Source organism: Tursiops truncatus, chromosome X (genome assembly GCF_011762595.2).
Source record: "Tursiops truncatus isolate mTurTru1 chromosome X, mTurTru1.mat.Y, whole genome shotgun sequence".
Taxonomy (NCBI): domain Eukaryota; kingdom Metazoa; phylum Chordata; class Mammalia; order Artiodactyla; family Delphinidae; genus Tursiops; species Tursiops truncatus.
The window spans coordinates 32,270,198-32,342,286 of NC_047055.1; the positions used below are offsets into that span (position 1 = coordinate 32,270,198).

Consider the following 72,089-nt stretch of genomic DNA (forward strand, 5'->3'; position numbering starts at 1 on the left):
TTACCAATGGACAGATCATCCAAATTGAAAATAAATAAGGAAACACAAGCTTTAAATGATACAGTAAACAAGATGGACTTAATTGATATTTATAGTACATGCCATCCAAAACAACAGAATACACTTTCATCTCAAGTGCTCATGGAACATTCTGCAAGATAGATCATATCATGGGTCACAAGTCAAGCCTTGGTAAATTTAAGAAAATTGAAATCGTATCAAGCATCTTTTCTGACCACAATGCTATGAGACTATATATCAATTACAGGAAAGAAAACTGTAAAAAATACAAGCACATGGAGACTAAACAATATGCTACTAAATAACCAAGAGATCACTGAAGAAATCAAAGAGGAAATCAAAAAATACCTAGAAACAAATGACAATGAAAACACGATGACCCAAAACCTAGGCAATGCAGCAAAAGCAGTTCTAAGAGGGAAGTTTATAGCAATACAATCCTACCTTAAGAAACAAACATCTCAAATGAACAACCTAACCTTGCACCTAAAGCAATTAGAGAAAGAACAAAAAACCTCCAACATTAGCGGAAGGAAAGAAATCATAAATATCAGACCAGAAATTAATGAAAGAGAAATGAAGGAAAGAGTAGCAAAGAGCAATAAAACTAAAAGCTGGTTCTTTGAGAAGATAAACAAAATTGATAAACCATTAGCCAGATTTATCAAGAAAAAAAGGGGAAAAACTCAAATCAATAGAATTAGATATGAAAAATGAGAAGTAACAACTGACACTGCAGAAATACAAAGGATCATGAGAGATTACTACAAGCAACTCTATGCCAATAAAATGGACAACCTGGAAGAAATGGACAAATTCTTAGAAAAGCACAACCTTCCAAGACTGAACCAGGAAGAAATAGAAAATATAAACAGACCAATCACAAGCACTGAATTTGAGACTCTGATTAAAAATCTTCCAGCAAACAAAAGCCCAGGACCAGATGGCTTCACAGGCGAATTCTATCAAACATTTAGAGAAGAGCTAACATGTATCCTTCTCAAAGTCTTCCAAAATATAGCAGAGGGAAGAACACTCCAAGCTCATTCTATGAGGCCACCATCACCCTGATACCAAAACCAGACAAAGATGTCAGAAGGAAAGAAAACTACATGCCAATATCACTGATGAACATAGATGCAAAAATCCTCAACAAAATACTAGCAAATTGAATCCAACAGCACATTAAAAGGATCATACACTGGCCTTTCTCACCTTCTGAGATGGCCCACACTCTGTCTGTGGAGTGTGTTTCTCTCTAAATAAATCTACTTCTTATCTATCACTTTGTCTCTCACTGAATTCTTTCTGCGATGTGACATCAAGAACCTGAGCTTCATTAAGTTCTGAAACCAGGTGTGTGATCTCAGTTGGAAGACTGTGGGTTTTGGCCAGGTTTAAGTCCCAGCCTCATGGGTTCAAGTCGCAATCCAGGTTTTGGCCAGGTTCAAGTCCTGGCCATGTGGGTTCAAGTCCCAATCTGAGTTTTGGCTATGTTTGAGTCCCAGTCCAAGGTGCATGGTTTCAACTGGGTTATCTCCACCTTGTCCTTTTTTTTTTTCTTTTTCTGGGGGGCCGAGCTGCACAGCATGTGAAATCTTAGTTCCCCCAACCAGGGATGGAACCCATGCCTGCTGTGGTGGAAGCGAGAAGTCTTTAGCCACTGGACCACCAGGGAAGTCCCTCCACCTTTGTCCTTGGCAAGACTATCTCACAATTCTTTAGAGGTAGAAGTTGCAGAAAACTGATAGTAATGCAAACAATTTCTGTCCATAGAAATACAAATTGTATCTAGTAAAATGCAAGTAATTTTTGTAAACCTATGACTATTGCCCAGTTTTGCATACATTTGCAAATTTATTTCAGCATCCCTATCTGACTGTGAAGGTGGTATGTTGAGTTCTTGTCTGAACTAGTTGTAATATCTTACTGGATCCATGAAAAAAAAAAGGATCATACACCATAATCAAGTGGGGTTTACCCCAGGCATGCAAAGATTCTTCAATATACACCAATCAATCAATGTGATACACCATATTAACAAATTGAAGGAGAAAAACCATATGATCATCTCAATAGATGCAGAAAAAGCTTTCAGCAAATTCAACACCCATTTATGATAACAACCCTCTAGAAAGTAGGCATAGAGGGCACTTACCACAACATAATAAAGGCCATATATGACAAACCCACAGCCAACATCGTTCTCAATGGTGAGAAACTGAAACCATTTCCACTAAGATCAGGAACAAGACAAGGTTGTCCACGCTCACCACTATTATTCAACATAGTTTTGGACGTTTTAGGCACAGCAATCAGAGAAGAAAAAGAAATTAAAGGAATTCAAATTGGAAAAGAAAAAGTAAAGCTGTCACTGTTTGCAGATGACATGATAGTATACATAGAGAATCCTAAAGATGCTACCAGAAAACTACTAGAGCTAATCAATGAATTTGGTAAAGTAGCAGGGCACAAAATGAATGAACAGAAATCTCTTGCATTCCTCTACACTAACGATGAAAAATCTGAAAGAGAAATTCTGGAAACACTCCCATTTACCATTGCAACAAAAAGAATAAAATACCTAGGAATAAACCTACCCAAGGAGACAAAAGACCTGTATGCAGAAAACTGTAAGACACTGATGAAAGAAATTAAAGACGATACAAACAGATGGATAGATATACCATGTTCCTGGATTGGAAGAATCAACATTGTGAAAATGACTCTACTACCCAAAGCAATCTACAGATTTAATGCAATCCCTATCAAACTACCACTGGCATTTTTCACAGAACTAGAAAAATAAATTTCACTGCTTTTATGGAAACATAAAAGGCCCCGAATAGCCAAAGCAATCTTGAGAAAGAAAAGCGGAGCTGGAGGAATCAGGCTCCCTGACTTCAGACTATACTACAAAGCTACAGTAATCAAGACAGTATGATACTGGCACAAAAACAGAAATATAGATCAATGGAATAGATAGAAAGCCCAGAGACAAACTCACGCACATATGGTCACCTTATTTTTGTTAAAGGAGGCAAGAATATACAATGGAGAAAAGACAGCCTCTTTAATAAGTGGTGCTGGGAAAACTGGACAGCTACATGTAAAAGAATGAAATTAGAACACTCCCTAACACCATACACAAAAATAAACTCAAAATGGATTAAAGCCCAAAATGTAAGGCCAGACACTGTAAAACTCTTAGAAGAAAACCTAGGCAGAACACTCTATGACATAAATCACAGCAAGATCCTTTTTGACTCACCTCCCAGAGAAATGGAAATACAAACAAGGATAAACAAATTCGACCTAATGAAACTTAAAAGCTTTTGCACAGCAAAGGAAACCATAAACAAGATGAAAAGACAACCCTCAGAATGAGAGAAAATATTTGCAAATGAAGCAACTGACAAAGCATTAATCTCCACAATTTACAAGCAGCTCATGCAGCTCAATATCAAAAAAACAAACAACCCAATCCAAAAATGGGCAGAAGACTTAAATAGACATTTCTCCAAAGAAGATACACAGATTGCCAACAAACACATGAAAGAATGCTCAACATCACTAATCATTAGAGAAATGCAAATCAAAACTACAATGAGGTATTACCTCACACCAATCAGAATGGCCATCATCAAAAACTCTACAAACAATAAATGCTGGAGCGGGTGTGGAGAAAAGGGAACTCTCGTGCACTGTTGGTGGGAATGTAATTTGATACGGCCACTACCGAGGACAGCAGGGAGGTTCCTTAAAAAGCTAAAAATAGAACTACCATATGACCCAGCAATCCCACTACTGGGCATATACTCTGAGAAAACCGTAATTCAATAAGAGTCATGTACTACAGTGTTCATTGCAGCTCTATTTACAATAGCCAGGACATGGAAGCAACCTAAGTGTCTATCGACAGATGAATGGATAAAGAAGATGTGGCACATATATACAATGGAATATTACTCAGCCATAAAAAGAAACGAAATTGAGTTATTTGTAGTGAGGTGGATGGACCTAGAGAGTCTGTCATACAGAGTGAAGTAAGTCAGAAAGAGAAAAACAAATGCCGTATGGTAACACATATATATGGAATCTAAAAAAAAAAAAAAAAAGGTTCTGAAGCACCTAGGTGCACGACCGGAATAAAGACGGAGCGGTAGAGAATGGACTTGACGACACGGGGAGGGGGAAGGGTAAGCTGGGACAAAGTGAGAGAGTGGCGTGGACTTATATATACTACCAAATGTAAAGTAGTTAGCTAGTGGGAAGCAGCCGCATAGCACAGGGAGATCAGCTCTCTACTTTGTGATCACCTAGAGGGGTGGGATAGGGAGTGTAGGATGGAGACACAAGAGGGAGGAGATATGGGGATATATGTATATGTATAACTAATTCACTGTGTGAAACTAATACACCATTGTAAAGCAATTATACTCCAATAAAGATGTTAAAAAAAAGAAAGATGTAACTTTATAATATCCACACCTATGTAAACAAAATTAAGCAAAATATTCAATAATTCTATGTACTTGTCAACATTCTGTATCATGAGTGTGACAAATATGAAATTAAGAAGTACTAAGTGAGGTATTAAAATGCCTTGTTATTTCAAAAAGCCAATCTCTTCATCTCGTATTCCCAGATAATATTGAAAAATTCTGCCACTCTTTTATTTCAGCATTTATTTTAGCCCCAAAGAGGAAGATAATTGCTGATAAAGAAAAATCAATATAGAATGAAGCAACATATTGGCTGTACAATACATAAAAATTCATTACATATGTTTAAACACTTTGAAATGGCTAGTTTGCAGTAAGATTCTATCTGAAAGGGCTGACAAGCTGACTACTATAGCATTGTAGATTAACTGGCAAATTGAACGTTAAAAAAGAATGAGACCTAGGGAAAGTAAGACTTGATCGATGTGTGTGTTTGCTTGGGAGATTTAAGTAAAAGTTAAGAAAAACCCACAGTTGGGCATTACAATAGTGGTCCCTAAACAGCTTAGGGATTTGAGAGTACTGGAAGCCAAAAGGACGGCAGAATATGGATAGATATGTGAGATATAGTTTTTTATAGATAGATTCCTTGGTAAGTGTTGAATACTGATTGATTTGAGAAGAATGAAAAAATTAAGTATATCTTATCTGCTGCTGTTACTGAGTCTCATGCTAGGTATCCTAGGAGATTATAGATGCTGTGAAGTCATACTCATAAACCTACTAGGTTTAAATGTACAAAACCTATTCTTTGAATCTCTAGTCTTGGCATTGGGTAATTAAGATATGCACAGAAAAACTCTGTATACTGAATACATTATTTTCATATTATTTAAACCTCTTTGGTAAACAAAGGAAACATTAGATCATAAAAATAAAACAATGAAGTACACACATATTGCAGTCTAGTCTTAATATTAGTTGGAAAGTAAATAGGCACAGAAGACCAAGATATTATCCATGAAATAAGAAATTAGGCAATAAATATAATTGATAACTCAATTTCAAATAAAAACCTAACTCAAAATTTAAGAAATGAGTATATTCTGCAAGATAAAAAATAGAAGACTTCCCCCAGCACTGATTTGTTCTTCTAAACAAATTATTTTATGCAAGTTTGTTTTTCAGCATTCCTAGCTGACATTCTGGAGTAAAAATTATTTTTACTTTATAACACATATATACTCTCATTTCCCTTAAAATACATGTTACTTTGTGGAATAGTTTGTTGAGTGGTATAAGGGAATATGGCAGCATTTTTTTCATGTTCTCTCATACTGTTCAAATTAACCAGCAAAATATTTATTGTGTATTTACGTGCTGGCTTTATGAAAGAGTCAAATGAAATGAGTGACCTGATTCCTACCTACAAGGACCATGTAATTTAATTCTGTTGATAAACTACATATGAATAAAATAAAGTCCTAAACTATCTAGGGAAACAATCATAAGACAGGGTATGTATTAAAATAGTACTGATAAAACAGTACAAACAAGAAGTATAGTAGGAGTTTGGAGACAGAAGGCAGAATAACAGGTGCCCTATAAATGCCTGCTGAAAGGAACTAATTAATTCAGTCAGTAACATTTAATGAGAAACTACTGTATACTGATCTACATACTAGAAATTCAAAGATGAATAAATCCAGGGCTTTGCCAGTAGTAACCAAGAGATTTTAAGCCGAGGTACCTTGGTTTTTAGCCTAGATGCATTAGATGTTCAGAGCATGATTGACTGCTTCCCAAATCATCAATTAATTGGCAAGGGTCAATAGTTTTAAAGAAGGCATCAAAAGAAAAGAACAAGCTTTTAGCTTATTCTTCAGGAGTTCTAAGCTATAGTTATCAATAATCAGTTTTTTTTCATGGAAATTATGAACTCTAAAAATATGAAAATGAAATAAAATAATTACCTCCCCTGAAGAATTTGATTAGGTGGATCATGATGTATAAAAACATATTCATGCCTGCTCTAGACAAACTGTATCCTAAGGGAAGTAGACTTATCACATTGAAACAGATTTCTTCTATTCATTAAAATTGGTTACTTGTTAATATCACTTAATACTTTCCATATTACATGTAGTTTATAAAAATGCATTTTCAGGCTGCATTGCTGAATTTGCATGAATTATTTATAAAGCAGAAAAGTTTTGCCCATATTCTTATTATCACAGGTTTTGTGCATGTAACCTGCTATTGATTGCCAGCAAATAAGGATTTAAACAATTAAAAATGAAGGGTAATTTAGGTAAATACCCTAAAACATCAATGGTCTTTAAAAACATAAAATATCACATGAATGAATTTTTTTTTTTTTTTTTTTTCTGTATGTGGGCCTCTCACTGTTGTGGCCTCTCCCGTTGCGGAGCACAGGCTCCGGACGCGCAGGCTCAGCAGCCATGGCTCACGGGCCCAGCCGCTCCGCGGCATGTGGGATCTTCCCGGACCAGGGCACGAACCCGTGTCTCCTGCATCAGCAGGCGGTCTCTCAACCACTGCGCCACCAGGGAAGCCCTAAATGAATATTTTTTAGATGATTTTTTTTTCTGGTTCCATTCCATCCTTATTTTGAAATGAAAGAGCAATCAAGTTATGGGAAATGTATGAAAATATTTCTATTTTAAACTAATTTATTAAAAATAAGGAAGTGTGACAAAAGACATAGCAACTAATTGAATTATGCTGAAGATACATGCCTCTCAATTTCATTGAGCTGCAGCTATTTATTTATAAGATTGTTTCATAATCACAACTTGAAAATTCATTTCTGGAGTTAAGACTATCTCACTGTAAACATTATTTATTTATTATTTTATTATTATGTAATATTCATTTCTTGAGATAACTTAGGCCTTTTCCTTACCAAGTTAAACATGATATAAGTATATTTAATTTTTTGTTTCTTTTTCCCAGATGCCCTTTTCAAGGCAAGATGTCTTTTGACCAAATTGAAATTAAATGAAATTGTCAGTGTGTTAACTTTTCAAACTATATGACCTGATACAATTTGACTATATCTAAAAATGACTTCAGAAAAAATATTCATTTCCATGAGAAGGTTTTGTATAAGGTCTATGATAATGGATGGCTATTTCAAACAGAATATTTTCATATTAGATAATTTTTGCTCAATTTCAAATCTATTCCAGAAAAAAAAATTACCTGATATTACCTGACACTTGACTCAACTTTAGCAAACGCTTTCTAAGCAATGCTTGAGATATATGTGTGTATATATATATATATATATATATATATATATATATTCTCTCTCTCTCTCTCTCTGTCTCTCTCTCTGTCTCTCTTCTGCTTTAGACTACAGGGAGTTAAAGGTAAAGCAAAAGAGAACTTGACTCAGTGGAAATAGGAATTTATTGCATTAAGAAGTTAATGGATATATCCATTCCTTTGTAACCAACTGTGTTAATGATAGTTACAAAATAAATGAATAAATGGATCAATGGGTGATTAAATGAGAATTCTTTTTTCTTCATGTTGAAGCAATACCTTAGGAAAAACACTGTGTAAAAGCAGAGAGGACAGGAATAAATTTGGAGATTAAATTAAACTAATTATTTTTCTCTCCATCTTTAATTTCTCCAGTTAAACAATAAGCAGGGAGACAAAGCATCCAAGAGTAACAAAGTTAGCATATAAAACAATGATAGGTGATTCTGAGATAAAAAGTTCAGAAAAGATAATAGAGAAGCTCAGAAAATATCTGGGACAGTTCAAAAGTATATACAGTAGCAGAAATCAATCAAATGGATGAAACAATGAGATAATTCATTTTCTTGTACAAAGTGAGCTAAATGAAGGTAAGTTGGCTGAAATTACCATGCAAACAAAAAGTAAATGCATATTTGAAATAATAATGAAAATATGAAGAAAGCCAGGATGGAAATAATCAAAATAAGTGTGCTATGATTCAGCAAGTTATTTCTGTAACCTTAATTAGCAGGTCAATTCAAATGAGCAGGTCAATTCAAACCACTGGTGGCGCAGTGGTTGAGAGTCTGCCTGCCGATGCAGGGGACACGGGTTCGTGCCCTGGTCCGGGAGGATCACACATGCCGCGCGGCGGCTGGGCCCGTGAGCCATGGCCGCTGAGCCTGCGCGTCCGGAGCCTGTGCTCCGCAAAAAAAACTTGGGAAGGTACAGTATTTTCCAAAAGAATCCAGTCAAACCAGTAAAAGGAATTTAAGAGGCAGAAAAGATTTCTACAATGTGTAGCCTCATCAGTCTCCTAAAATGGCAGATCTAGATATAGCTCCTCTAGCATTTTTAGTAAACCAATTCATTTACTAACATTTTTTGGCTTGGTACACGAGGTAGTTGTAAAATTATTTGTAAAAATATAGTAAAGGAACACTTAGTCTATGATATGTGCCGAAATTACGTAAGAAGTTGAGGAACAATGAAAAAAGTAACTAATAACCATGAAATGAGCATATACAGCAAAAGAATATTAACATAATTCATTAGCAATACACTAATATGGGTTGAGAACACATTGAAGGAGTGTAATTAAGAATAGATATTAAAGTAGCCATTATAACACATTAACACATTTTGGCTAACAGATTGGACACGTGGTTTGCCAGATCATTTAACACATCTAAAGAAGTAGTGTAATGGCAAATTGCCCTCATAGCAATGTTTAGTTCTACAACCTAATGCACACAACTCAAAATGTGTGTCTTGTTTGGTACTTAAAAAATCTAAGTACATTACCCTCTAAGAAAAATCCTTAGCATTGTCACCTATCAGATTGCATTCAACCTCATAATTCGCAATTTCCAGGAATTGTACCCGTGACCATCTGATTCCTCATCATACCTTATTTACTTACTAGGTTCGTGAAAACTGCCTCTTTGTTTCTTAGTTTTTCTTTTCTTTTCTTTTCATCTCCACCGCTAGTCCCAGAAACGTGTTTTGTAGTTCCTTGTAGTACAAAACTCAAAGTAATCAAACAATAAATTCTTGCTACATCTCTCAGTTAGACATTAAATATTTAAATAATTTGCATTTCAACCTCTGTGGGAAGGACATGAATAGGCAGGAGACATGCAACACTGATACCACCTTCTCTAGGAGCACTGCTTTCATGTGCTCTCAAAGCATCCTGGGCTACTCCTGCTGTAGCACTTCCAACACAGTATTTTAATTGTAGGCTTACTTGCCCACTTCTCCCAATAAAATTTGATCTCTTTGAGGAGAGGGATTGAGTCTTATTTATCGTTGCATCTGCAGCTCCTAGCACAATACCAGACATTAGATACAACTTAATTAAATGAATAAAAGAACAATATGGATAAAATTTCAGTGCAAGTTAAAAAAAAAAAGGAGCTCACCAATAAAAAGTATTCTACAATTACTTCAATTGAAGGGCCATTATCAATGGTTCTTTAACTTTTAATCCTTCAAAATATAGGATTATTAAACATCTAGGGATACAATCGTGTATGACAAAGCTTTTGATCTTAAAAATTTGTGTTTAGAAATGTCACGGATTACATACTTAGAAATGATAATATTAATCAGCATTACTAAGTAGGTGTCATGAGTTCTGTTATTAAAAGATATATATATTTATGTATTATTTTTAATTTAGGGGGTTTTAGAATCCCATGTGGAATTAGTTACAGTAACTAATTAGTTTTAATTAATAAGCAAAGAGCAAAATACTCCACATGCATTTTTCCACATAAATTTTAAAAAATTATATTCACATTTTCATCCATAATAAGTTGGAGCAATAGATTTTCTCATTCAATCCACTGCCTTCAGATTGACAAGATATTATTAGTCAGATTTTATATTGAGAAAACCTGAAGTTCAGGAATATGAATTCACTGACTTCAGGTTACACAGCTAAAAAGTGTTGAAGGGGTGTGAGGCAGACAGGCCCTAAGTCTTCTGTGCTCTTAGGCAGAGTTGGGTAGAGAAGCAGTAGTAGAAATATTTTAAGAGTTTATAAAATAAAAAGCATTGGCATTTTATTTTAGTATGCACTGTGTATACTCAGGAGTCAGATTGATCTTCCTATATTGTGTTTCTTGATTAGATTGCTATATTTAATTGGGTTTTCTTTTCCAGACCAAGTGGTTATTAATTTATTCAACAAATATTTATATGGATGCTCATTCAAGCCCATGGGCTGTTTTAGTAGTTGGTAAAGAATGGTGAACAAAACCTGCATGATCTCTGTACACTTAATAAATAATAAGAAGAAACAGGAGATAGAGAAGGAAAAAGAGGAAAAAGAAAATGGGCGTAGCTAAATTCTATCTGATAAATAGGAAAGTGGGTTAGGAGCAATATGCATGAAAGGGGTGAGAAAACTAGCTTAGAATCCAAGTGATTTTCATATCATTCATATGATAGGCATAAATGTCTTGGGTGGGGCAATCAGCTTGCTTTACTCCTAACACCGCTCCCTACCCTGATGAAATCAACATTTCCTAATACTGGGTACTTCTCACAAAGGTGACCAAAGAGGAAATAAAGAGAAAAAAAATTAAACTCTTTGATCTTCCCAGGAAGGAAAACAGTTACAAGTTTTTATACTAGAAACAACTAATGTTGTTTTCATGATTTAAATTAATTTCTAATAACTTAGGCTACAAGTTTAACATGAAGAATAAAATGATTGACAGAGTAATTACTGAAATGTTTTGCATATGCTCTACTAGAATTGATATATGTGACATATTAAGGAAAAACAAAGCCAAGAGACAAAGAGGCTTCCAGGAACCTAGACTATTTCATATTATAAGAAGGTAAAAGGCAAATGGAATTTTAAAGAATCGATGATTATAAAAAGATTTCTTGATGATCTGATATTTGTTTTTGATTCATTAAGTGTCTTATAGTAATATTGATTAGTAATCTTTATATATTTGCTTACTTAATTTTTACTAATTCTGAGGCTCAAGTCACCTTTTCTCTCTAAAACCTTCCCAGATGGGAAATGATCTGGCTTTCCTTGACCTTTCAAGATACATTTATTCTTATCACACACTTTCTTATGTAGTGGTTATTTCTGCATCAGCCTTATATTTCTTCTCTCCCATATTAGATCATAAGCTCTGTTTGGCTCGTAGGTTTTTATCCTCCACATAACAGGTGCTCAAATAAGACTTGTTGGTTCTCTTATTCTTGCAACAAATACTTATTGAGGACCTGCTATATGCCAGGCATGAAGAAACACAATGTGTTGAACATATTCTGACATTTTCTTTAAAACTATTACACCATAATTTTGTTTGATAATATTATAGAAAATATCCCAATATTTCAAATGAGCATTTATTAAAATTCCTCTTTCCCTATAAGCCCATTTTCTATCTCTATTCTGTTTTATAGGTTCACTCAAATGTACTTTTGTTATTTTTCTTTTCTATAATATCTATTTATTCATCTTTTGAACCAAGTCCAGGTCTCTTAATAAGAACTTCTAAATATATATTTTGCTATTAGATGTCTAAAAGTCCAGCTTTTGGTTCTTAATATAAGCAAGGAGATACCAAAATAAGAATAACAAAACAATTTTCTAATTATGAGGACTATAGTCATGATTGGAGCAAGTATATTTTATATTTGGAATTTTATGCAAAGATCACACAGCTGTCAAATCAAACTAATTCATTCTAATACTCTAGGAAATTTTTTTTCTGTTTCAACTTAAGGATATAAAATCAGTTTATAATTATTGAAGTAATAGATTCTCATTGTAAAAATATTGGAAATTATAGAAAATTTTTAACAAGGTGGTTAAAGAAACATCCATTTAGCTGATCACAAGATGATATGTTCACCAATATTATCATGGGGTAAAATCATACTATGGAGATTTTAATTATCAACTGTAAATAGCATCTGTTGTGTCAGCAAAGAAATATCAATAAAATGATAAAAAATCATAATAATTATGTTCTTCCAAATGTGCTTTTTATAGTTCTATTAAAAGAATTCTTCCGTTACTGAAAGCTAACTTTGACTACCCATGTGAAATTTTAACAAATTTTTAATCTAAATAAAAGAGGAATAAAAAAATCCATTATAAAAATAGAAGTACGCAGATCCCAGTTATGAGTTTGGAATCTAGATTGTGGAATTGAAAGTTCGGAGGCAGGTTTAGTACAAAGCTTAAAATGAAGAGTTAATAAATCTACATAAAGCACAAAATTACTTTTTAATAATTTGTGTTTTACCCTCTGGCTGTCTTTCAATCTCTATTATGTTCACACTGCACGCTCTGGGTATTGAATAAAAATATACACAGCCCATGCAATGAGCACATCCTAGAGCCAAGTCCAGCTGTGATATAAAGCTCAAAAGGTAGTATCATTTGGTCAAATTTTAACTGTTAAATAAATTTGAAATGATTTATTCTGAAAGTCGAAAATTTGGCCAAAAGACTATACTAAAATCTTAGCACTTGAAGAGACCATATTGAAGTAATCTCTTACCCTCTAGCCATATCCTTTACCCTTTCCCAAACCATACCAGACAGATGAATATCTATTCCAAGTGCATTTCAAAGATATTTGGGAACAACCTGGGATAACTCTTACCAGAATTTACAAACTGTAATAAGAAATGTCTTTGTTTATTACATCCAAATTAAATTCCTTGTTCTGCAGACTAAACCAAAAGTGGTGTCATGGAAAAAAATATTGGACATGAGACTAAGAAAACATGAATTATACCTTATAACTATGTGACAAGTCAGTTAAATTCTCTGTGCCGCAGTTTCTATGCCTGTAAAACAGGGATAATAATAACAAATTTACATATTTATTATGTGAAAGGTTAAGGGACTTTACACATGCAAAAGTAGTCTGTAAACTATAAAAAACAAGCAATTATAATGGATTCTTTCTCTGGAGTAGTAATACTCCAATTCATATCACCATTTTCTCCTCTTCATAGGTCTTATTTTCTAATCCTTTCATCATCTCTGTATCTCTTCTCTGAAATCTTTTCAATCTTTTCTCTTACATCATTATGCAATTCCACCACCCTGAACTAGACCTAAGATTTAATCAATTAGTTGGCTGAGGTCTATTTTTATTACTTATCATTCTTACTTCAATAAACATGCAAACTGCTTGCTTGAGATATAGCTGTGAACAAGACAGATAAGGTCCTGTCTACCATGGAATTTACAATATAGGGACAGGGAGAGAGTCAATAAGGAAGTGAACAAATAAGATAATTTTATATAGTATTAGTGCTGTGAAAAATAAAACGGATAAACATGAGAGGTGAGGGTGAGTAGTTTAGATGGGGTCATCAGGGTAGAATTTTTGAGACAGTGATGTATGACCTGAAACTTGAAGAAAGAGGGGGATTAGTCAGTTGAGGATCTGGGAGAATAGTGTTCCAGAAAGAGCATCAAATGCAAATGGCTTAAGGTGGGTGTGAGCCACTGAGGCTGGGGAATAGTGAATGAGTTGTTTAAGAAAAAGCTAGAGAGAAAAGCCTGGGACCCTATCATTATGGTGTTTGAAGTCATGGTATGATGATAAGAAGGCATTGAATGGTTTTAAAGATGGAATGATGTGTTACAACGAACTAAAAAACCTACCTTCAGAGTTACCCAGTGATTTCTGAATCCTCTCAATACATTCAACTGAGTATCAGATGGGTTTCTTTTACTTTGTAAATGATATGAAAATTGGACTTTAGGATTTTCCTTTCATCTGTGTTTAGTAAGCATTAATTAGTTGTTTATGTGATACTTTGCAATAGAGTAACGACTGACATTAAATTTAGTCAACTTAGAGATCTATGCCATCCGTTTTGTCCTCATTCTCCAGATATGCCAAAAAAGACTGACAAATCAGTCTTGTGCTATTTCCATTTCATAGGAAGTCATGCAAAATGACAGAACCACTCTGTATGTGGATAAAACCATGTTTTATCCTACTTCTCACCTGTCATTCAATGACGAAATGATTGAATGATGTTATATGGATATTTAAAAAAACTAGAGGAAAGCCTAAAAGACTACCTTGTTTTTCTCAGGCTGATACAGCTACAGCTAAAAGCCCTGCTGACATCCTCTCCCTTCCCTGACCTGTGCCCCACCTATGAAAAAACAAAGCATTCTTTCAGAGAAAAATGCAATTTACAGTGCAATAAACACTGTGTTTCTCTATTCTAAAAGAAAGACTGCTGTATCATATTGTATTGGGAATAATCAAAATAAATTAATCATCAAGAAAAAACCCCACAAGAATAAAAATTACTATTTGCATTGTTCGCCGGCAGACAAAAATGACAAAATGTGCTCCCAACTGTTAATAGTTTCTGCATAATATTTAGATAGTATTGAAAGAAAACCTGATTTGATAAGTGAAAATAGAATATCCTCCCAAATGCTTGAAAAGTATACTAGGCACTATGGATTTAGTACTATAATTGTCATGATCATATGTGGAAAACACTTACATGAAATAATTGGGGAAAAATGGAGAATATAATGCCTGCATCTGAACTGATGTACTACTAGTCCCTTGGAGCCAAGGACTGTGGATATTTTAGGGGAACAAAACTTGCCACCCCAAAATGTCTCTTTGGCATGCAGATTATTTCAAGCTGAAAACAATCAAGGCCCAAAAGACTCAGGAAGAAACTTTGACCTTCCCCCTAACTGCCTAAAAGAATTTAGATAGAGGGCCTGTTCCCAGAATAGAGCTATGACCAGAGATAGCTGCAAAGAATATGGGCTCAGTGTGATGGTGGTGGGGGGCAAAGAGGGCCTAGAGATCAGAGTCCACGCTGTGTCTCATTGTTTCTGCCTGGCCCAGTAAATATTTATTTACCAAACATTTTGCTTTTCCATCTCCATGTGAATTGCCTTCCTCCCCTTTGAAGTCCCAAACCACTACCCTCAACATCCTCTTTTGTCTTTAGCTGAAGACAGCATTTAAGGTGGTCTCTTGGGCCATCTCAGGGAGTTAGTTTCCTGAGTATCTCTCATGTACTCAGGAGGTACACATGTTAATAAACTTCTTAACCTGTCTTTTATTATAGGGGGTCTCAGCCAAGAACTCAGAATGGTAGAGGGAAAATTATTTTTCCTTCCTTACACAGACTACACTGTTTTAAGACATCCCTGTCTTGGCACATGCTATTTCTTCTGTCTGGAATGACCTTTGACCCTTTCCATGCTTGGCCATCTCAGAGTCATGACATAGAACACTGCTAGATATCATGTCCTCTGTGAAGCCTGCTCTGACAGTGCCAACCATTCCCTTCTCTACAGTACTTGTGGATCTCATACTTATTCCATCACTGCCTTCATGCCATTTTATTTTCATTATTTGTCTGCATATCTCTCTCCTCTGTGCGACTGGAAGCAATTAATTAACAACAAATATAACTGAATCTTTTTTGGGTCCCCAACACCTGGCATAGTGCCTGCATGCAGTAGGCATTTAGTAAACTATTACTGAACTGAGCAGTGTTAAGCAAACTACCTGCAGATACCTGAAGTTGAGGAAAATAGACATGCTGATTTTAAAACCTTTGTTCATACTGGAAAATGGAAAATAAAAACCTTTGTTCACACTGGAAAATGAGAATCAAAGCATGTTGCCAAAATACTGTTTCTCATCCACAATCACATTTTTAATGACTCTTCTATGTTTGTTTTGTAAAAAAAAAATCTAGTGACTGATATAGTTCATTCAGAAATAATCGATATTCACCCCTTTTCATAAAAGTGGTTTTTTCATTATTAAATCTGATTTATTGACCTGAAATTGCATAAACCACCACAGCCTTCTGCATTTTTATAATCCTGCCTTTTGCATTCTTATACTACACATTGCATGCACATGCTTTCAACTGTGTTACACTTGGTTGTCTGATTTTAAATAATTCTTCAAGTTTCCCTTTAAACTTTCTTAAGTTCTCCTGACTTTGCCCTTTATACTTTCAAAGTCAGCTTCCAACTAGGGCAGCTTGTTTCCCTAATTCTTTGTCATTCATTTGTGGTTTTGTTTTTTTTCTCTCTCCTTCCTTCTTCTAGCTCTCTTGATCCCCTGGTGGCTCCCCTGGGAAGCTGCTGACTGTTTTTCAGGCTTTCCATTGTATTTTCTCATATTCATTATTTTCTCCTCTATGGAGCTATCACCTTCATGCTGTTTTCTTAAGGCACTTTTTTCTTTACATGAGCCCTAATGTATCTATTTTCTTCCATAGTTTGCATTCCTGTCACCACCTGATATTTATATATATTTTTTCCTCTGTTACTTCCTGAGCTTCCTCATACTTCCTTCCTCTCTTTTGTAACTGTTAAGTGGCTTTTTGGCATTCAATAGAACAGGGACTATTGTCACCAGCTCAGAAATTCTTTTGTCTCCCAAAACAATAGAGGTATTAAGTGCTGCCTTTTCTTCCGCTTTTTTTTTTTTTTTTTTTTTTTTTTTTTTTTGCGGTACGCGGGCCTCTCACTGTTGTGGCCTCTCCCGTTGCGGAGCACAGGCTCCGGATGCCCAGGCTCCGGACGCACAGGCTCAGCAGCCATGGCTCACAGGCCCAGCTGCTCTGCGGCATGTGGGATCTTCCCGGACCGGGGCACGAACCCGTGTCCCCTGCATAGGCAGGCAGACTCTCAACCACTGCGCCACCAGGGAAGCCCTCTTCCGCTTTTCTATGGGCTGTTTTCATATGTCTTTTGTCTCCAATTACTCACAGTCCCTTCCTGAAAAATGCTGTATTCGAGAATCTACTTTGGGATTATTTGGGCTACCATTCTCTGTTGACTCACCTTCTTCTCAATGTCTGGCCCATACCCGAGCCCCTCAGCCACTCACATCACGACTATGGACTAAGCACAATTAAGAAACTCAGTATTGAGGACTAAAACTTTATTTAGTATGCTCTCACTTTTCATTTATTTCTATAATTATGTTGCCACCAATTTTTAATACTTTCAGTTCTGAGAAAAGAATTACTTCAGAGCCTCTAGCAGTACTTATTTTATTAGCAGGGGCGTGTAACTCTTATCTACAAAGGCTCAAATACCAAAACCTTCAGATCCTATAAGCAGGTGATATGCCAAATTAATAAACCATTAAATAGGAACGACATATCTAATTTTCAAGGATACGATGCTAATCTGATTAAAGTGTGAGGGGGAAGAAAATTAAACGGGAACAATTCAGTGTGTTTAAAAAGAAACAATAGGCCCCAAATGGAGTTACTTGTGCTAAGCTCTATGTCAGCAAACGAAGACTTAATACCTGATCTAACCACAGTTACAACCACCCCCAGGAATGTAGTCTTAATTGGTCAGTTTGGAATTTTCTAGTCAGAACCAATAAAATAATCTGCCACATAGTCTCCTTCCATCCCCATAGGTAGGTTACCTAAGACTGAAATAATCCACTCTTTCCCCCCTTCTGCCTATAAAGGGCTTCCATTTTGTACAACTCCTTGGAGCTCCTTTCTATCTGCTAGATGGGATGTGCTGCCCTACTCATGGATCATTCAATAAAGCCAATTAGATCTTTAAAATGTACTCAGTTGAATTTTGTTTTTTAGCAGGTAGTTCTAGTCATCCTCCTATGTGAATTCAGGAGACTCGTGAGGTGCTATAGATAGTTTCCATGCACTTAAAATATGACTTAATGAAAGTTCAGTTACATATAACTTCTCAGAAATGTATCTATTGCCTAAAACAAGGCAAACTCACACTTATCTCCCACTAGCTACATCGATTTTTGAACAATTTCAGCTATTCACTTAGGTAAGCACACGAGCTCCCAAACTGTTTCACTAACTATTGATATAATTAGAATTGTGACATATAGCAAAGAGAATAAGCCACCAAAAACACTGGCTCAAAAATTTAAATCTAAAATCTGCTTTCTTTGCACCTTATAGAGCAGTTATTTCTTGGTTGGTGCCTTGAAGGGTTTTTTTTTTCTCTGCAAGACTGAAAACTAACAGAAATTTTTTTATTTCGTTTAGCAGCAAATTGCCTGAAATTGAGCCAGCCCAAGAACATGTAGTTAATAATTGTCAGTCCTTGCAAGTAGCTCTGTATTCTAATTAACTTGCACTTTCATAATTTCTTAGCAAAGTTCCTTTACACTGTGAGGTTTTTCCTGTTAAAACTGATTCATTTTGGTTCTGCAAAGAGGACAGAAACTCAAAGGCTCTCCCCTACCCTGATCCTACCCTGTACTATCTAGGTTAAATCATTCAATTTATCTGTGGTTCATATTTTCATCTTTAAAAACCAAGATGTTAATAAATAATATGTGAAGGCTGACAAAGCATTATGGCAGTGAGAAGTCTGCATTAAAAAACACCAGCACATACATTAAAGAAGACAAAATAGAGAGTCAAAGTAATCAATATTGCTTCATCTTTTTCTAAGACACAAATAAGTAACCTAGCTTCTAGGGCTCTTGTGAACACTAAAAGAGATTTGTTTTTCAGTTGCTCTGTAAACGGCAACAACTGATTTATCCAGAGACATCATTTATATAGAACAAAATTGCACACAGAAAGGAAGCAAAAGTAATATGTTATCACAAAGGTCACATCCACTTCATTAATAATAGCATTGTTTCTCCTTTTAAAAAAATCATGTCTCCTAGTTTCTAAATATTTTCTTAGAAAATGGGTTCTGTTTTGCAAAATTCATTGTTAAATTTCTTTTTCCTGATTTACTCATTAGTAACACCAGTATGCAAAAGTTGGGAGTTAATTATCAAATCATTGTGGTGAGCTAAAATTTATTGTTAACAAGAAAACAAATGTGTGTCAGTGGAACACTGAAAATTCATGAACAATCCAAGAAATCTTTCTACAAAAAACTAATCTGTTAAAAACTAATTTGCAATTATACCACAATAAAAAAAGAATAAATCAGAAATAATATTAATAGATAGTATATAGGATCTATATAAACATGACTATAAAAATCTACTTATGATCTAAAAGGAGATATACATATGTATATACATGTATGTGTAGATATACATATATTTGTATATATGTATGTAATTTTGTTATTGGATTATGTAGTGGACATCAGTTGCTTTTGTCTTTCCAGTATTTTCTCCTCCCTTTTTTTGTTACCAGTGTCTTCCTTCTTTTGAGGAACTCTACCTTCGCTAATCTGTATGGTTCTGTGGAAGCTCCCTCCCCCAACCGGAGGAGGCTACTCTCTCAGTCTGGGTCTGTAATAGTACCTTAGCCTCTTGGTCACTCTAATGATCCTAGGGACCATGATTTGATCCACATAAGTCAATTATAGTCCTTCTCAATTATTCCAAGGTGGAAATTAAGGGAAAGCATTCTCAGTTCTCCTGGATGATCATCTGTAAGGATGGCTCTTTAAAGATGGTAATAGTCACATTTCCTGACACATAGAACAGTCTAAGAGAATGAGGATAGCACATGCACAAGAGCTGAAATAAGCAGTAAAACAATGGGGTAAGGAGGTGGTTGTGACACTTTTCAAATTCCAGGATGCCATCAATTCCAAGTCCTGTACTACTCCTTACCTTATTTTAGTTTGGATATATGAGCCACTGAATTTACCATATTTAGTTAAGGTGGTTGGAATTGTGTTTCTAAAAAAAGAAAATACTAATTTGCATAAAACTAATATGGTTCAATACCCTAAATTACAACATCATACACTTTTCTAAGTAAACTTGGAACCTAGAAAAAAATGTTATCATTTTGGTATAGTAATCCCACAAACAAAGCAAAACCCAAGAAACAACCATTAAAACATAAGTAAATACATACAAAAAAATGCAAAAAAAATGTCCTATTTATTACTCTGAATGGCATCTACCACGTTATATATAAAATACTAACTTGTATATTCCCATGGTAGTTTCAAAGTAAGACATTTGCTCAGGTTTTTAAAAAGTTTTGATATAGATATCACATAGTATTAATGAAAAAAATCAGTTAAAATTCTTCACTTGAATTGTATCTTTTTTTTCATGTAAGGTACAGTAATAAGATCTAAGCTATGAAAATGTAGACTTGATATTTCCAAAATTGTATAAATATTAATGCAGTTTATTTTATCACTGCCTGAATGAAGTCTACATCCTGATGGAATGGGATAATATTCTTTTTTAATGACCTGTTTAAATTATCATCTACTGGGAAATAGTTATACTTTGTTCTTGAGAGCAATTTGAACTTTATTGAAAGTTGAAAGTAATTATTGAAAGAAAATTAAGTTTTCCCTTGTTGATCTTATATGGATAACCACTTGCATCTAACCAAGTTTGGAATAACAAGAATTTTTTGTTAATTTCAAAAGCTAATCAATTAGGAAAAAAAACCCTTCAATATAAGAGCTAGTCAGAAAATCACTCTCAATATTTCACTCTCAAATATTCACCAATTCTCAATATTTCAGAATTGGTTCTTCACCTTTATTTATTTATTTAAAAATCTTTATGTGAAACCAGGTTTAATTATTTGGCCACACCTCGAGGGATCTCAGTTCCCTGACCAGGAAATTGAACCTGGGCCACGGCAGTGAAAGCCCGGAATCCTAACCACTAGGCAAACCAGGAACTCCCCCATTCTTCGTCTTTAAATGAGACTATACTAACCAAAGTCTCCATATCAGAAGAGGTTCCAACAGAGTATAAGGGCCCTGATTTCATGTTCTTAAATATATGGACTCAGCAAAAGCAGAAAACAGTTTTATGTTAGGAAAAATTATCTGAGTCTATTTGTGAATTTTATATGCCAATGTAGTCAGGTAGCACTTAAGCAGAAAATCTACTACCAATGAACACTTACTCCTTTGAGTTTAAGAAACAAGGAGAAACAGAAAGCACAACATAATAATAGGTGGTGTAACTCAAATGCGTAAGGTAGAAGCGTTCTACTTTTTTTTCCTTTTTCTGAAGAGTCCTACTTTTGAAAGGGGTTGAGAGCTCTCTACTGCCAGGCTGTAAACTACTTGAACGCACAGAATATGCTTTTGTTTTCATTGTATTTAGTATAGGGTCTGGTATCTATTAAGTCTTCCAAAGATGTTTGTGTGACTGCACTGAATATCAAATTCAAATAAGTTTCAATAATTTTTAAAATGTGCATAATTTGTTACCAAAACTGCAGCTGTTAAACATTTGCTCTCAAACTTCACTGCGACATGGCATAGCCTGGGAACACTCTGTGACACTCACCTTCTGTGAAGAATGAGATTGGAGACTCATAAGATCAAAATGTGGATACAATTCTACCTGTGGTCTTGCAAAAGATAAGATGTTATTGACAAAGTCTTTAATGTTCCACTTGCTAATGGCCCATCTGTGTACTTCCCTCTAGCCAGAGGTCCATGCCATGTAGGAAGCGTCCCTTGATTGTTCCTACTCAGTAATCACTCCTAATGATATTTATGTTTCACCTTTTCATTCAAAGTGAGAGTAAAATATATTTAAGCAGAAATGTAGAGAGTGATGACATCCAATGCTACATTCCATGGTTCAGGGATGCATTATCAACAATCAATTGAAGATAATACTACCTGCATTACTAGGTTGCTAAGATTGTTACCATTAAGAATAGAGGGGCTTCCCTGGTGGCGCAGTGGTTGGGAGTCCGCCTGCCGATGCAGGGGATGCGGGTTTGTGCCCCGGTCCGGGAGGATCCCACGTGCCGCGGAGCGGCTGGGCCCGTGGGCCGTGGCCGCTGAGCCTGCGCGTCCAGAGCCTGTGCTCTGCAGCGGGAGGGGCCGCAGCAGTGAGAGGCCCGCGTACCACAAAAAAAAAAAAAAAAAAAAAAGAATAGAGTATGCATGGAAAATACCTTGCACATATTAAGGGTTATATAAGTACTTGTTGAATAAAAAATGAATGATAAATTTATATTTTAATTGCACTATTATGATATACCACGTTCACTTCAAATTTCAGTTTTGAGAATCATGGAGTTCTATAAAACAACCTTACTTCCTGGCTTGAGCTTAACCTGTAATACACTTCAAACTTAAGGGCAGGAAGATTGTAAAATATTTGATCATATATGAATCTTCTTACATTTACTAATAATTCTACAAAAATTTTTCCAAGTAGCATTATACAAAGCTCAATATAAAATTAAAATAATCTCAGTCATTTATCACTATTTTTGTCATTGGGTGTACATTTTACCATTACAACATTATAATCTGTGAACAGTACATGGCTTAAACATTGTGTTGTTTAGAAGAGTAGATGATATGAGAAAAGTATCTTGCATTTCAAAATACTTAAATTTTGAAACTTTACTGCTTTGTTCTACCTTGAGTTTTAACGGTTTCACTGTTCTGAGAGAATTCTCAATCCATTGATTACAATCAGCTGGCCAATCTTCTATCCCAACGAAATCAATCATGGTGACAGTTGCCACTCTGGCCTCCTCCCTGTATTTTCGAAGCATGGAGGAGGACAAGTGAGCACCTGCCTCCAAGATTTTAGATTGGAAATATTTCTTGAACAAATCAGGATTCTTTATACTATGGCAGAATACAACCTTCTGAAGAAGGCTGGGTGGGACTGCCCTAACAGATATGTCCATGCTCTGATCAAGTTTTCCTTAAAAAACAAATTCCTCACATAATTTGTAAATGGAATTTAACAATATGTACAATTTAATCATCAGGAAATGGCTTTTAGATGTTTATGTCACATTGTTTATCACAATAGAAATTAATAAAAGTTTGATCAGAATATTCATAGAGCTATTTTTTGTAACAAGAGAAGCCATTTATTTTTCTTTTCACAATAGAAATAATGTACAAAATGAATATTCATTTATGGAGCTGCTCAAGCAAAAGCAAAACCCAAAATATTAAAGATCAGTAAGGATATTAATTCTTCTCTTAGAATATTATTGAAACAGTTGACACATTATTATATAATGTAATGACATAGTATTACATAATGGCCCAAAGCATATCACAAATGATCACTTTTAAAGTTGTACAAGAATTCCATTTACAACATATTTGATCTATGTATTTCCTAACCTACAGGCCCAGGGAATATAACATCTCATGCCTCTGCATTTCAATAATGGATAGTGACAGATGCCATTAAATCCCTATTTGAAGGTATTAAAACTGATAGACTTTGTCCTTAAATTATGAATTTGTTTATTGTATTGAACTGTCAGGCTATTTTGCTGCTGCCTCTCAACTTGTTCTCAGTACATGGTCAGGAAATGAGTAGGTTCACGTGAGCCCATCTGAGAAGGCACTCCCCATTTCTGAAATTCTATAAGTAGGCTTGTTTGGAAAAATCAGTGAAACATTCCATTTAATCAGTTATTTCCTTCTACATTAAAAAGACAAAATAATCTATGACTTTGTTATAGAGCCCAGTCAGTTGCTCTAAAACACCATGGGTGCAGATCGATCTTCTTATGATGCTTTCTATCCTAGAAATGTTTCGTATGGCATGAGGAAGAAAGTACCCATCATCCTGTTGGTCTCAAGTCAAATTCCTTTCTTTTTGTTCTTACACTTGCTCTGCCTTAGCCAGTCCTGGCTTTCTTCAATTGCAATTACAATGTCTTTAAAAACAAGTTTGTCTTGCTCAGGTTCTCAGCTTTTTGGGTTGTCTACGGCTGGTTACCCCTCCAGATCTCAGTGTGAGTTAACATCTTCATTTTCCTTCTCTTGTCTTACACCTTCCAACAGCTCTGTAAGGTGTCACCAATCTCCAGAAGTTTGGGAATGAGGCATAAAATTTGGATCATGCTCTTATTTTGCCAGAACAATGATTAAACACACACACACACACACACACACACACACACACAGAAAATGAGTAGAGGTTTAAATTGTTTTTACTTCTACACCCTGAAATAATTGAGGCCATTTTCAAAAGAAATAATCTACTTTTGAATTTGGCCTTAATTTTAAAATACACTTAGTTAGAGATGCCTGTGGATTAATATTTCAGCACATTGTCAAGTGATTCCATATGTCTTTTATTTTTCCTCTTTCCACTTCCCCCCTTTTAGTCAAAAGTATTTGAAGTTTAAGTGCTTTGTAAATCAAGGGGTAGAATAGTCTACTATGAGTGGCAGAATAAAACAGATTGATTTAAAATTCACGAGCAGTATATTTGAAAAGACAGATTCTCAGTGATTTACTTACAACTCTATTTTCAGCTCCTATCAGTTTTCAGCTGTTCATATCTCTGATTTAATGCTTTATGTAGTTGCTTTAGTACATTTACAGATTTAAATGTACAGGAGTATGTATTTCTGAAAAAAATGCACTGAAAGTTTAAAATTTCAATGGGACTACCTGTAAGGTTAGTAGAGATTTCTTAGTACTTGGAATTCACTTGGAATATTTTCCTAAAAGGACTTCAATTTTCCGTTTCATGCCTAACCGTGCAAAAATTAAGGGGAAACCCCTTATAGCAATGTTTACACCATCCTAAGCAAAGTTATAATACGGAGAAAATTAATACCCTCAGTTCTAAATTTCATAATTTGCTTTCATTGCAGCAATCATTTATGATAAAACATCTATTATAGCTCCTATTTCTTCTGTTTTTCATTCAACTATTCTTTATAAAATCTTGACTTCTCTCCCTCTCATCCCCTCCCACTATGACCATGACCACCACTAACAACACTGACAGCAGACAGGTGAACTTGCAGCTGGTTTTAAATACATCCTGGCATTTCTACCAAAAAAAAAAACTGTCTCTGTTTAATGATGCACCAAATGTAAATGAACTAAGTAGCAACTTAAAAGTTGTTAATATTTGATCTTGTATTTCATATCTACTATATTAAGAAGGCTCAGAATTATTTGTGGATATTACACCACAATTTTAAAGGACAGAATAAATATTAGACCACTAAATTTTTTCTCTTGTTCCTCAGATTGTTTTTAGACTAGATCTACCTCCAACTTCTCCAGTTAATGGAGTGGAGGATCCATGTGCATTATCAAAAGTGATGTATAATCCATTCTGATGGTTTGGGCCGCTTTCTCCACTCTCTGCGATAGGAAAAACCGCCAAGGCAAGTGGGCCTACAGCCTTGAACCAGCTAGATTCACAGAAGACATCTCAGCTTCTTTGAGGTGGTACAGTTCCTTGTGCAGGTGCTACAACTTTACTCCAGAGAGCATGATCTCTCCTTTTAGGTGATTAGAACTGGGAACAAGAGCAAGCTTTATGATATCAGAATGGGTAACAGGCCTCAGTTGTGAGAAGTGACAAAGGAGACCAGTGCATGGTATCCAGGCTTTCCAGCTGAGCTGTCTGAAGCCTTGGTTACCTGTAGCATAATGGTAGTTTTCACAGTCTGAAAATACGCAATGCCAGCTTCTCCTGAAAGAGTCTCCCACCATTCTAGGGTTGCATCATTATCAGAAGGAATGAAAATACAGTCTTAATCCAGTTAGGAAATAAAGGACACTTGCTAGGAAAAGTTTCAAGTCAACACAACAAATATTTGCTGGTTTGGGTTAACTTACCTGCAAGAAATGTTCTTTTTTTGTGACAGAGAAGCACATGATCCCAAACCAGTTACAACTATGTCCCTGGAAACATTGGTGATGGAAGTGACATTTCTGTAGAAGTTAGAGCAGGAAACGAACTTTAGAGATCCTTTACATAGCCCTTAGTAGAGTACCTTGCACAAAGTAATCTCACAATAAATAACCGATGAATGGATGCATCCAGTTCATGCCCTCTTTTTACAGATGAAGGAAATAAAGCCAAAGGGAAGAAGTAATTTACTCAATGACATAAAGTTGACCAGTGGCAGAACCAGGATGAGAGACCAGAATTTCCAAGTCCTTAGTGATTATTCTTTCTACCATACCCTTCTTTGTATTCAGTCATTTCCACTGTTGATTGATCAGCAGTGAACTATAATCATATCCATCCCTAGAAATTTGTCCATGTGACCTCATGCCTGCAAGGCCCTTTAGCAGAGCAGTAGCTTAAACTAGGCTTAACAGCTCTAGTCCACATCCATTTATCTCTCTGAATTCCAACACTGCTTATTGCCTGTACCACATATTTAGAATTTTAATACAAAGAATTATGGATTATTTTGCAATTATTTCACATGTATTTCTTTTGTCATTAATAAGTTTGCATGCTCCTCTGGGTAATGGACATTTGCTTATACTTCTTTCACATATGTCAGCATGTAACTCTTAGGTTTGTATGGGTACAGAAGAGATCGAATAAACATGTAACTTAGAATCCAAATTGGTACACTCTTGAGAGTCAAAGAAAGTATTCATATTTGCTTGATAAGTGTAAACTGTGACTATTCTGGACAAACGAATGTATGATCTCCCTAACAGCAGTTGACTTGCTCAACATATGTTCAATTAGACTCATTCACCAATGATTGTATAATCGTCCAACTATGGGATACTGTTTATAGTTTACCTTATTACACTGAGTGGAATTATTTCTAAAGTAGTAATCACTGAAAAATCATGAATATTGTGGAATTCTATTTACTGAATACGTATATGTTATTTGTTTACAAGTTATTATGAATATTTCCACAAAATATTCATTTGTTGCCTTAAAGTTGTAAGGATAAAGTTAAGTGCAAAACTTCTGCTGGTCCAGTTTTAATCATTCCAATATTGAAAATGTGGCTAAGAGTGGGGAAAATGGCATTCTCTTTATTTTCCTGATGGTAAAATATGAAATCTCATGATTTCATGTGGGGTAGGTCGGGCAGGGTGCTGTGAGGAGCTATGGACAAAAAGGCCTAAATTTGAAGTTTAAAAATAGATTTAAATTTAAACACTCTATTCAACTATATCAAGACACATCATGATCTAAAATTTCTTTTGGGATAAAACATGGAGACATTAATAAAGGAAACAAGTAAAGTCCACAATAAATTTATATACCAAAAATGACTAAAATTTTATAGCATTTACCCATCATACTATATACTAACTTAATGAAAAAAATCTTTACATTCATTTGTTAAGAAATAAACAAGTTTTTTGATACAATTTTCATTTTCATACATATAAATATGTATTTTTCTCTTCAGATATGTAACAAAGGTTCAGACATCCCAGACAGAACAGTGCATAGATTCAATTAATTAATATTGCCAAATTAGAGGTTTAATGATAAAAATTCCCTGCAGCAGAATGAATTTTAAGCACTTGAACAATGGCAGTTACACCATCTGCTCCGGATAGAAATTTGTTGTCTTGACAGTAATAAAGGACAAATAGGCAAAACAGATACATCAAGCCAACAAGAGGGCAAATGCAACAAGGGAAGAAGCATTTCCTAGATAAATTGCTTTTTCTTTTGAATACTACATTCTATACTAAATAATACTTCACTCAACTATAAGTAGATGTTTATCAAAGAGAATTCATATTCATAATCTTTATCACAAAAATCATTCTATATTATGAGAGAATCTAAACAATCATACTTTGCCATTCCTCATTCCATTAATTTCCTAAATGAAATTAAAGTACACAAACAGGAAAATAAAACACAAAAATAATCACATGGGAAACAAAATAGCATGTTGCCCTTAGGAAAAATACTGAGAACAGACATTATGTTGACAGATTCTCACCCACCCACACGGACTTCCAAGACAAGCCCCTAGACTACATTATTTTAAGAAATTGTTTTAAAAATCTATTTAAAAGACTGTCTTCCCACATCCTGTAATCAGTGTAATATGTGTGTATATGGCTGAGGAGGAATAGGGGAGTGTTCAAATAGCATTTGTTCTACATTAAAATAATAAGGGGAAAAATAAAATTCTGTATCATTATAACACATTAATTCACAAAGTTAGATCATATAAATATCTTGCCATATGTCTAAGAAAGAAGATATTTACTTTCATTTTTAAAAAAGAGGCCAATTTTTGGAACCTCAAGACAAGGAAATTTACATAGAGGCACATGGCCCATTTTCTACTTTCATTTCATATCACTCACATACTTGATGTTCAAACTTCTTTTATCTTTGGTTCAATGGTGGCAATAAAGATGATAGTTTGAAAGATAGTTGAAAGAAAGAAATTAAAAAATATATACTGTATAAAAAGTCTATTCCTTATCAATTGTCAGAAAAAATGTGTCATAGTTTTTATTTCATTTTGTATTTCAATCAACAAGGATTTATTTAGTGCGATATATATTTTTCACTGATATATTTCATCTCAATTGTCTGAAAATAATAATAAGCTGCAAGTTGTGTATACTATATTACAATGTTGGCCTAATTGTCAGAACATAGCTATGACCTGAGGTTAGACCTATGAGCCCAACGTCCTTTCTGGCTGAAGGCCCTAAAGACATTTCCTGGGAAGGCAAGTTTACCATCCACAATGTTAACACAAAAAATGTGTGAGGTCTTACTTCAAAATAATTATTTTCACTTAAATAACTTATCATGAATTCATCTCTCACAAACTAATCTTTTCTTGATTTTAAATGAGTTTTCAGTCTATGTTTTATTTGCCACATAAAACAGTGCCATGTTTTGTATGGTACTAAAACTAGGGTATTCAACTTTCTAGATCTTGTCTTCAAGTCCTGGTTATAAGAATTAATGAATGACTTCATAGGTAACTTACATGAATTTTTCCATCAGTAATTATTTATTGAGCTTCTACTTTATGCAAGGCAAGGGGCTAGGTGCTGCAGTAAGTACTAAGATGTATGAGAAGATAGGGTCTTTGCTTTCAAAGAGTTTACAACTTAGCCAATAAGTTACCGACATAAATGAGTACAAAAAATGGGAAACTAGTTATTGCCAAACTGTGTGATAGAGGGAGAGGTTCAAGGGGGACTTGAGTATTCAAAGGTATTATGAAGGAAAGAAGGGGCTAGGAATGGGTCTTGAGCGTAGATCTAAATTACAAGAAATAATTGGGAAAGAAATTCTGTCAGCACTAGATTTAAATAGACTGTTAAACTATCTACAGGGAATGAAGAGGCAGGGGAAGGTTAGTTTGTCAGAAAGCTGGTAAGAATGTGGGGCAAATAAAATACACAAGAGCCAAAATCTGTAAGACAATTATAATCTATTTTTGTCACATCAAAAGGAGAAAACAACTTATCTCTCCTATCCTAACACTTAATGAGCAATTTGCCAGTGAATATAAATGAATTTATCTTGTAATATAATCACCATGACAATCTTAGATCATTCCAGTAGTGTCAAGCTTATTTTATGGACTAGGACACTGAGTCTAAGAGGGTTAATGTGAATTGCTAAGAGCTACACAGCTAGCAATTATGATGATAATAAGCAATAACGGTGATAACATTTATTGAGTACCTGCTATTAAGCTGATTCAAACATAGTCACTTTTATCTAGTAGTAGCAGATACTGAGCTGCTTGATTTGTTTCTCCACCTCCTCACTTTTCTTAGGCAGAGTCCCAGGACTCAGGGGATATGTACCCACCTGCATGCAGGAGTAGCCCACAGCATGACTCTCCCAGCTTTGTGGAGGGATTTGCTTTGGCACTGCTCGATGCAGTGCCAAAGGAGGTCAAGTTGGTCAAGGAGGAGCCCAGTGGGTCACTTGCCAGTGCTGTTGACAGTGGAGCTAGGGTTGGGATGCTGTGTTTTGTGCCGAAGAACCAGCTTGAAGGAGGGTGTGGATGGGAGACCTGAAACATCTCAGGATCCATTGCTTCATTCCCTCGGCATGGCTACCGCACACATGGGTCAGCTTCAGGTGAAGGAATTGTGAGTTTAGAATCAGGCAGGTCTGGGTTCAGAATCCAGGCTCTGACACTCACTAGCTATGGAACCTTGGAAACTCATTAAAGCCCTCTTGGCCTATGTTTCCTCATATGTGACTGTTGCGAGAGTTAGAAGAAATAACTTGTAGAGTCCAGTCCAGTAGGTGACATTAGTAGATGTTCAATCAATAATAGCTATTGTCACAACTAAACGCCTCCCATGTAACCAATGGCAATTCTCTTTTTCTTTTTCAAATTACATTTGTGAGGAAGTTAGTTAAACATTTTTAGATTTTTTTTGTTAATAATTCCATATTTTTCTACTTGTCTTATAATTTTCCCTTACAAAAGCCAAGTTGCTTTATACCTAATTGTTTATGTTGGCTTAAATGTTGAATATGACTATTTAAAATTGCTTAAAGTTTCTTGATGAGAATTTGTAGATCACTACTCTGAAATTATGTAAAAGACAAAGACACATTTTTCCTGTGTATCTGGAAGGAACTCACATTCTCCCAAATGTACAAAACAGAAAACTATCCATTTGATGTGCCTCCCATTTTTTCTCCTGGTTATGACTAAAAATTTGTCACCTCAAGCAGCCATTGGCAAATAATCATTATTACTTCTTTTTCATTATTTGTTTCATGAAGTCATTGATAAAATTCTATGAACCAAGCACTACTCTAAATGTAGAGTGTTCCTATTTAAAAAAAGCCTTTTTCTATACCCCTTCTAGTTTTGCCCTAGCCTATTATGCTGCCTTACCAAATGATGCCCCCTTGGGTGCTCAGCCATCCTGGAATTTGAAAAACGGTCTGGCCTTAAGTGCACAGGACTGGATTAACTCTAACCATTGGTATGTGAATCACCATTATCATCTCATCAACACGGCTCCATTGACAAAATCGATTAATCAATGAAAAAATAAAACAGTACATTGTATACACATTGTGAATATTCACTTTTAGGAGATAATGCCAACTTTTTCCCCCTAGTAGTTGTACAGTGTATACTTCTGCCAGTAATGCATAAGAAATCTATTTGATTCACATTCCCTCAAATGCTTGGTTCTTTTAAACTTTAAAGATTTTATCAATACAGGAGGTATAAATGTTCCATTTCCTTCTTGCCTGCCCTCCCTGAATAAGGAAGGTTCATTACCAAAGTTGAGGTTTAGGACTTTTCTTACACACCTGAAAGAGAATGGAATCAAATACGAGAACTTTCTCAGCAAAATGAGAACTACTGGTGATATTCTAGGCCTTTGTTGGTGAAAGGTTTTTAAAAATGAAGAGGAAGAAAACAATTTAAAAGTAAGCAATACCTAATTTAAGAGTAGAGAAAAAGTGCACTCCCAAATTTAAAGTGTACAATGACGCTTATCTATGAATGATAAAGAACGTATTTTCCTGCCTAAAATTCTAGAATAATGGCAAATTGAAGAGAAAAATATGAATTCACACTTGTTTCTATTTTTCCAACAAAGGAGACTTATTTCCAAACTGTTGGTTAACCTGTTAGAATATAGATACTGTCTTCAATGTGCAGACTATTTGATGGATATGAATGCAAAAAGGTGGAAAATAACATGTGACAAACTGTTTATTAATTATGTGTTCTAATAGTTCACATTTTCTTTAGAAGACTATTCATTTATGAAGTTGTCATCCCATTTAGTTCATCATGTAGAAAAATATGTGTTCATTATTCCACAATTTTGAAAAGCACTTGCAGTTTCCTAGAGTAATTATTTTATATGTAAGTATGATTGCAACAGCCTTAATGCTAAATTATAATATTACTTCCAGTATGTATACTCATCAAAATGCAATGCTGTAGTAGAGATAATTCACCTAAAAGAAATTTAGTCAAGGTTTTTATCAATATTTCATCAGTGGTAGCCATTCTATCCCTATCTATGATGATGTGTCATTATTGTCTAACCATGTCCCAGTAAAATTATGTACGTGCCTAGCATTAATTGCAACAATATCATTCAATGCCTCTTGTTTTTGTGGAAGAGGAGCATGTCTAAACAAACAAAAGTTCCTTAATATAAAGATATGAAGATTAAAAAAAAGAAATCCTGCTTTTCTTAAGCATAAGATAGATACTACTTAAATACTGCTCCTAAAAGGAGACCAAACTCACACTATTTAAATATTTGCTTCAATTTTTGGATATATGAAGCATTAGAGAAACATTTCTGCTGAAAAGTTAACTACTGGCATTATTAAAATCTTGATATTCTAAGTTATGACTAATTGATGCAGACCAGTGAACCAAAATTGTTTTCAGAGTCCAACAAGCATTCACATTTTTACCTTCATTCTTCAGTGTCGTGAGGGTGAGCTACTGGGCACTGCACTCTTTAAGAAGCAGATCTATAAGCTTTACTTTCAGACTGGCACTATGATCTAATGATAAGGTACTTTATCCATGGTCAATACAGATTTTTCTCAAGGTAACTATATATTGGACAGAAAAGCAAAATGTCTCTCTTTTGCTTGCTTTTACTAATATCCTCAAAAATTTAATCGATCAACCAGCAAATATTTATGCATATAAGATACTTATGTACAAGATACTTACGTGAATGCCTGGGTAAGGTGTAAAAAAGACAAATAGACTGCTTAATGAAATGGAAGAGATAATGATGGCAAATTTGTGTACAATTCATCCCAGTTTGTAAGCTCACTTCCTGAAGATTCTGAAAGGCTGAAATGCAGGCTTCATTGATTCCTCCCCTTTGTACCTGTATAATCTTTATTGCTCAGAGCACATGATTTGGCTTTTTGTAACATTCTTCCTTTTTTGTTTGTTTTTCCATAATTAATCTTATCTCACCAATAGGATTATAAGCAACCTGAGATGTCATAGATCCTAGCTAAGAGTTATCTGCAACGCCCACAGTTCCTGGCATAGTGCTCATCACATAGTAATTCTCCATAATTATTTTGGTTAATTAATCTAATATTTAAGGGTATATTATCCAGATAACTTAGTCCACTCATTCTTTATTCTAACCGCCGGGGACTCAAGTGGGAGGAAAAAAGATAAAATTCACTGTTATCACCATCAACTACTAGTTCTGGACTCTTCTATTAGTTAAATGTTTACAGCAAATTGTGTGAAAACTGAATAATTTAGAGCCATAAACGTCATCCTTTTCTTGTGACGGGATACTTTGGTATGTAAGTTGTAGTGTTTTGCTTTTTAAAAACTAGGTTAAATCATTTTAGTTCTAATGCAAACTTAAGGCACTACTTATTAATATGAAGAGTCAAAAATAATGATCTTGGATTTACATATTTTTCCCAAAAAATAAACTGAGAACTTTATGTTCTCCGGGGAGTGATATCATAAAGTATAATGAAGGCAGAACTACTGGATCTGTATTCTGCCAACTCGTACTATCCAAATTGCCACTGACCTTCTCCTGAAGGCTTTAGAGAGCCTAGCTATACTTTTCTTTTCCTCTAATTCAGTTGATATCCCTTCTCACAGCTATAACTCTGCCATAGGAAATCTCAATTAGTCAATTGTTGGAGAGGAGTAAAAAAATTATTTTTAACTGGCAGAATTCAATGTTGGATAGCAAACATAAAGAAAGTTGTCTGGGAACAAGTCATATGTTATAGTGTAAGGTACACAGAAACTAAATACAAATCATATTTACTCCTTCTATTTCATTTGTTTTGGTGCCTCCCTTGGGAATTTAACACATAAATCAATTCCCTAAGCTTGGGAATATTGAGAAGTGATGATCTTAATTCAACTTTTCCTAAAAGGTTGTCTAGATAGTAGATGATCAGATTTTAAAAGTTGTGGCTTGGAAGGACTTTTGTCCCCCTAGAGTCCCAACCACCGGAAAGCTATGGAGCATGACACAACTCTATAGCCACCTGGTGGTAGGGGATGTTTGTTACAGGTGTAATCATTGGAGGGCACAATACCAAAGCATCAGAACTGAAAGATGAGAGATCCAGTCCCATATTTCTAAATACTTATAGGAGTTTCTCTTTGGAAGAGCTGCTATAAATATTATCAAAACCCCTTAGTCAGCATCTTCCTCTATCATTTCCATGTTGCTCTCACTTGGTCTACCCCACCTTATTTCGTTACTAAGTATAACCCAATAAGGTCACAGGCCCCATCAACTCTGCCTCATTCAATGCTCGTTCGTTTCCAATCTTTTCATGCAGCCCTCCCCCACCCCCACCCCCGACACACACATTTGAAATGCTCTTCCTCCTGCCCTCTCCACACTCTAAATTCAACTGCATCTTCAGTGCTGAGTTCAGAGACACTTCCTATACCTTATTACAACACAAGCAAATCTTACCCATTCTTCATTTCTTTTCCCTCATTGACTTTACAGCTTTCTTCCCCTAAGCTATCTTTTCAATGATCAGCTCTCAAGTAAAAAATTTTTCCCCATAGAATCACTCTCTTTAAAAATGTACTTTTTAGCATTATGTGTCAATTATATCTCAATTAAAAAAGAGCATCAGAAAGGGAAGTGAACTAGAGACAAATTTCTAGAAGAAGGAAAGTGATGTGTTTGTACTGACAGGTAAATCAGCGATGGGGAAGTGGCTGTCCACAATGGGAGACAGCTGAGATGGAAGTGGAAGCCATAGAAAAACTTGCTACCCACCTGCCTACTAGATATCACCCAATGGGCATCTTAGAGGCAACTCAAATCCAACATGTCTAAACTAAATTTATCTCTGTCCCTCTCCCCAAACAAAACTGCTTCCCCTCCTCTTGTATACCCCATCTCAGCAAAAAGTATCTCATATCACTAACTGCGCAAGCCAGAGAGCTGAGAATCATCCTTGGCTCTTCCTTCTCTCTTAGTTGTTCACAACCAATCACCAAGTCCTGACCCTCAAATAGGACAACTACTGTCAATTCCCACCACCCCATTCCACCATGTTGTCTAGACACGCTCTCTTTACTTCCTTACAACTAAACCCTCTCCAATCTGGCTTGTCTCCACTGCTACACAAAACTCTTATCAAAATCGCCAATGACTTGCATGGTACCAAAACTAACAAACATTTTTCTGATCTCATAAATTAAAGTTCTGGCAAGAAACAGAATTTACTTTATAAATTTCATATACACCTGAAAAATTCAATCCCACAGAAAAGTCTAAATCTTCTTTAACCCATGAGTTATAATCCCCTCCACCAAATTCTTTTCTAGAGCTGGAACAAACTATAGAAGTGGTGGATTTGACTCTCCTGTCCTTACCAGAAAACAGAAGTACCTTCTAGCTCAGCCTTTATTGGACAAATTTGGAGAAGACACTGAAATTTTAGGTTTCTTTAGGATGTTAGAGATACTTGGTCATTTTTTCCCTTTTAGAATCAGAGGTTTCCGTTAGCCAATAACATAAAGATCTGTTTGTAAACTGAAAATTTGGCTTACACTTTAAAGGCACGAGGAGTGCCAACTCATCAAAATGAATATTAAATAAAGAAAAGCACCAAGGAGCAAACAATGTAAGGAAGGTGTGCTGCACTTAACTGTTAGCACATCAAGTACCAAAGTCAATTTTAACTATAATTAAAAAAATAAAGTGTAATAAAGACTAATTCAAGGGCTTCCCTGGTGATGCAGTGGTTAAGAATCTGCCTGCCAATGCAGGGGACACGGATTCGATCCCTGGTCCGGGAAGATCCTACATGCCGCGGAGCAACTAAGCCCATGTGCCACAACTACCGAAGCCTGCACACCGCAACTACTGAAGCCTGTGTGCCTAGAGCCCATGCTCTGCAACAGAAACCACTGCAAAGAGAAGCCGACGCACCGCAACGAAGAGTAGCCCCCGCTCGCCGCAACTAGAGAAAGGCTGCACGCAGCAACAAAGACCCAACGCAGCCAAAAAAAAAAAAAAAAAAAAGACTAATTCATTTATGCTTTTATATCCAGGGGAACATTATGTGTTTTGTTAAAATGAATTTGCAGAGATAAGTATATATGCAATTTAAAGGAAGCTTTCTGTGCAGAAATCTAAAGATATAAAAATAATAAATAATAATGTACGAGTCATTCATTCACACTTTCATACAACGTTTATTGAACACATTTATTGAGTACTCCCACATTATCGATAAGCATTGCTTGAACTATTAAAAGACAATGTTTAAACTGGGGCACAAATGAATGAATTATACTATTTTAATAACATTATGAATAATACTATTTTGTTAAATACACAAATACTTTGGAAATATCTGTACAAGTCTTTAGAGATACAAACTATAGGAAGTAGTAGATGGAGCAGGAAGAAAGCTCAGAATCTTTGAAGTATGTGCTGAGTATTTTAGCCATAAACTCTCTTAACCTCCTGACGCCAGGTACTTAAACCAAATTCATTTTCTAGTCAAACATTGTTTTCTGAAGACAAACTGTCCAGTTCATTATCCAGGGGTATGCCACTAAATAACTGGAAATATCAATATCTACTGCCTTGTTTGGCCTCATTTAAAAATATAAAGTATCCTTCAAGAGAAAAGTTCATACAGTTTTGACATTTACTAAGTGGCTTTTATATGCTAGAAACTTTAAGTGGGTTGTTGCATGTAATCCATCTGACAAATTTATATCATACTAACTTCCATGTTATTGTTGAGCTAAACAAGGCTTAGAGGAGGTGAGTAAATGGCAATAATACTAATAACAATAGTAACAATAAAAACAACAATAGCTAACTTTTGTCTAGCATCTGGTATGTGCTAGGCACTTAATATTACTGGATTGACATAATAGCAGTTTTTCTTTGGCAAGTCCATAGGACTCAGGAGACTTTGGATAACTCACTTAAGCCCTCGAGGCCTCATATATTAAGTACAGGTAATAATAAGCACTTTCATTGGAATGTTGTGAAAATTAAATGGAATAATTTGTATAATTTTCAGCATATTGCCTGACATTGAGTAGTATTCAGTAAATGATAACTTATAACTATGTATAACATCGCTCCTCATTTGATGGGGAACTTGATCACAGGCCCTTTGAATGTTAAAAAAACTTACAATTCCCTATGTCTACATTTGCTATTCTAACTCTGATTAATAAAACTCTGTTACCTTTCCTCTCATGGTCAGTCAGTATTTAAAACTTACCTAAAATTTTCTGATCAAACTTTGTGCGTTCCCTCTAGAGTGGAAAAGTGAAAACTCTCCCTTTGCTCTGCCTTCCGTTTTTATCCCTGGGTTATGACTAAGCCACAGCTACTAGTAGATGCACTCCCTGTTTTCAGGGAGATATAGGTAAATAAGTGGGAGCAAAAATTCCCCATTTATTAGCTTGTTGGGAGAAATTTTTTTTAATTCTGAAGTCTCTTGTGTATAATAATTTCTCATTAAATCTTATTTCACGTCTAGCATTCCAATGAAACAAAACTCCAAAACAACTGGACAAAGTCCTTTTGGGAGGGATGAGATGGAAAATGGAAAGAGAATTAGAGGAAGAGTAAGAATTCCTTAAAGTGTTTGGATTGAGTTAATTTTGTACTTGATATTCCATCTTTCATAATTCCTAACTCTGGTGTTTTTTGTAATATTTCATCATCTCACTCCACTTCCACTTCCACAGAAGTAATAGAAACATCTTCTATAAAATCTATATGCTTGTTGTGCCTGTCATTGTGTATGCCTACACTGTAGCTCATCAGCAAAGTCTGTCAGATGCTGAGACATTGGTAGAGACCATATTTTTTTCTTTTTTAAAATAGATCTTTATTGGAATATAATTGCTAAACAATACTGTGTTAGTTTCTGTTGCACAACAAGGTGAATCAGACATATACATACACATGTCCCCATATACCCTCCCTCCTGAGCCTCCCTCCCATCCTCCCTATCCCACCCTTCTAGGTGGTCACAAAGCACTGAGCTGATCTCCCGGTACTATGCTGTTGCTTTCCACCAGTCATCTATTGTAGTGTATATATGTCGATGCTATTCTCACTTCGCCCCAGCTTCGCCCTCCCACCCCGGTTCCTCAAGTCCATTTTCTATGTCTACCTCTTTATTCCTGCCCTGCAACTAGGTTCATCAGTATCTTTTTTTTTTTTTTTTTTTTTTTTTGTGGTACGCGGGCCTCTCACTGTTGTGGCCTCTCCCATTGCGGAGCACAGGCTCCGGATGTGCAGGCTCAGTGGCCATGGCTCACGGGCCCAGCCTCTTCGCGGCATGTGGGATCTTCCCGGACCGGGGCATGAACCGGTGTCCCCTGCATCGGCAGGCGGACTCTCAACCACTGCACCACCAGGGAAGCCCCATTTTATTTTATTTTTTTTTTAGATTCCATATATATGCGTTAGCATACGGTATTAACTTTTTCTCTTTCTGACTTACTTCACTCTATGACAGTCTCTAGGTCCATCCACCTCACTACAAGCAGTTCAATTTCGTTTCTTTTTATGGCTGAGCAATATTCCATTGTATATATGTGCCACATCTTCTTTATCCATTCATCTGTCGATGGACATTTAGATTGGTTCCATGTCCTGGCTATTGTAAATAGTGCTGCAATGAACATTATGGTACATATATCTTTATGAATTATGGTTTTCTCAGGATATATGCCCAGTAGTGGGATTGCTGCATCATATGGTATTTCTATTTTTAGTTTTTTAGGGAGCCTCCATACTGTTTTCCATAGTGGCTGTATCAATTTACATTCCCACCAACAGTGCAAGAGAGTTTCCTTTTCACCACACTCTTTCCACCATTTATTGTTTCTAGATTTTTTGATAATGGCCATTCTGACCGGCACAAGGTGATACCTCATTGTAGTTTTGATTTGCATTTCTCTAATAATTAGTGATGTTGAACATCTTTTCATGTGCCGCTTGGTCATCTGTATGTCTTCCTTGGTGAAATGTCTATTTAGGTCTTCCACCCATTTTTTAACTGGACTTTTTGTTTTTTTGATATTGAGCTACATGAGCTGTTTGTATATTTTGGAGATTAATCCTTTCTCTGTTGTTTCATTTGCAAATATTTTCTCCCATTTTGAGGGTTGTCTTTTTGTCTTGTTTATGGTTTCCTTTGCTGTGCAAAATATTTTAAGTTTAATTAAGTCCCAATTGTTTATTTTTGTTTTTATTTCCGTTACTCTAGGAGGTGGGTCAAAAAAGATCTTGCTATGGTTTATGTCAAAGAGTGTTTTTTCCTATATTTTCCTCTAAGAGTTTTAGAGTGTCTGGTATTACATTTAAGTCTTTAATCCATTTGGAGTTTATATTTATGTATGGTGTTAGGTAGTGTTCTAATTTCATTCTTTTACATGTAGCTGTCCAGTTTTCCCACACCACTTATTGAAGAGACTGTCTTTTCTCCATTGTATATTCTTGCCTCCTTTGTCATAGATTAGTTGACCATAGGTGTGTGGGTTTATCTCTGGGCCTTCTATCCTGTTCCATTGATCTATATTTCTGTTTAAGTGCCAGTACCATACTGTCTTGATTACTGTAGCTTTGTGGTATAGTTTGGAGTCAGGGAGCCTGATTCCCCCAACTCCGTTTTTCTTTCTCAAGATTGCTTTGGTTATTTGGGGTCTTTTGTGTTTCCATCGAATTGTAAAATATTTTGTTCTAATTTTGTGAAGAGTGCCATTGGTAGTTTGATGGGGATTGCACTGAATCTGTAGATTGCTTTGGGTAGTATAGTCATTTTCACAGTATTGATTCTTCCAATCCAAGAACATGGTATATTTCTCCATCTGTTTATGTCATCTTTGATTTCTTTCATCAGTGTTTTATAGTTTTCTGAGTACAGGTCTTTCACCTCCTTAAGCAGGTTTATTCCTAGGTATTTTATTCTTTTTGTTGCAATGGTAAATGGGAGTGTTTCCTTAATTTCTCTTTCTGATTTTTTGTTGTTGGTGTATAGGAATGCCAGAGATTTCTGTGCGTTAATTTTGTATCTGCAGCCTTACCAAATTAACTGATTAATTCTAGTAGTTTTCTGGTGGCATCTTTAGGATTCTCTATGTATAGTATCATGTCATCAGCAAACAGTGAGAGTTTTACTTCTTCTTATCCAATTTGTATTCTTTTATTTCTTTTTCTTCTCTGATTTCCATGGCCAGGACATCCAACACTATGTTGAATGAGAGTGGCAAGAGTGGACATCCTTGTCTTGTTCCTGATCTTAGTGGAAATGCTTTCAGTTTTTCACCATCGAGTATGATGCTTGCTGTGGATTTGTCATATATGACCTTTATTATGTTGAGGTAGGTTCCCTCTATGCCCATATTCTGGACAGTTTTTATCATAAAACGGTGTTGAATTTTGTCAAAAGCTTTTTCTGCATCTATTGAGATGCATGGTGCATATTGATCATATGGTTTTTATTCCTTAATTTGTTAATGTGGTGTATCACATTGATTGATTTGCATATATTGAAGAATCCTTGCATCCCTGGGATAAATCCCACTTGATCATGGTGTATGATCCTTTTAATGTGCTGTTGGATTCTGTTTGCTACTATTTTGTTGAGGATTTTCACATCTGTTCATCAGGGATATTGGTCTAAAATTTTCTTTTTTTGTGGTATCTTTTTCTGGTTTTGGTATCAGGGTGATGGTGGCTTCGTAGAATGAATTTGGGAGTGTTTCTCCCTCTGCAGTTTTTTGGAAGAGTTTGAGAAGTATCGATGTTAGCTCTTCTCTAAATGTTTGATAGAATTCGCCTGTGAAGCCATCTGGTCCCGGACTTTTGTTTGTTAGAAGATTTTAAATTATGGTTTCAATTTCATTATGTGTGATATGTCTGTTTATATTTCCTAATTCTTCCTGGTTCAGTCTTGGAAAATTGTACCTTTCCAAGAATTTATCCATTTCTTTGTGGTTGTCCGTTTTATTGGCATATATTTGTTTTTAGTAGTCTCTTATAATCCTTTGTATTTCTGCAGTGTCAGTTGTGATTTCTCCTTTTTCATTTCTAATTTTATTGTTTTGTGTCCTCCCCCTTTTTTCCTTGATGAGTCTGGCTAATGGTTTATCAATTTTGTTTATCTTCTCAAAGATCCAGCTTTTAGTTTTATTTATCTTTGCTATTGTTTTCTTCATTTCTATTTCATTTATTTCTGCTCTAATTTTTATGATTTCTTTCCTTTTACTGACTTTGGAATTTCTTTGTTCTTCTTTCTCTAGTTGTTTTGAGTATGTAGGGTTAGATTTATTATTTGAGATTGAGATTTTTCTTGTCTCTTGAAGTGAGATTTTATTGCTATAAACTTTCCTCTTAGAACTGCTTTTGCTGCATCCCATAGGTTTTGGATCATCGTGTTTCATGGTCATTTGTTTCTATGTATTTTTTAATTTCTTCTTTGATTTCTGCAATGATCTCTTGGTTATTTAGTAGTGCACTGTTTAGCCTCCATGTATTTGTGTTTTTTTACAGTTTTTTTTTCCTGTAATTGATTTCCAATCTCATAGTGTTTTGGTCAGAAGTGATGCTTGATACGATTTCAATTTTCTTAAATTTTCCAAGGCTTGATTTGTTACCCAAGATGTGATCTATCCTGGATAATGTTCCGTGTGAACTTGAGAAGAAAGTGCATTCTGCCACTTTTGGGTGGAATGTTCTATAAATATCAATTAGATCTGTCTGGTCTCTTGTGTCATTTAAAACTTGTGTTTCCTTATTTATTTTCTATTTTGATGATCTGTCCATTGGTCTAAGTGGTGTGTTAAAGTCCCCTACTATTATTGTGTCACTGTTGATTTCTCCTTTCATGATTGTTAACATTTGCATTATGTATTGAGGTGCTCCTATGTTGGATGCATAAACATTTATAACTGTTATATCTTCTTCTTGGATTGATCCTTTGATCATTATGTACTGTCTCTCCTTATCTCTTGTAACAGTCTTTATTTTAAAGTCTATTTCAACTGATATGAGTATTGCTACTCCAGCTTTCTTTTGACTTCCATTTGCATGGAATATCTTTTTCCATCCCTTCACTTTCAGTCTGTATGTTTCCCTAGGTCTGAAGTAGCTCTCTTGTAGACAGCATAAATATGAGTCTTGGTTTTGTATCCATTCAGCCAGTCTGTGTCTTTTGGTTGGGGCATTTTATCCATTTACATTCAAGGTTATTATTGATATGTATGTTCCTATTACCATTTTCTTAATTGTTTTGAGTTTGTTTTTATGGGTCTTTTTCTTTTCTTGTGTTTCCCGCTTAGAGAAGTTTCTTTAGCATTTGTTGTAAAGCTGGTTTGGTGGTGCTGAATTCTCTTAGCTTTTACTTCTCTGAAAAGCTGTTGACTTCTCCATTGAATCTGAATGAGATCCTTGCTGGGTAGAGTAATCTTGGTTGTAGGTTTTTCTCTTTCATCACTTTATGTATATTCTGCCACTCCCTTCTGGCCTGCAGATTTTCTGCTGAAAAATCAGCTGATAACCTTATGAGATTCCTTTGTATGTTATTTTTTTTTTCCCCTTGCTGCTTTTAATATTTTTCTTTGAATTTAATTTTTGTTAGTTTGATTAATATGTGTCTTGATGTGTTTTTTCTAGGATTTATCCTGTATGGGACTCTCTGTGCTTCCTGGACTTGGGTGACTATTTCCTTTCCCATATTAGGGAAGTTTTCAACTATAATCTCTTCAAATATTTTCTCAGACCCTTTCTTTTTCTCTTCCTCTTCTGGGACCCCTATAATTCGAATGTTGGTGCATTTAGTACTGTCCCAGAGGTCTCTGAGATTGTCTTTAATTCTTTTCATCCTTTTTTCTTAATTCTGCTCCTCGGTAGTTATTTCCACCATTTTGCCTTCCAGCTCACTTATTCGTTCTTCTGCCTCAGTTATTCTGTTATTGATTCCTTCTAGTGTATTTTTCATTTTAGTTATTGTGTTGTTCGTCTCTGTTTGTTCTTTATTTCTTCTAGATCTTTGTTAAACATTTCTTGTATTTTCTCAATCTGTGCTTCCATTTATTTCCAAGATTCTGGATCATCTTTACTATCATTACTCTGAATTCTTTTTCAGGTAGATTACCTATTTTGTCTTCATTTATTTGGTCTTATAGGCTTTTACCTTGCTCCTTCATCTGTGACATATTTTTTGCCATCTCTCTCTTTTTTTTTTTTATGAGTAGGATTGTGTTCCTGTCTTACTGGTTGTTTGGCCTGAGGCTTCAAATACTGGAGTTTGTAGGCTATTGAGTAGAGCTGGGTCTTGGTGCTGAGATGAGGACCTCCATGAGACCTCACTCCAATGAATATTTCCTGGGGTCTGAAGTTCTCTGTTAGTCCAGTGGTTAAGACTTGGAGCTCCCACTGCAGGAATTTTGGCCTGACCCCAGGCTCATGAACCAAGATCCCAAAAGCCACCAGTTCACTTGGGGTTCCTCCTGTCTCCTTGGGCATCAGAGTTCCCCACTAGCAGCCGGCAGGCACCCTAGTTGTGGGGAGACATTAACTTTGCATCTTCCCACACTGCCATCTTGACTCCGCCTCCTGAGACCATTTTTTAATTTTCAGTTGTCAGTTCTTAGGTGCCCTTTTGACTTTGCTGTGTGCTTTGTAACAGTGGACAAATGGCTTGCCTGCCTTGCTCTGCCTATCTTTGTGATACTCATTTCACTATTCATCAATGAATTTGTGAACCCTGATCATTTACATCAATGCTTCTCCAAAGCTTTCAACTGAGAACAGTCTGTAGTCACTTGCAGAGAGTCCTGACCTTTCAAATGCATTTTGTCCTGGTTTACTTAATCGTTTGTATTCTCTTTTTCCCTCCCAGTGTACCAGTACTCTCTGGAAATTCTAAAATGTGGAACTTAATAGCATCCCCCACTTCTCATTCTGCTCACTTGACACCACTACTCATTAAAACTGGAAATTATTTAGATATGCATATAAGTAATTCCCATTTCCTTTGAGCCTTCTCCACCTAGGCAGGCTTGTTGTTCTTATGTCACACTCCTATGCTTTCAGTTTAGAAACCACTAATGCTGTTGCTTGCCTATAGCTCTCTCTTTCACTTCCTACTTCTTCTCTGTCCAGAAAACCATTACTTCTTCAAGGCAGCTGTAATGTTTTCTACAGAACCTGTCTTACCACACACCTCCAGCCTCAGGCAAAGTCACCCATTGGTACTTTATGGACTAGCAGTGTGGTCGATAGACTACAGGTTGTTTTTGTATGGCCTATGAGCTAAGAATGGCATTTACATTTGTATATGGTTGGGAAAAAAAAAGATGAATAATATATCATACTAAGTGAAAACAGTATGAAATTCAAATTTCAGTATTCATAAAGTTTTCTTCGAACCTAGCCCCACCCATACTCATTTATGTGTATGTTGTCTATAGCTGACTTCATGCTACAACAGCAGAGCTGAAAAGTTTCAAGAGACCATATGGTCCACAACATCAAAAATATTTACTATCTGACCCTTTTCATAAAAAGTTTGTTGACTCCTGCTGTTACCTTACTACTCCAAATATAGGCCGAGCACCAGCAGCATCAACATCACCTGGGAGCTTGTTAGAAACGCAGACTCTCTGGCTCCTTCTCAGACCTAATGAATCAGAATCTGCAGGTTTAAAGGATCCCTAGATGATTCTATCCACAGTAAGTTTTGTGAAACATTGCTCTAACACTCATTGTGCTGTCTTAAAATTGTTTGTCGATATTTTAACAGATGAAAAAATGGAAACATGACTAGGATATTAAACTGTATGAGTTATGGCAGATATATGTAATTTAAGACAAACTTGGGCCACTGCAAGATAGCAAGTGAAATTCAGTGGAATAAAAATAAAGTACAGTATGAGACTAAAGTAGAAATGAGAAAGCTTCATTAGCCAGGAGGAAATATGAACTAAGAATTAGACCACTTAGCAATGTATTCATTTAGTAACATCACATTTCAATTATATTAATATATATATTCATTAAATATATTCCATATATTCATATAATCAATTATTATTCATAATTAAATGCAATATATATATTCTTTTTAAATTAATTTTTTATTGAAGTATAGTTGATTTACAATATTGCATTAATTTCTGCTGTACAGCAAAGTGACTCAGTTATACACATATACACATTATTTTTTATATTCTTTTCCATTATGGTTTATCCCAGGATATTGAATATGTTTCCCTGTGCTATACAGTAGGACATTGTTGTTTATCCATTCTATATGTAATATTTTGTATCTACTAACCCCAAACTCCCAGTCCATCCCTCCCCCACCCCCATTCTTTTTTAGTGTGAAACGTAAGCTCCATTAGCAGTAATCCTTAATACTTTACAACTTATGCTTAATTCATTTGCCACAAATTTGAATTTACTTATTTAATAATGCATAGCAGTGATATAATTTGGTTATGTGAATATGAAGCTCTTAGTGCATGGAACAGGGCAAGAGAGACTTATTCAATATCTCTGTTGGACTATTCAACAATTCATATGTGGTATTAGGCATTTATAAAAGTGTCAGCTGCTTGTGTAGCTAATGTTACATTTAAAGTCATGGCAATACTTTTACTGCTGTCAAACTTAGTAGGTAGCTGACATTTGAAACCCTATGTTAAGGCCTTAGTAACTGAGGGGTCTAATTTTTCACCAGGCTGCAATATTTATAACTACCACTGGGGAGGAGTAGAAAAAATCTTCTGCAATTGAACAACCACAGATTAACCATCACAAAAAGTTACACAAATGACTTTTAATAGATAATACCTAAATTTGTTCATTCAGTTAGTCAGTCAATGAATAGTTACTGAATCATATGTTGGGCACTCTTCTAGTCACTAAGAATATAATACTGAGCAAAAGCAAATACAGTCCCTGATCTCATGGAGTTCACATCTAGTGGAGGCCATAGCAATCCTCACCTAATCACAAACATAAATGTATAATTATGGACTGTGATAAGTGCTATGGTGGGAAGTTACACAGTGTTACCTATGAGGGTATATAACAGAGGAAACTGACTTAGTCTTGGGAGGTAGGTAGGCAAGAGGGCTTCCCTGTTCCCAGAAGAAATATCTTTTAGGTTATGTTTTGAAGGTTTAAAAGAAGTTAACTGGCGATGTGTTAGGAGAGGTGGGAAATGCAAGGAAGTTTTCACAGCAGAAGAGAGAGAATGGTGAGTTCAAGGAACTGGAAGTAGACCATGCCGCTGAAGCATTCATGAGGAGGGTGAGGGGAAAGTGTAAAATATGATGCTGAAGAGGTTGACAGGGGCCAGATCAGGTGGTCCCTTGTAAACCATGATAAATATATGGGTATTTATTCTAAGAGAAATAAGATTTGGAAGAATGAATTTGGGAGTGCAAATGTATAATTGGGTGCATATTAGTTAGGAGCCTATTCCAGTACTCAGACAAAAGATAATGGAAAGCCAAACTGGTATAATGATGGTAGAAATGGAGTGAAGACATTTAGGAGCTAAAACTGACAGGAGTTAGTGATGAATTTGGTTATGGGACATAAGGGATAGGAAGATGTTCAAGGATGGCTGACCGTTTCTTGCCTAATCTAGCTATCTAAGTGATAGTGCCATTAGCAATGATGCTAAGAAACTTGCAACACATTGAAAGTTTGTTCTCTCGTAATCAAAACCCTATGAAGTCAATGAGAATACTCAGTGGAATGGCAGTTAATTATATACAGATTTTAATGAACATACCATAAATATTTGATTTTCATGTTTTCTTATTCTCTTTTTATTAGTTTAGTACTAGCTTATTAGTATCTCTAAAAATACAAATAAAGATATTTAATTTTGAGAAATTTAAATGAATGACTGTACCTAGATTTATAAAAAGGGAATATTTCAGAAAGCAATTGTTGGCAAGCTAACCTATGCAATGTATTACTTGTCAGGATCACATGTATAATTTTGGTGGAGGTAAAGTAATTTTAAAATTTGAGTTAAAGAAAAAACAATTAGAGTAAAATGCAATAGAAACATGACTCAATACACAAATATTCATTTCACACAACATATAAAAATTCCACTCCACTAAAGTATCTGTATTTTATTTTTAAAATATGTGGTATTATTTAAATTAGAGCAATATGTACTAAACTTAAGACTAATAAATATTTTAAAAGAGTGAAGTAAAAAAATCAACGTTTATGTCATAAACTCTTTGATCATGATATCCTCTTATATGACATATATTAATTTGCTTACTGCAGTTACTTAAGTTATACCCATATTTTATATTTAAGGAGATATAAATGTTTTGAAAATGTATACTTTAAAAGTGGAAGCATATTTTGAAAGGCATATATCCCAAAACAGAAAACATACATGTGAAATTATTTTACTGTTATTATCTAGTATGGATGGAAATGTAACTCTCCTTTGAAACTGCTGGGCTACTTACCTTTCCAAAATAAAGTAACTTTCACTTCTTTTGAACAGTTGAAATAGCTTAGGATGTGTACACTCTAAACTATTGTCAGCCTTGGTGGATTTTGGTGCAGGCTACTCAGAGTGAAAAATGTGTATGGTACGTGGTTTTTCAAGTTATCAATTGGCTCAATTAGATTATTAAAATCAATAAATATTTCTTTAAGTACTTAGTTAATGCCATGTTTTTCAGTTTAATTGATTATTATAAAGGACCACTTAAATTTTTGGAATATTAATAAAGGTAAAAAATGTGAGGCATGTGGAATTGTCTTACAAAGGCTGAGGTTTTCCTATGCTTTGAATGTGTATATATATTCATTTGCTAAAAATCATGCCTGATTGAGTACCTCTCTTCTAGAAGTGCCATTATTTTACCATTATTAGTTTGTTATTATTGAATGAATTATTGAATATATTATTAAATACATATTATGTGTGAGATATTGTACCATGTTAGTTCCTATAGGTGACATAAAAGACATATACTCTTCACGGGACACACTATATTCTGTTACTTAACACTCAATTCTGTATATATTTCATGAGTTTTAATTATGTATTATTTACTTTAACCAAATGAAGAGTTGAAGAGTGATAAAATACACTTATTTTATCAAATCCAAGAAATTAAACTATTTGTGAATAAAGCAACTAAGTACAATACACTGCAAAGTGAAAATAATGGAATTGTCTATCAATGTAGGTAATACTTGATTTTTGTTATAGTCTACTTAGGTTTTAACTAAAGTAATTTAATTATCTAGAGAAAATACTCTGCAATAATAGACACTCAGTTATATATCAAAGAACTCATACTGAAAAAAAATTCTAGGTGAATTTGTATTTATTCTTAGCAATAGAAGGCCACATAAATAAAAGGTTAAAAGATAGAAGATAAAATTCTTAAATTGTTAATATATGTGTCAAGAGAGCGACAAGTATAAATCCTACCATGACAGTGTAGAATCAATGTATGTACACCATTTCTTCATTACATTAGCGTTTTCTGAGAAGAAACTTTAAATGCTAATATGGCTTTACAGAAAAAAGATAATGTTTACTTTTGATACTTACTGATATTACAAACCTTATCCAGCTCAGGAGAAGCACAGTTGTCCAACTGATCATTTTTCATAGGAGACTTTGAATACATTACCTAAATTATTACCTTGACTGTGATATACGTATTTCACAGTAGCATAGGTAGCATAAGTAGGGCTTTAGGGAAGGTCTTACTAAATTCGAATGACAGCTGGAGACAAATCAGGTCAACTGACTTATTTTTTAAGATCAATTGAATCTTATATAGCTAAAATAGCCACAGAAATCACCAGGTACCCAACATTTTAAAGACTTGGAAAATATCATTTTAAAGACTTGGAATGTACACATATACATTATACATTATAACATAACTCTTGGTACTCTTCTATATACAGTGAGAATTAACACATTTAACATTAACAAGATTATTTACCATAAATAACCAGTCTCTAACCTTTATATTAAGCAGGTTGTACATATATTTTTCATGTCACTAACATGCCCTGACAAGGCCAGCCTTTCAGAGAAGTGAAGTAGGCAACAACCTTACATACCCACGTGATGAGATTTGGGGCACATTTTCTCTTTCAGCCCATCAAGAAATTCAGTTGTTGGAGCCACATTTTCAATGTTAAAACGTGCCTCTCTGGATGGGATAGGACTTATTAGGTATTGCCACCCTAGGATGAATTTGTGTATCAGATCTTCTCCAATTAAAAGCTGGATAAGAGCAAGATGTCAGCGGGTGTGTGTACAAAGAGGGGTGCACAAGCCTGGGAGAAGAGCAAGGAGCAATCATAATGGAGACAATATGGTAAGGATGGAATAGTGCTGAAAGGGAGATACTAAAAATAAAATTGACTTACGTCACATTCTACTAAGGCTGACATTGGTCTTTACTACCTTGGTCTTTACTTGGTCTTAAGGCAAGGCTTATGAGGCCATTGATTTATGTGAGATGGCCTTGTGTGAGCACAGTTTGAAGCTTGAGAATGTAAACTTACCTGCATGTCTACCTTAACCTATTTCTCCAACACAGTGAAAATATTTGCAGGCAAGCTAGGATCTTCACAAACTTATAATGAGTGACTTCCTGTGCACTCTGAGGAGAGCTGCTGGGGCTCTTTCAATTTTTACATTTTACACTTTTTAAATTTCATTTTTTTCTCTTTGGAAAGCTGGCTTTCAATAACTTTTTCAATACATACTTAACAAAGGAAGTAAAACCTTTGTCATCATCGTAAATGATGATTCATTAAATAACAAAGCAAGACAGTTTAATGGTCGCCATTCTAACTACTGGTACATTTTAATACAGTCATTTTAATGCAACTGTCTTGATGTAAAATCACCATTCTCTTCTTCTATTTTTTGATTATCAATAATGCATATAACAGACATTCCCAACCCTATTCCCTCCCTAATCTCTTTCCAATTTTGATAGAGTTCCACTCTCTATTTTTGTGTTACTTAATTTCATTTATATATTGAGTATATATTAATTTTATACTAAATGAGTCTGTTAAAATTTTACTGTCAAAGTGAGTTAACCTCCACGATCATATCAGTTCTTCCCCCAAAACTATCATTCTAAAAACATTTTGTGGTATTAAATATATGTATATGACTCTGAGAACACTCAAATTTAATTGAGAATCCCCTCTGCAGTTTGGAGTTTAAAATAAGAGACCATATGTTGACCCACCTTACCTAACTTGTAATATATTTTACCCAGTCAAATAATCATGCTCAGGAAGCCTATAGAATGCTGAGTTGTCCATTCTCTAGAGCAGTGTTTTTCAGCATTTATAACTTGATATCCCCTTTTGAGAAACAAAGTTCAGTTTTCCCTCTTATTCTTCCTGAGATTTTCAGGTCGATCCACCAGGAATATTTTCAAGAGGTTTGTTTTGTAAAATTTATAATAGGAAAATAATAACTGGATTTCCTATGCCCCAATCTTGGATATAAGAGTTTGTTTCTTAAGGAGAAAATGGAGCATTTATATTTTGTAACTTAATTGTTCTTAGGCTATCTTTTTAAAATATATTTAATATAAAGTCAGGTGATGGTTAACACTTTGGCAAGGGTGTCTGTTGATCACATTATTTGGTAATAAGATAGACTGAGATCTTTTCTAAGGTGGCATTAAAATGTCGTTTACCAGTTAAATAATATTCTTCTTCAGATATGGTAAGTCACTAATGGCAAATGTTTTACTAGGTCAGAGGTAGGTCTAAATTAGCTAAATAATAGGAATCACCTAAATATAATGGTTGAATATTATTGCAAATAAGAGTCCTCGGGCATGTTTATGGGTATACTTACAATTATTTTTGAAGGACGGTGATCATTGGCCTACAGATGCTCATGGATATTGGCTGATAACCCTAAAAGCAAACATTTAGAAAAATGCAATAAGAACTCTATAAGTAAGGTAACTATTTACACTATTCACGTATAAGGCATAACTGAAAAGTAATGAGGCTGATATCCATTAGCACCAGAATAAAGACAGTCTCATTTATACAAAATGAATTAAAAAACAAACAAACATTAGTATAGGATGTATATCAGTGTCAGTCCTTCAGTTCAAGAAGAAATTAAGTATCAGCTAAGTATTATAAATGAATCAGCAAAATTCTAAGTCAAATATTAAGTTAAAACATAATTTCACATAAAATAATTACAGACCAGGAGTAGTTAAATGCTATTTTACCCATAGGTATTAAAATGATACTGGAAGCTGGAAGGGGAAATAGCATTTGAAAAATCACCATTTCAGTATCAATTATTTTAAAAGTATCTATTGACAGTATTTGTTTTGGGATGTGGAAACAAAATTAAAACAAATATTAGCTAGCTACATTTTTGCAGTAGGACAAATTAATTTGGTATAACAACATTAATATTTAACATGTTTTAAGCATAAGAAGTTTCCCAAAGCACATAAAACATGACCCAAACTTTTAAATACAAAGATTTTCTTAAAATATAAAGCTGTGGGAACCCACTTAGAGCCCCCACAGAGTTGGTATACAGATTATTTTAAGTTGAAGACATTTTGAGATTCAATAGATGCAGAAAAAAAGCCACTTCGGAGCTTCCCTTATCTGACTAAAAACAGCAACTTCTGGGAAATGAGGCTACCATAAACCCCTTCTCCAGGGGAGTTTTATGGCTCTAAAGATGTAAAGACCACTCATACCTGTATAGACAAACATTACCACAATCTTATCGCCTATCTGTTCTCCTAAAAACCCATCTGTCTTTCCAAATGAAACTTACTTGTTTTTCCCATAGAAGCCATTCCTTACCCTTCCCTTCTCCCTGCTAAATTAGGTATATATGCCTTTAACTTGAACCATTAAACAAGCCAGCTGTTTTCTTTTGTTGCTCCCATATACATGTGAAATAAACCTTTTACTGCTTTTAATCTCTCATTTGTCAGTTTAATTTGCAGTCCTCAAGAATAGAACCCAACAGGGTAGAGGAAAAGATTTTTCTCCCCTACAAAGCTAGTTCTTTCCTTCAGCCAAGTAAGTAGAATGGTGTGCTTTAAAGACCAGTTCTCATGTGATGAGAAATACATATGAAATGTTAATTATCATATTATTTGAAGACATTAAAATATTTTATTAGCTCATAATCATCAATATAAGTTAACATGTTTGAAGCATAGTATACAATATTTATGTGATAAAATTTAAGGCCACAATTTAAATAATTTAATGTAATTACCCCTTTAATCATCCAAGATGCAATGGACTATAAGAACAAATTGTTGTATTTTTCATTCCTTATGACAGTAAATAAAAAAAAATAGTTCTGAATTCAAATTAGTAATAAACAAGTTGGATAAGAGCTTTGCTATTTTAATCTAAATTTCAGAAAATACATTTAATGTTATAAAAAAAAAGTTGAACCAGGATTTTCTTATCTCTTTTACAGCTCCAAATAATACAAAGATTTATTGAAATATATATGTGAGAACACATGATCACATTAAACCTCTATTTTAATGAAATGGTAGGGGACTTATAGTATATAAAAACAATTTCTTCATGAAAAGGGATGTAAAACTGGTTCTACCTAGTATGTTTCAAGAAGCTGAGGTACAAAATTAATAGCCAACTTGGAGCAATGATGAGACTCCATGCTTGATGAAGTTGGTGGCCAAGTTATTAGTCTATACAATAACAATTATACATAGCAATGCAGTAAAGCATAAAACCTTTTAATACACAGTAATGACCTGTTCTGCCTGCTGTAGCGCCCACTTAATTTCACCAACCAGTACAAGTACCCTTGCAGGGAATGAAACATTCGTAGTCGGAGAACTGCTGCCAATGGAATTACAGCCCCCTAGTGGTTAACTGTGACTATTGCAGTCAGAACAATGTGAGCTGTGATTGTGGTTATGCCATTTATTCATGAAGGATTTATTTATTGCAGGTTCCCACCCCCACCCCTTGGGGAAGGATTGAGATATCTTATAATGGAGCATTTCTGTTCCTTCATTAAAAAAACCCAATATGACAGTTAAAACAATTTCTTCAAAATCATCAACTGAAAATATATTTTCTGATGCTTCTAACATTTCAGTGTACATTTAAAAATTTTAATTAATTTTGAAGAAGTCTGGAATACCCTAGGGGAAATTAAATTTTTTCTCAATTTCTGTCTCTCTTTAGCCTTACTTGATTTGCCCCAACCATGACATTCTTTATATTAATGTTTTGCCTCTATCATACACTCTCCTTTCCCGTCTTTTTCTCTCATTTATACATAAGCCTAAGATATATATTATTATCAACGTTCTGTCATTTCAAGTTTCTATCCATCTTACTGAGTAGCTATTTTTGTAAATTCCCCCATGACTTTTATAGATTTTTCTCCTTTGCAGGCTAGTGACTCTACATAGAAAAAAACAACCTCATTCTACATAGCAATCCAAACACCATACAATTCCCTCCTACAAAAATAGCGCATAGGATATTTTTGAATCTCATATGTGCAATCCCATGACCTCTGAAGCTATTTATAATTGATTTATAAAGTGACAATAAAGGCAATTTTGTGATTGTGCAAGACAGATTTTATCCTGCTTTTCCTGCAAAAGTATTGTTCTTTTGCTTTTAGCCTACCCTGAAAAAGGATATTATAAAACAGTACTTTCAATTCAAAATTGTACTTTAAAAGTCCTAAGAACTCTGTGAATATTTAATGGATGAGTTCGTTGCTTTTTTTCCCCTCAGTTTAAATAATGGGGAAAAAGCAGGCATTTAGAGTAGAATGTCTATCAAAGAAATGCCTATCTTAATGTGTCTAAAAGCTATTAAAGTGCCAGCTCAATCCAGGGTTGATGAGTAAATGCTAACATTACAAAAGAGCTGAATGTCCTTTGGAAAGACATGGAGAAGGGTCATCTTTCATTCAGGATCAAAACACGACCACATTCAAACCAAAAGTTACCCTTTACTGCCCACTTTGACATTTTAAAAATCTTTTATACTTTTTATTATATGTAAATAATACTTTATTATATGTAAATTAAATATGTATACCTTTAATGAAGTATAATTTACATATAATAAAGTGTACATATTTAAAATATAGTTTGATCAGTTTTGATGAAGGTATACACACCTGTGTAATTGCCAGTGAACATAGAATGTTTCTGTCCTCCTGCTCCTTTGTAGTCACCCTCACCCTCACCCCCTAACTCCAGGCAACCACTTTCTTACTTCTATCATTATAGATGATTTTTGCCAGTGCTAGAAGTTCATAAATTGAACCATACAGTACACTCTTCTCCTTTTCTATTTCTTCTACCTTTTTTTCAAAACATTTTTTTCTCTCACCGAGTCCTATGTAAAGACTATTTAAAGCAAACATATCCCCTTGCCTTATCCTGTTGATTTATTAATTTAATTTTCCTTACCTTTCTCTTCAAGTTACCATGGATTTTTTAATATCTCAATCTTTGTCTAACACTATCCTGCCTTTTAAACTTACTGTGTCATGTCAAAGAGAGCAATGGAATAGACTATTGGTGACACTTGGAGCAATGAATCTGAAGTCCAACAAAGCATGGCAAACCAAAGGAGCAATTACAAATGACAAAACCACTGGAGAAAGCTTTCAAATACAAAATGATGCATTTTCTATCACATCCTCATATTTAGCACAATGCAGATAAAAACAGTTATTTTCTAGTGTGTATAGAGCATATTTACTAAAAAAAAGATTAAAAGAAGTATTTGGGGATGTAAATAGGATTTTAAATGTAAATTTAAATAAAATTTATATATTTTATTAGACATTATGAGATTGTTTTAATGAGGAGTCTACTAAATAGTAGATATCAATATGATATCTTGGGTAGAAGGTTTTAGTTTTTATATTCAGGTTCTATGTACTTTAAAAAAAAATTTGATGTTGGCAGCTAAAATGTATACCAATTGAAAGTTCCTACTAATGTGTTACGCTACACCACTATTGTAAAAGAATAAAGCAAAGCCAATCAGAAGAGAGGCAGTTTTGTTTCATAAAACTCTTCTGAATAGGTGTAATTTTAAGGAAGTATGTTTCATATTAGAGATTTAGAAAAAACAGATGGCAAGCTTGAATCAACTGCTTCTTATGACATTCAACTGCAAATAGCATATACACAAAAGTTTTCTGTTGTAAATGCCTCATTTCTGGAAAGGATAGTCATGTTTGGCAAGTGCTGATTGGATAGAATGGAAAAAATGAAAGAAATGGACTAGAAATTTAAGTTTACTGAATTTGAAATTTAGGTTTTCCTAATTAATTGCTTTTGAACGGTAGTACTTTGAGGATGTCTCCTTTTTATTGATTGTGCAGGGCTAAAGTAAAATTGAGTAACAAAAATAAGGATAATAGAAGTTCAGATGCAAAATTTTATTGCATTCGGAAATGTGAAACAATTAAGGATTTAGCCAGATAAGTCAAGACCTTATTGCCTGGCACTAACCACAAAGTTTCTTTTGTTTTATTTGCCAACTCCTCAATATAAAAAACCTCTCTGGACTTCCCTGGTGGCGCAGTGGTTGAGAGTCCGCCTGCCGATGCAGGGGACACGGGTTCGTGCCCCGGTCCAGGAGGATCCCACATGCCGTGGAGCGGCTGGGCCCATGAGCCATGGCCGCTGAGCCTGCGCGTCCGGAGCCTGTGCTCCGCAACGGGAGAGGCCACAACAGTGAGAGGCCCGCGTGCCGCAAAAAAACAAAAACCAAAAAAAACCCTCTCTGACATTCTCAGCAAGTACATCTGTTAAAAGTTTCCAAGTTTTCAGAATAAGCAAATCTATAGTGACAGAAAGGATTTCTGGTTGCCTAGAGCTGTCAGAGGGAGGGGGGGCTAGGGGAGTGGAGAGTGACCGCTAATGTGTATAGGGTTGCTTTTGGGGATAAAAATGTTCTACATTGTGGTGATGGTTGTACAACTCTGAGTATACTAAAAACCATCGAGTTGTATACTTTAGAATGGGTGAATTGTATAGAATGTGAATTATATCTCAATAAACTTAAAAAAGAGATCTTGGGTTAAATCCATTTCAAATGAAAAATCAGATCTTAAAATAACTTTGAAAGATAGACTGATTGTATTATTTAAAAATCTATTGGGGAATACATTAATTTCACATAACAATAGTGTAAACATTTATATCAATACATCTAAAAATCATGAAAGGCCAGGTTTTAATTAAAAAATAATAATTCTAATATCTGAAGCTCTGCATGTATAAACAAAAAGTATCATTTTGTAGTAATGTGGAAGCTGGGTCAGGACATTAAAAAGAAAAACTAAAACAATGACAAATATGTCAAGATGACTAAAACATTACACAGTCTTTTTTTCAATTGAATAAGATACATTCAAAGGTCAATTTTTATCCAGCCTTTTTCTTGCATCAGCAAATATTTAGTGTTTATACTTATATAATGACAATGATATGAACTTTTCTCTTTGAGATGACTCTTTGATCTTAATACCAAACTATGCATACCAGTAACTTCTCTGGTGAGGAAAGTGTCAAGTCTAAGCATTCAATAAATGGCCAAGTAGAAGAAACTCTAGATTCTTTATTATGGGCAAAAATTGTGTTTGATTCTTCATTTTAACTTCTCTAGTCACGGTGATATTCATTAAAGGTTATTTTGGGGGGCTCTGTACCTTGTTATGCAAGCTTGTATCTTCCTCTCAGGTTTCTTTTTGTTTAAACTGTACCAGCATATATACAACTGGTGATTTTAATTAAAAAATATTTTTAAGCTATTGAGTTCAGAATTGAGTTAGAAATTAGTGATAGATTCTGAATACTCTATAGGGTTTAGCTCTGCATAGTATTTGGAAACTGATTCTTAAAATATTTTTATATAGCAGGTGGATTTATTTGGTATGCTTTATTTTTATTAAAAAACATCTAGTCATAATATTTACTCAACTTGAAGTGACAAGCTTCATTGTAAAAATTATAGAAAATATGCAATACAAAATATTTTATCAAACTGAAGTTATATACCAGAAGAAAACATTTTAAAGTTATAGAAAGACATAAAGTGGAGCTTTACAATTTGACATTAATATGATTTGCACTTAAAATGCAGGTGCCATGTTTAGATTTGAGTTTGTTAATTATGAAAATATATGACTATATGAAATTAAATTGACTATTAATATGAAATTAGATTCAACTAGAATCAACTAGTACTATGCTATTAAGATACAAAGGCAGAATGGAATTTCATGATATATGTAGTCAAAATGTTTCTTATGTTATTATGACTGCCTTTTTTCCTAGTAAATATGATTTTGGGGAACTTAAGGTGAAACTGTCTGGTCTTTTTTCTTCTACTGTTTACTGAAAGTTTATTATGTGCTAGGTTCTTCATATACATTATACATTATATATCCTAGGGTCAATCCCTCAAGGAACAAATTATTATCCTCATTTTTAAGATGAAAAAGCTTAGATCCTAAAACCTATTTAAAGTGCTCTTTAAAACTATTCCCCAAACTACCCTTAGAACACTTGCTTACTCTATGTTAAAGAGTATATAGATAACAATATTAATCACTCCAAATATAACAATAATCTTCATTAATAAACACCATCTTCCAAAGCTTTAAGTTAATTTTTTTTAACCTTTACCTACTCTAAATGCTCTTAATCACAAAAATCTATGATTAAATAATTTGTGTCTGTCTTTTTTAAAAAACATTATGATTAATTTCTTCCATTTTCCTATTTCATTGCCAATTACTATTATTAGATAACATTTTGCACACTTTTTCCATCTTTATTTCTATTAGTAAATGATTATTCTCTCATCTTTAAAAATGAACTGAGATCTTTGAAAATACACACATTCTTGATTTGTAGAAGTTGATATATGACTAATGTCTCTTAATTTGTCTTCCATTTAGTTCTTTGAGAACATTCTCAGTGACTAAGTAATTGTTATCCCAAGAGCATATTTTTTTCCATGAGTATTTGGGATATTTTTAAAATGTAAGGCTGTTAAGGTGCCATGGTAAAAGTATACACAACCTTTGTGGTCAGACAGACTTAGGTTTGGCTCCAGGCTCTACCCCAGATTAGCTATGTGTTTGGGTATGTGACTTAACCTCCCTATGTCTGCATTTCCTATTTATTATGGTGGCTGTGAAAATTACTTAAGGTAATATATGTACTTTGCCAAATGCACTGACTAGGATATGATGGGGGCTCAATACTTATTAATTCCTTTCCCTTCCTCTCCTGTTTTTACCAGAGGTTCCCACGATTTCTTGCCTGAACTACTTCTTACCTCAAAGATTCTGTTCTATATTTACTATATGGAATGGTAAATATAAATAATTTCAGTAATACTATAGTTTGAAAGTTCTGATAAAAAGTTGGATGAGGGCTTCCCTGGTGGAGCGGTGGTTGAGAGTCCGCCTGCCGACGCAGGGGATGCGGGTTCGTGCCCTGGTCCGGGAAGATCCCATATGCCGCGGAGCGGCTGGGCCCGTGAGCCATGGCCCTGAGCCTGCGCGTCCAGAGCCTGTGCTCCGCAACGGGGGAGGCCACAACAGTGAGAGGCCCGCGTACCACAAAAAAAAAAAAAAAAAAAGTTGGATGAATAGAAAATTGATACCACTGATCAAAACACACATTGAGGATTTTTTGAGCTATCCACTTTCCTTCTGGTTACCATTTCCTCTAGTGCACATCTAAATGAAAGTTAACTATTTAAAATTTGCTTACAAGATATGTGAATGTTTCAATTCGGTTTCAAATCAATCCAACATATGCAAAGCATACATGCAAGTGAATAATGGAAGAAGAATCACAGAAGCAAACAGACTTCATTCTCTAAAATGTACTTCATTTTTTTACCTTTTACATTATGCCATTGAACTCATGATTGTTTATATTATGATTTCATCTTTCACCTACTCTGTTGTTCACAGATTCATTGTCTTTAAAACCACATGAAGGTCACTGGTTTGTTTTCTTATAAAAATGACATAATGGATTAAAGCTGGAATTCTGTAGCTAGTGACTCATGCTTGCATTTGTACATTTTAAAAGATGTAATTTATAGAATGGAAGCATCCAGCCTTGAGCTGTTTCAGACTTCAGTTTCGCCAACAAATTAAGAAATAAAGCCTAAGATAAATAAGTGCACGTGGCCTGTCAACTGCTCAGTCATCTAATTTAAATCTCAAAAAATACTCTTATTTGTATTTTACATGTTTCTTTCTCTCATTGTGACTATATACATGTAATGTATATCATATCTCACACACATATCTTTTACCTATATGTCGGTAAGAATAGAAGTCATAATCTTGAAAGTATTCACATACTTGTACTAACTTTCTAATTACTGAAGCCAAGAATGTAAATGTACTTTCTGTTCATTCTGAATTTATTAAGCATGACATGCTTCTCAAGGACAGTATGCTGTAGTCAAATTTTTAAAGGCTTTCATTTAATATGCCACATAACCTTCAAGAAGCAGTGGGCCATGGTAAAGAAGAACCTGATTTCAGATTTAGGAAATTTGGGTTCTCTTTGTAAGCTTTGCCAGTAATTAGCTGTGTGACCTGGAACAAGTCAGGAACCCTCTCTAAAGCCTTAGTTTATTCATCTTTAAAACACAAGCAATATTAAGTCTGTTACAAATTCTTTCAGTACACTTTTGTTCTATTGCTTTATTAAAATGCTTAGTACTTAACGTGCTGTTGCTTTTATAATTTCATCCATGCATTTAGGAATTATAAAGTACTTTGCTAATATTCTTAAAATTATCCAACTCCATAAATAATCTAATAAAAACTCTTTTGGTATCGAGAACTAACAGTCACTTGATATTCAGACAGTTGATTTTATCTGAGATTTTAAACTACAGCTCATTATTTACTTACTTGCAGTATAAGCCAACGTGTAATTCAGATATCTATGGGCTTGCTAATAACAAATAATCCACATTACTCCTCTGTGTAAGAATCTTACATTGTTCAACTAACCTAACCCATTTCTGGACACATAAGAGGTGCTGAACTCATGTTTGCTGATTCATTAAGTAAGTTAAGAGTAAAAAGACTGGGCATGAATGACTCCAGACTCATGGAGAGTTTTTTTTTTAATCCATCTGAAAATTTGAGTCAGTAAAAAAGAGATTTGGTCATTATATGTTTAGGTTATAGTGAAAAAGTCACCTGAGAAAGTTTATCCAAATTCATATTCCTTCTTTAGGCTTTGGGGCAAAGAAGTTTTCAGATCAGAATTTTAATCCCATACAATCTCTTTTTATCTACTCCTTGAAATTTGTCTAAGTTTAACAGTGGCCTTTTTCTGCCAAATCCTTTATGTAGAGTTTATATACTAGAGCTCTAACTAGACTCCAAACTACTGGAGATAAGAACTAAGTATTCTTTCCTCTTCTGGGAGGCCCTGGAGTACTGTCAAATGTCTTGCACAGAGCAGAACCTTAACAATCACTGAATGTAGTAATGAATAAAGTTGGGAAAAAAGCTGGGAGTTTCATTTTGAAGATTCTGTGATAAATATGATCCTTAGATATTCCCCAAAGCTTTGAATAATCAATGCTTAAAGTTTGGATCTTTGTTCTTCTTTCTTTACAACCTTCTCTCCCTTGGAAAGTTTTGAAATTCAGCTAAACTAGACTAGTATGAATTGCTCTAAATTCTTTTACCTCCAGGCTTGACCTGTCTCCAGAGATCAAATATTATATTTTCAGCTATCCAAAGAACATCGGATGGTGCATGTCTCACCACTATCTTAAATATACTTAAATCAGTAACTAGTCCCTAATTTACTTTTTCTCACACTGTGAAACATGAACGTCCCACCGCCCTTGGAAGGTTTCCCTTCCTCTGTGTCAGTTCAAACCCTGGTTATCCTTGGGCTCCAGTTCAGTTCCTATCTCTTACAATAAAATTCCCTTAATTGTTTCTCTCTCTTCATTTGTATATGGCACATAATTTAGTATTTCATTTAGTATTATATAATGTCCCAATTTTTGTTGCATGTCTATATATTTTATCAAATAAGATGTAAGTCCTTCCATGGTAGTAACCATACCACAGAAGAAATGTTCATTAAATACTGGCTTGCCAATTCTGTGCCTCTAAAAATAAATGTTATATTCTCTGCCACGTTTTTACAATGTCAGGCATAATTAAGCTTCAAAAAATATTTCTTTAGTGATGATGATAAAAATCTACATGGCTACTCAGCTAGATCTAGAGTAGGCTTCAGTGCCACAGGTTGAAACCTGGCTGAGGACAAAAGTGAATAAATCTTTTGAAATTATTGTGTACCAAAACAAATGATATAACTTTAGATTCATTAAAGATGGTAGCACAGGAATTAGGTATTTTTCAGGGGGATGTAATTAGAGATCAAAATAGAACACAAGGAGAAGTCATGAACAAGCCATAAATGACCCTGCCTTTTCTCCTTCCTACCATCTGGGGTCACCTTCAAAGACCCAAGAGTTCTAAATACAAGTAGAGTAAACCGAATACTCCTCATAAAGGATAGGTTTTGATACAGGGGAAAAGGATTATATAAAATGCAATTAAAGGCCTCCAGATGAATATCTGTCCACCAATTTCTTTTTCTTTTAAAGCCCTTTATAAAGTAATAGCTTATGTATTCAATTAAATCTAAGATAGTAAAGGAATAAGATAATGTCTAATTAGGAAGCTCAATCATAAACTGGAACATTGACAACACTGATATTCAGCAAGATATTAATGAACTCCCATGAAAAATTCTCCACTGAAAGCTGACTTTGGGGTAAAACAATTCAATATTCTATCAATTTTTTAATGAGAACTAATAGGACCACTTTATACTAATCAGAATTTTCTTCTGAAAAAAAGTCTTTTCCAATACTTGTATTTAATTCTATTTTGAACATACAAAGTATTCTCTGTTATTAGGGCTCTGGATATCACAGGAAATTTGAACAGGGGTAGGGCTAGTGGTTCTAAAAGTAAGGAAAAAGACATAAGTTGAAACACTGTATTGAAATATTGGAAGGGGAAATCAAAGAGGGCTTGATTGACTTTCAAGAAACATTCCTTGCCTAAAGTACAACTGGACAGCTAGCCTTACAATTTATTCTGCAGAAAGTGATTTGTTTTTTCAGGTTTTCATCAAAGTCATGTTACTCATCAATCAGCCTATATTTATTTAAACCTTGGCCATATACAAATGAACGTCTGCTCCTCTGTAGAAAACTAAACATTTGTCAGATGTTCTTTAATCATCCCAGAGTAATATGACTTCTCTCTCTCTCTTTCATATTTACGCCACTTATTTGTGAACACCTAAAGTCCTCTGGAACTAAATGTCCATGGCATGAGGGGAAGGGGGTGTACTGGAAATAGACTAAAATTTTGAATGAGAAAGCATGGATTTATTTGAATCCTGGCTATACAACTAACTCTGTGACCTTGGATTAGTAATTTAACCTTTCTTACCCCTAGTTTTCTCATTTGTGTAATCGATGTAATAAAACTGGCCCTAACTAACTCCCAGTTATGTTTAAAATCAAATGAGAAAGTACATGAGAAAGATATGTGAAAACTCTACATGTCTACAAATGTAAATTTCATTATGGTATGAGAAGTAGATATATTAATAATAAGAATGTTCAGTGACTGTATTATTAAACACTTCTGCTGTATATATTGCCTGTGTTAGAAAATAAGAGAAATAATGAGAGAGAAAAAAGAGGGAAAGGAGAATAAAAGAGTAGCTCTTAGGCTGAAAAAGTCTACAATAGCAAATACAGAAAATTAAAAAGACAGAGAAAATATAAAAAGTGATAAAAGAGAATATAACATAGATATTAAGTTGAATCTTTAAAAATGTACCTATATTAGCAAATATGTAGTGTTATCAAGAAATTTTGAGTTTTCTGCATGTGATGTGTATTTATTCTTCCTGACACTTTTATAGCTATAAGAGTTAAGATAATGGAAAGTTTTAAACTAGGGAACATAAATATCTCTAATTTTCTTCTTTACTATGGGTAAAACAGTTATTGATGTTCAAAGGTTGACAATATGAATCACTGGAATTGTTTGTATTTCTGCATTGCTTTCACGTTGAAAAGACTTTTTCTGAAGCATTTTGATCCACTTGACCTTTACTTCTTTTTAAACTTTGTATACCTATTAAACATTTTAAAATTTAAAAAAATATTTAAAAATTTTCCTTAACTCCCTCAAAAAGTAAAATATCTGTCATGTTATGATTCACCATTCAAGGTGATATAGAAATCTTGTTAGAGATCCTATTGAGAAAGGTAAATCAATGACAATTATTCTTTAGTGACATTTCTATAGCCTAAAGAAGTTAGTTTGTGATCTATTAGAATAACTATAATATATAACTTAATGGTTTCTGCAAAGACAGCAGGGTATTATCCATCCTATCAAGTCATTAAATAACTTCACTTGTGGAGGGTTTGTAGCTGCACACAGTTTATTTTAAACCACCAAAAAATGGTTATGTTTAATTTGTTATTGATGGCCAATGGTCTCTTAAATTTATTTTAAGTAATAAAAGACAAAAATAAGAGATATTTCCCCTCATTCAGTAATCTTTAAATAACATAAATCATTTCAAATGTAGGACACTGGAATGAATGAATGGAAAATAACAAGGTCAAGACCTGAAATGAGGAATGGCTTTAGCTTTTTTAAGGGTTTTTTATGTAGTTAGTCATGAGCATTATTTTCTGGGCTATAAAAATCAGCTACCTGAGCATTATTATTTGTGGTGGATTTTCAGAACTAGAAAACCGTTAGTATTTTCATAAGATTGTACCATTTGAAGTGACCTTAGTAACCATCGAGTCTGATTTACTTTCTTAACAGGTGAGAACATAGAGGCTCACAAAAGACTATAACCCAGGTTATTTAATTCTAAATTTGCACCATAAAAATCTTTTCCCACAGTGCTCATGTGCTTTTATATATTAATTATTCAGCAAATATATATTGAACGAACCCTCAATGTGTAATGATGTATGCAGAGGGTAGTTGGGGTGGGTGATGAATAATATATAACCTTTGTCCTATGTGAATTCATAATCCAATAGGAAAGATAAGACTCAAATTAAAAAGTGAGATGATGCATATAAAACTTTAAACACCATGCTTGGCACATAGGAGACCGTGAAATCTAAAAATCAAATAACAACAACAAAGTGCAGTCCAGTGTGTTTAGTGGTGCAAACAATAGTTTCTATTTTCTTTCAAATTCAAAATTCAAATTCTAGTAGTCTTATGTATGTGGGGGTCAACCTAGATGCTTTTTTATATGGCCAGTAGTCTTTTTACACTACATATACAAAATCGTAACTCATTTGAATTTTAACCATTGCTTCTTGGTGTATAGTCTGCATAATACCTTCACCTCCCCCTCTAACCCCTCACCTTCATAATAAGACAGTGCATCTTTCTCTGAATGAACCATGAGACTGTTTGCAGTCATTTCCCAATGTCACCCATTCCCTGGAGATCATTATTTCATGACCCACCTTGTAGTCTGTTTTACCTTGGCAGTTGACAGCTACTTTGGCATCTGGAGTTGGGCAGCATTATTCTGTGCCATTGTGGTGGGAGTGGGGGGTGTGCAGAGTTCAAACATGGAATTGGGAAGTTGTATGAAGTGAGATTTAAAGCACTAAGCATGAAATGCTGTAATCACAATGGGAATAAAAAGAGGGACATATCTGAGCAGCATTTTCCAAAAATTATTCAGAAGCTATAACGATGGATTTAATTGAGAATAAGATGAAGAGAGGTGATCCAAGAATGACTCCAAGGCAGAAAGAATGAGCATTATTTCACTTATCATGTGAAAGTAAAATAATTTGGGAGGAGGGGGTCTTTTAAAAAATGTCTAACAATATGTGTTGCCATAAATGTATTCTATATTATGTTGCAGAAATACGTGTACTTTTATTTGATCCTATTGCTTCACTCTGAATCAAGACACTCAGAATATCAACTATGGACATGCAAATTTGTCTGCTCTTCTGAAAATGGTACTAATCTAAGGTAAAAAATAATACCAAATTACTTTATAGCAATATATTATCTTCTAAGGTTTTCAATGTTTTTGAATTTTAAACTCTGACTATTTTCATCACAGTGGTAAAATCTGTGGGAGTTTTCTCTATATTCTTTTCCCTGTTTTATATATTCATATAATTTGTGTCTTTAGATTTATAACCTTAAGGATGTCAGTTATTTAACCTCAGTGTTTTCCGTATTCTTGTTTGTAACAAAGAGGTTAGTTTGAAGGACGCTGACAGAAAGACCACCTACTTCAACTCTCTCATTTTATAGTTGTAAAAACTGAGGCTCAAGTAGAGCAAGTGACTGACCCATTTTTTCCTCATTCATCCTAAATGGGAGGGTAGGAAAGAGAGAAATCAATGAAGCCTGTACCATAAATTGAAGAACTTTATTATTACATGGAATTGCCTTTTCGGTATAATAGGACTATTAGCTTCTTTAGGGATGTATTGGGTAATATGTATATCACTTCTCTAACATCCAACAAAGTGTTGGGCATATAGTAGGCCCTCAACAAAGACTTACTGAAATCCACAATTCTTACAGGCTTTTAGACTCACCTTCATCTTATAGTTGACTAATTTGGCAGATAAACATGGATAGTGAATTTTGTAAATTTACTCACAAACTTTAGATAATTGGCTGATGTTTGGCAGTAGAAACAGGAAAAGTTGAGGTAGACCACTACCCAATGAGAGGAGGGTAATGAAATTTCAAACTAAAGAATATGTACTTGCTAACTCAAGACTTTGGAGAACAAGTGTCATCGTATCAGAGAGAAAGCATAATGGTGGTTTCCAGAGGCTGCCGGCAGGGGAGAATGGAAAGTTATTGTTTAATGGGTATAGAGTTTGTTTTACAAGATGAAAAGAGTTATGGGAATAGACGATGGTCATGGCTGCACAATAATGTGAATGTGTTTCATACTCTTGAACTTTACACTGAAAAATGGTTAAGATGGTAAATTTTATCTTATGTGTATTTCACCCCAATAAAAATTTTTAAAAAAGAAGTAACCATCTTAAAAAAAGATATCTTCCAAAGGGGGGAAAAAGAGTCATTGTACCAATGAGTAGTTTGGAGGCTTATACTTCTACCATACATCATAAGTTCTTTTCCATTTGCATAGTGAGTTTTTAAAATAGGTATGGAAGCATGATGAAAGGACTAGAGAAACCAGTTCATTTCTGCTTTCTTAAAATTTGGTTTTTAAAAAAAATTTGTTGGAGAGGTACCAGATCCTTCTTGCTTTACTTCCACCAAAAATAACATCATCAACTTCTCTCTGAATCTCTTTCAGATTGACATTATATAATATAAGATATGGGTCTATTATTGTTTGGGAATCAGTGATTAACAGAAAAATTGCTAGAACAAGCCACAAAGCATTAAATTAATTTTAACTGTTTTTCTAATCTATGATGAAAAAAACTAACAGATTAATGATTTTATCAAAGCAATTCATTAATAGTAAACCTATGAACTCCGGTCACATTACAAAAGTGAGGCAATAAAGCTCTTGTTTGCAAATTTATTTGCTGCAAAGGCATTTGGGGATTATTTTAAAAAGAAAAAGTTCTGCTTCACTCTGAGTCATCAACCCATACCATGAAATGAATCTAGACCTTTGAGATTACTAATTAAAGGTTAAATAACGAGGGGATTCTATGGCCAGAATGTGGAAATGTTCCTAAACATTGAGCACATCTTCACCAGATGGGTATGTAGCCAATAGAATGTGGTGCCTCTCTGTTATACAGATATGACACACTTATATATGTAAAACATGGTATGTTTCCCTGTGAAATGAAAAATGAAGCTGTACATAATAGGGCTAAGCTTTAGCTAATTAGTTTAAAAATACTTACAATTTATTAATTGCTCTAAAATTTGTTCAGGGAGATTACCTGTAATCATTTCAGAGAAATCTGTTATTCTTTTAGATGCCTTGAATTCTTAAATGCTATTGTGCAGGTGTACTAAAAATTCTACTTTAGTTCTTCCTTTATCTTCTTTCACTTTTACTTGAACCATTGAAATATACATTCCTAGGAGATCACATAGCTAGATACAGATATGGATATCATACATGGCAACGTATCAATCAAGATACATTAACTGATTACTTATTATGGGCAAGGGGTTTGCCATATAAGTGGGCTAGTCAACAAAAGCTTCATGCAAGAGGAAAGGGCTTGAGCCAAATCGTGAAGACCAGGTAGAATTTAAATACATTTAGGAGGGGGAGCTCATACCACAGTACTGGACTTCTCCAATCTGACTCCACTATTTCTAGTAATAAATTATGGTTGGATCACGAATCACAGTTTTTGTGTCATTAAAATTGAAGTAATAAATGTAAGTTGTTAATTTAAAAGGAGAAACTTAAAAAAATCCTTTAAACATACAGAATTTTTGTAAGTATGCTCTTTCTACCATGTATTAACTTTAGTTTAAATATTGTACTCTGGTACAGTCTTTCTAACTGGGCTCAGATTGTTAAACTAAAAAGCTATTACTTTTTATAATACCTGTTTTTTAAGTCATAGTTATCAAATTATTTCTCCTGATGCCAGTGTGAAAAGGTAATACATGGCAAATGGGATCATAAAACCCTTCAAATATCTCTGAAATATGATAAATGATTTTTAATGAGCCTTTTATCACTCCAGTCTCTGACCTCCAGGAGTTCAATTTTCCTGTTTCAATTCCAAGTAGGCAACTTTATATAAATGACCAAATTCGAATGACCTTTGCTGTGATGTTGCGTAGAGGACAAACCACATACACCTATATGTCCAACTCACTATAGTGATACCTAACCCTTTGTAGTCATCCTCTGTATATAATAGCATTATGTCCCTGATTTCATTTCACTCTTTAAATGATCTCTGCAACTCCACTGAGCTTCACTCAGGCTACCTGTCCTTGTGTCCCTTGGCATTAACAGTACTTTCTCATTTGCTCTACTTTTGTATCAGTAGCTGAATCTCCAGACAAAATGTTACATGCCTTTCTTTACCTTGCCAAGCAGCACATTAATGATTAATGGACACTGTCAAGAATATCCTCATGTTCACATGCAAATCTGTTCTACCAAAGACTAGTGACTATAGTATGAAAGAAAAACTAATCAATTCCTAAACACAGGCAGTAGAGTTTACTGCTTAATACCATAGTCTCTGGGATCAAAACTGCCTGGTTTCACGCTTGATTTTCGTCAATTAGTTTGACCAGATTATTTAACCTCTGTGGTGCCTCAGTTTCCCCACCTGCAAAGTGCGGATATTAGTAGTACCTTCTCATGGGGAAGTTGTGAGGCTTATATGAGTAATACATGCAAATCTCTTAGAAATGTGTAGTACATAGTAACTTTCAATAATTAACAGCTAATATTATCATATTTTATACCTCTTTTTTGAAGACTAATTACTTGCTAACTTGGGCAAGTCTTCCTACCCTGATTACATGAAGCCATACCTGAAAGTATTCAATCTTGATTACTGAGATAAAATGAGAGATCTGAGTTTAAAATACACGTATAAAAAGATTTGAACACTGTGACATTTACTCATAGACATTTACTAATGATTTTAAAGACACCAGTCACTTTACACACACACACACACACACACACACACACACACACACACACACATATATGATAAAGAGAGCCCTGGTCAGTTTGTTCATTGTTATTCTTTTCTAGAGGTTAGTTGACATTGTCTTTGGTTTCAATGGTGTTTAATTTTAATTTTTAATAATTTTATATTGAGTCTACCTTCATATCCTGCCAATAATGCTGGTAACTCTGAATGTTCATCCTTCCTCCCTCACTCCCAATCTCAAGCTGCTTCATTTTCTTTGGACAGTCACACTCACTACTCACCTTCATTCCTCCTACACTTGGCTGATCACCTTGTACAGCAGTTCAGGCTGTCTCCAAGGCACCTTGGACTAACTCTATATGCTCTGCTTTCTCTATTGGTCACCCCTTTTATCAGAAATCTATCCCCTTTGCTGTCCACCAGAGGATACCTTGCTCTTAAAGTCACTTAGACTCGAATAATAAGAAACATGTTTAAAAATTTAGGACAGATGAAATGGTCATTGCTGACTACCTCAACATTTTCCCCTGTGCCAAAAGAAACTCTGATAGAGGAGTATGGTTGGAGATACGATGGGGAACAGGCTCATAGGAACATTTAATAGAAAAATGAGTCAGAGGAAAGCTTGGTTATTTTTTATTATTATTATTATGTTTTGCAGTACGCGGGCCTCTCACTGTTGTGGCCTCTCCCGTTGCGGAGCACAGGCTCCGGACGCACAGGCTCAGCGGCCATGGCTCACGGGCCCAGCCGCTCCACGGCATGTGGGATCTTCCCGGACCGGGGCACGAACCCGTGTCCCCTGCGTCGGCAGGCGGACTCTCAACCACTGCGCCACCAGGGAAGCCCAGCTTGGTTATTTTAATAACTGTAAATGTGTAGTTTTCTTAGTTTTTCCCATTAATGCTCACAATCAGAGTAGAAAATAGGCGAGATTAACTCAAAATAGTGGAGGTAAAAGGTAGAAACACTAAAAGGGCAATGAGGGATAAGTATTGGGTGATGATGAGAAACACAGACATGACTGACATAAGGGTCAGACTAGGAAGAAAATGAAGTGAAGCCAAGAGAGGGCATTATAACTAAGAACTTTTAGAAGGGCCCAGGAAGACTTGATGAGGTTGAAGAGCAGGTACAAGGGAAGAAAAAGTGGGCGTGGGGTGGGGACTGAATGTCATCATCCGAGGGTAGTATTTCTGAACTTAAAATTTTAGAAATTGATGCATTTAAGGTGTGGCCATGGGCCTGAAGCTGAGGACAATGGAAAATGTGAGGTCAAGGAATTATGAGACCAGACTGTGATCTGGCAATCTTCATAGATACTGAAGCCTCCAGAGAACGGAAAGATTAAAAATGAACAGTAGGAAAGAGCCAGGTGCCAAAAATTTCCATGAAGGTGTAGACAGCAGAGACAAGAAAGAAATGTTGGAATGGTGTATGTTTCAATAAAGGATTGTTTAAAATAAGAGTAGAAGAGACATGTCCTAGTGTTTTGGAAGTTAAAAAAAGTGGAACTAGGAGAGTTTCAACCATAATTTTAAGCCCTTACATGTGGAGGAGTAATAAGATTAATGAAGTGGGGAGAGGTAGAGGTTAAGGATTAATTCATCTTCATTTGTCAGGAAGTTGGAAAACTTCTGTAGGAGAAATCCAAGTAGGAAAAATCCAGGTTTTGCTTAAAGCAAGGAGGTAGAGGAAGTGTTCTGTGAAAAATGTGAGGGTCCCTACTTTCTAGTACATTGCTGACAAAAAAAAATTTTCTGCAGTGATGGATATGGTCTATATCTGACTGTCCAATAGGTAGTCACTAGCCACATGTGGCTGAAGTGTGGTCTGTGAGACTAAGGGACTGAATTTACAATTTTATTTAATTTCAATTAATTTAAATTTAAATAGCCACATGTGGCTGGTGGCTGTTGTATGGGACAGTGCAGTTCTAAAGTCTTTCTGATAGCCGTCAATAAATTTATGCTTAGTTATTAATAGGTAATGATAACAGGTTACCCCTCTAAGTGGATATTTGTATTTAAAGGAGACAATGACTAAGATTAAAGAAGGAAATTTCTGAATGTAGAATTTTAAGTGCTGTGGAACAGCATGAAGGCTACTAGTTTGGGAGTCAAAAGGCTTTTCTAGTGCTTTTCAAATTAGACTATGTAAGTGGACATCTACGAATAAGATTAACTTTATCAAATGCCAACTACATGTACAATGTTGTAATAAGCAAGTATCTTAGTAAACAGCAGGTGGCAAAGTCTTAACCACAGCTGAAGGGAGGAAGGGATAAATAGGGTGAAGTAGAGATGTTGGGTACAGGGAGACAAAACATAATTAAGACTCCAGCTCATGTGTATCTTATTTGAAATCCTGCTTTCACTATATCATTTGTGCAGTAAAATTTCAGAAGTGACTGCCAAAGAGTTGCTGCATGTGAGCAAGAGTATAAAATGCGCTGGCAACTGGCTAAATGATGGTGCAGCTTAACTTCTTGGTTGGTTTCAATGTTATTTGTCTAAAATGGTGATTACTAGGCTGTTTTGCAGCAATGTTCTCAGTATATGAGGAAGCTGTAAAATGGTTTGAAGAAAGGCAGAGATAGAGTGATCCACTGATGGAACACTCATTAATCTGGTGATTGGTGGTTTCTAAGATTAAATAGTATACAAGTTTTAGATTAAATAACATAGGTATCTTGGAACAGTGACAAATTAATAATAATAAAAACATCGCTTTGTGCAATAATTTAAAATTTTTTAAATGCTTAATATCCATGTGTTTCACATCACATGGGGTTAATATACTATTATATTATTATATAACATTAATATATGTTATATTTAAATAATATGTTATTAACCCCAACTATGGTCAAGTTTTCTTAGTTTGCTCATGGCTATCCATCCATTAGTGGGACATAATTTATTATTTCTTATGTTAAATCACGAAGCTTTACCAGATGCTCTACTAAAATAATCTCAATACAAGTACGATACATTCTCATTTTGTGAGGTATTCCACTGCTCTAAAGGGAAGGTGCTGAAAGATTCTTTAGTGATACCAGCCAAATAGTCTGGAGCTTCTGGAGCCATTATAACTTA

At 34.7% G+C, this 72,089-nt stretch overlaps 1 non-coding gene across 1 annotated transcript; it reads right to left on the reverse strand.

Moving 5' to 3' along the window:
* Positions 1–29,974: 29,974 nt before the first annotated feature.
* On the reverse strand, positions 29,975–30,118 carry LOC117310479 (small nucleolar RNA SNORA35). Its single transcript, XR_004524624.1, has one exon. It is a non-coding gene; the product is annotated as a small nucleolar RNA SNORA35 (small nucleolar RNA).
* Between the last annotated feature and the right edge of the window lie 41,971 nt (positions 30,119–72,089).